Genomic DNA, 72,089 nt, shown 5'->3' with positions numbered 1-72,089 from the left:
AGTTTCAGCATCGTCCACAAGGCAAGTTCACTTTGATCATATATTTCTAGTACCCATGTTTTATTGCATTAGTAGTTTCTTTTCACCATGAATAGTAGGATTTTGAGCATTGAACTTGAGGTAGTATCATGAGGTAGGAGAAACCCAACACCCTGTTACCATTGCCCGCGAAGGGACGTTACTTCATATTTGCTAGGCTCTAGTAGACGGGGTCTGGTTGTGAGATTCAGAAGTGTTGTGAGGTTAAATAATTCAAGACCTGCATGATGATTCAAGACTTCAGACTTCAAGGACTCAATATACCTCTGGGTGGAATGGAAAGCATTTGGCAGCCTGATATCTACCATGGTTATGCCCAGGAATCCTGGTATCTACTTGTGATCATCCCGACGGAATGCCACCCAGGCTCAAAGAGATGGATGGATACTTCAAGGCCGGAAAGCTTACGTGTGCAACAGCAAGCCATTATGGGCATTCGCTTGGTTGACCTTAGTCGAGACTCTGGTTGGTCAGATTGCTAGCAGATGTAGACGGACGGTAGGATACTGACTTTCGGCCGGAGGATCGCTTTGGAAGACCATGTTTCGGTCGTCCCATTCTCAAACACCAAGCAGTGCGAGGACATAACAGGAGGGATCGAATCTTGCGGGTAAAGTGTACAAGACTCTGCAGAGTAACAGTCTAATCGATTAACAGTCTGCGGGTAAAGTGGACAACTTGAGCACCGGAGATGATACTGTCAGCCAGTCTCAACACAATTAATAATAATGAGTGGGTTTATTAATAATTTGGGATATGAGAATTGGTTGGCGGAACTCATTAACAACAAATATTTTGTAGTAATTTACAAGCAAGTCTTTGTTGTAGGAAAAATTTGCTTTTAGCAAAAACTTAAACTTAGAGCCCCACAGCCGAAACTGCATATAGTGACAGCATTTTATTATTGTTTTCCTTTCTATGACTTGCCGGCATATTCGAAATGTTGACCTACACGGCTGCAACGTCTTATGTTGCAGAGGTTTATTCCGATCAGGAGTGAGGCTACGCTCTACGCTCGGTGATTGCCCTATGGAGTCGGATGGACTCGCTGTCGTCTACGTCTTCCGCAGTAGTTTATCTCAGCCGAATTTATTCTATTGTAATAAAGACTCTATATGAGATTCGTTAAAATAAAGCATGTGTGATTGCACTTTGATATATTCATTGATGTACTGTGTGTGCCAGCATGATCTTGGGATGGTACAGATACACTGAGACTTGACCGATTTCGGGTCGGGTCGCTACAGAGATGGTATTAGAGCACACGCTGACCGTAGGACGTAACCCCTAGGATCGGAAAGCCATAGGAAAAAAACTATTTTACAATTTTCCTATATATCATTTGGTCTATACTCTTCTCTATTCATTTCTATCTCTTCTCTGATTCACTAAAATAGTTGTTGACCCCATCACCGAGTCTGCTCAATCCGACGAGACCTTGCCCTATGAAGACGACGCTGACGAAGAAAAAGTTGGAGCCGACGTTGATCTGATGAAGCCTTCCACCAATGAGAACTAGATTCAGACCACCATGTAAACATTAGAAATTCGTTAGACGGTTGGATTCTCGATTAGTTCGTTACGATCGATGTGTGAAACTTGATTGAAGTGCTTGGTGTGTTATTGATTGTTGCATACATGCGGGTAGTGTTATTTCTCTTTAGACCCTTATTCTATTCTAATTTCTCATCCACTCCAAAACACCAGATGCCTCCGAGACGCGACCCCAGTTTCACTTTCCCGCCGGAGCTCACCCAGCTGATCCAGCAGCTGCTGACTTGATGCAGATACTCATCCAGAACCAAGGCAACAATAACAATCCACCGCCACCACCCCCTGTCGACAACCTGACCCGTTTCCTAAGGCTGAATCCACCGGTGTTCTCTAGAAGCACCGAGCCGATTGTAGCTGATGATTGGCTCCGCAAGATCGGAAGGGAGCTAGCCACTGCTGGATGCACAGATGCTGAGAAGGTGCGTTTTGCCGCACATCAACTGGATGGACCCGCAACATCGTGGTGGGAAAACTACACCGCCACCTACCCCATGGCCACAGTTACATGGGATCAGTTTCAGCAGGCCTTTCGCACCGCTCATGTCTCAGCTGGAGCCACGAGTCTGAAGAAGCATGAGTTCCGCAACTTACGCTAGGGGAATCGTACTGTGGGGCAGTACGTGGATGAGTTCAGCCAGTTAGCTCGCTATGCCCCGGATGATGTGGCCACAGATGCTGCAAAACAGGAGAAGTTCCTCAAAGGACTCAATGATGAGTTGGGAATGCAGCTGATGGTGGCTACCTTAAACAACTACCAAGAGCTGGTAGACAACGCCATCATCCTTGAAGGCAAGCAACAGCAGATTGATAGCCGCAAGAGGAAGTATGGCCAGGGAAGGTATAGCTCTGGAGCTCAGCAAAAGCCCCGCTACACCCCGTACTCAGGAGGACACAACCACCATACCCATGGAGGCCATACTCACGGAGGACATAGTCATTCCAACACCAACAACCAGAAGAATGGCAATGGCGGAAATGGTACTCAGCATAATTCTGCCCCAGTGATGAGGGACCTGAGCACCGTCACTTGTTTTAGGTCCAAGCAAACCCAACATTATGCCAACAAATGTCCTGATGTTAAGCTGAACAATGGCAATGGAAATGGAAACAATAACGGAAACTCTGGAATCAAGAAGCCAAACCCTTTTCCCCGAGCTCAGGTGAACCACATTGATGTGGCGGAGGTCTATGATCAGCTGGATACCATAATCGGTAAGTTTTTATTAAATTCACATCCAGTATTGGTACTATTTGATTCTGGTGCAACGCATTCATTCATATCAAGGGTAGTTGTGGAAAAGTATGGGTTACCCACTAGGACCCTTAGAAAACCCCTCCAGGTCAGTTCCCCAGGAGCCGAGATGATGGCAGGATTAGGATGCCACCCGATGAACCTCAGTATTGGGAATCATGAATTCCCCACAAACCTTATCGTATTAGAGTCACAAGGATTGGATGTAATCCTAGGCATGGATTGGCTGACCAAGTATGAAGGAAACATTGATTGTGCCCGCAAGACGATTTTGCTCACAACCCCAGAGCAGAAGAGGATCAAGTATGTATCCAAGCACACACCAAAGAATACTCGGGTAAATTCCCTCACGGGAGTTGTTCAGGAGGAAGTACCAGTAGTGCAAGATTTCCTCGATGTATTCCCGGAGGAATTACCCGGAATGCCACCGGACAGTGGTCGGAGGAACTCTTCGGAAGACCATGTTTCGATCGTCCTGTTCTCAAACATCATGAAGTGCGAGGACGAAAAGGGAGGGATCGAATCTTGCGGGTAAACTGTACAAACCTCTGCAGAGGGTTAAAACCTAATCGATTAGCCGTGCCCCCGGTTACGGACAATTTGAGCCTCTGGACTTGGATCTATCTCGGAACTCTCAACACCGGACTGATAATTTAATTGTGGGCAACTTATGATGATTTTGGGGCTATAAGACATCGGTTGGCAGAACCATGTCATGATAGAAAACTCTGTAGTACAGACTCCGGTTGTTTCCTTTGATATAGGGAAAATAAAACCAACTTTTACACAAACAAAACTCAGATACAGAGCCACAAAGCCATACTGCATATAGTATAGTTTATCATCTGTTTTCTCTTATTGTGATCTTGCCGGTACATTCAATGTACTGACCTACACGGCTGCAACGTATCATGTTGCAGGATTATTTCTACGACGAGTGAGTTTCATTGTTGGGTTACGGTCTACACTCAACCTGCCGATGGCGTTGATGGTACATCACCCGAATGTTTGTTTCCGCTGAGACATACGAGGTATATATCAGTTTTACGTTATTTATACATGTGATTGCACTTTGATATATACATTGATGTACTGTGTGTGCCAGCATACTGATCCAGGGATGGCACGGGTACACAGAGGCTTGACCGTTTGAGGTTGGGTCGCTACCTCATAACCCACAAGTATAGGGGATCACAACAGTTTTCGAGGGTAGAGTATTCAACCCAAATTTATTGATTCGACACAAGGGGAGCCAAAGAATATTCTCAAGTATTAGCAGCTGAGTTGTCAATTCAACCACACCTGAAAGACTTAATATCTGCAGCAAAGTATTTAGCAGTAAAGTAGTATGGAAGTAACGGCAACGGTGGCAAAAGTAACAGTAGCAGTTTTATAGTAATTGTAACAGTGGCAACGGAAGAGTAACTAAGCAAAGATCAATATGTGAAAAGCTCGTAGGCAATGGATCAATGATGGATAATTATGTCGGATGCAATTCCTCATGCAATAGTTATAACATAGGGTGACACAGAACTAGCTCCAGTTCATCAATGTAATGTAGGCATGTATTCCGAATATAGTCATACGTGCTTATGGAAAAGAACTTGCATGTCATCTTTTGTCCTACCCTCCTGTGGCAGCGGGGTCCTATTGGAAACTAAGGGATATTAAGGCCTCCTTTTAATAGAGTACCGGACCAAAGCATTAACACTTAGTGAATACATGAACACCTCAAACTACGGTCATCACCGGGAGTGGTCCCGATTATTGTCAATTCGGGGTTGCCGGATCATAACACATAGTAGGTGACTATTGACTTGCAAGATAGGATCAAGAACTCACATATATTCATGAAAACATAATAGGTTCAAATCTGAATTCATGCCACTCGGGCCCTAGTGACAAGCATTAAGCATAGCAAAGTCATAGCAACATCAATCTTAGAACATAATGGATACTAGGGATCAATCCCTAACAAAACTAACTCGATTACATGATAAATCTCATCCAACCAATCACCGTCCAGCAAACCTACGATGGGATTACTCACGCACGGCGATGAGCATCATGAAATTGGTGATGGAGGATGGTTGATGATGACGACGGCGACGAATTCCCCTCTCCGGAGCCCCGAATGGACTCCAGATCAGCCCTCCCGAGAGAGATTAGGGCTTGGCGGCGGCTCCGTATCGTAAAACGCGATGAATCCTTTCTCTCTGATTTTTTTCTCCCCGAAAGTGAATATATGGAGTTGGAGTTGAGGTCGGTGGAGTCTCAGGGGGCCCACGAGGCAGGGGGCGCCCCCCAGGGGGTGGGCGCGCCCTGCACCCTCGTGGACAGGGTGTGGGCCCCCTGATGCTGATTCTTTCGCCAGTATTTTTTATTATTTCCAAAACGTGTCTCCGTGGATTTTCAGGTCATTCCGAGAACTTTTATTTCTACACAAAAATAACACCATGGCAATTCTATTGAAAACAGCGTCAGTCCGGGTTAGTTCCATTCAAATCATGCAAGTTAGAGTCCAAAACAAGGGCAAAAGTGTTTGGAAAAGTAGATACGTTGGAGACGTATCAACTCCCCCAAGCTTAAACCTTTGCTTGTCCTCAAGCAATTCAGTTGACAAACTGAAAGTGAGAAAGAAAAACTTTTACAAACTCTGTTTGATCTTGTTGTTGCAAATATGTAAAGCTAGCATTCAAGTTTTCAGCAATCATGTTTACTCATAGCAATGTCATAATCAACTAGCGAGCAATAATAATAAATCTCGGATGACAACACTTTCTCAAAACAATCATAATATGATATAACAAGATGGTATCTCGCTAGCCCTTTCTGAGACTGCAAAACATAAATGCAGAGCACATCTGAAGATCAAGGACTGACTAGACATTGTAATTCATGGTAAAAGAGATCCAGTCACAGTCATACTTAATGTAAATTAATAGTAATGCATGCAAATGACAGCGGTGCTCTCCAACTGGTGCTTTTTAATAAGAGGATGATGACTCAACATAAAAGTAAATAGATAGACCCTTCACAGAGGGAAGCAGGGATTTGTAGAGGTGCTAGAGCACGAGTTTTGAAACAGAGATAAATAATATTTTGAGTGGCATACTTTCATTGTCAACATAACAACCAAGAGATCTCGATATCTTCTATGCTACACACATTATAGGCGGTTCCCAAATAGAATGGTAAGGTTTATACTCCCCCACCACCAACAAGCATCAATCCATGGCTTGCCCGAAACAACGGGTGCATCCAACTAACAACAGTCCTGGGGGAGTTTTGTTTGCAATTAATTTGATTTGAGCATGGGACTGGGCATCCCGGTTATCGGTCATTTTCTCGTGAGTGATGAGCGGAGTCCACTTATCATGAGAATAACCCACCTAGCATGGAAGATATAGACAACCCTAGTTGATACATGAGCTATTCGAGCATACAAAACAGAATTTCATTTGAAGGTTTAGAGTTTGGCACATACAAATTTACTTGGAACGGCAGGTAAATACCGCATATAGGAAGGTATGGTGGACTCATATGGAATAACTTTGGGGTTTATGTAAGTGGATGCACAAGCAGTATTCCTGCTTAGTACAAGTGAAGGCTAGAAAAAGACTGGGAAGCAACCAACTAGAGAGCGACAACAGTCATGAACATGCATTAAAATTAATCAACACTGAGTGCAAGCATGAGTAGGATATAATTCACCATGAACATAAATATCGTGGAGGCTATGTTGATTTTGTTTCAACTACATGCGTGAACATGTGCCAAGTCAAGCCACTCGAATCGTTCAAATGAGGATACCACCCTATCATACCACATCACAACCATTTTAATAGCATGTTGGCACGCAAGGTAAACCATTATAAACTCCTAGCTAATTAAGCATGGCATGAGCAACTATAATCTCTAATTGTCATTGGAAACATGTTTCATTCATAATAGGCTGAATCAGGAACGATGAACTAATCATATTTACAAAAACAAGATAGGTCGAGTTCATACCAGCTTCTCTCATCTTAATCAGTCCATCATATATCGTCATTATTGCCTTTCACTTGCATGATCGAACAGTGTGGATAATAATAATAGTGCACGTGCATTGGACTAAGCTGGAATCTACAAGCATTTAATAAAAGGGAGAAGACAAGGTAATAGGGGCTCTTGGTTAAATCAACAATAATGCATATGAGAGCCACTCAACATTTTCATCAAGGTCTTCTCCTTTCGACCCCCAAAGAAAAGAGAAGAAATAAAACTATTTACACGGGAAAACTCCCAACAAGCAAAAGAAGAACGAAATCTTTTTGGGTTTTCTTTTAATTACTACTACTACAGGCATGAAAAGTAAACTAGCTAAAAGCTACAACTTTTTTTTGGTTTTTCTTAAGGTTTTTTAGACACACAAGAAGAAGGTTTAGAAAAGAAAATAAACTAGCATGGATAGTACAGTGAAAAAGTATGAGCACCGACAACTGAAATGAGTGTTTGAACATGAATGTAATATCGGTGAGAAATACGTACTCCCCCAAGCTTAGGCTTTTGTCCTAAGTTGGTCTATGCCCATGGATCGAAGTTACTCTCTCCGGTGTACGAATGAGTGTCCTCGGGGTGCCATTGGTTGGCGATCTCCTCCGGATCCCACTGATAAACAGAATGTCGATAAGGGTCAAGCGGTGGCTCCGGCTCAGGCTCTGGGACTTGTGTCAGCCTCCAGTATGCATAAATGGCCTCGGGAAAGATGAGGTACGTGCCTGAAAGTATGTCAAACAAAGAGGGCGCAGGCAAGGTAATAATCTCACAGTGAGTTTTTTCAAATATCAAATTGTATTTAAACATCTTCTTCTTATTTTTAACAATAAATTCATGTGCTACCATACTCTTATAATCTAGAAAAACAGGGGGCAACAACTTTTCCTATTTCTCATAATGCCTAATAGGTATCTCAAAGTGTTCAGCAAGGCGTGAAGCAAAGATGCCTCCGAAAATGGGGCCCTTTGTACGGTTTAGACTTAATAGTTTAGCAACAATAGCGCCTAAGCTGAAAGTTGTATCATGAAAGAGAGCATGGCGCAAAATGACAAGATCAGGAGCACTAAGATTTCCACTGTTCCCGCGACCAATTAAGCATCTACTAGCAAATATCGCAAAGTAACGTAGAATAAGAAAATGTATACTAGTAATTCTTGCATCGGAAACTTTTCTCGTTTCCCCTACAACAATTTTATCAATAAATTCCTCCACATCACTACGGTGTGGTTCCTCGATGCTGCCCACAAAGGGTATCTTGCAAACCCGACAAAAATCATGGAGTGACATCTCCTTAACCTCATCATATAAATGAAACTCCACTGAAGGTGGTGATTTCTTAGCATGGAAATAATTTTTTTTGCATGAATTAGTGAGTAGGAGATACTGTTCGCGTTGGTCGTGGAGGAAGTCCGTGAGGCCTGCATTCTCAGCCAAGTGATAAAAATCATCATAAATTCCGGCGGCTCTCAAGAACGCATCACAAGGCCATTCACACGGCTAAACCTCCGAAGTGCGAGGAAGATTGTATTTGGGCTTTTTATTCTCCTCATTCTTCTTATCCTTCGAGCTTCGGCTCGAAGAGCCCCTCAAAAATCTCTTTATCATTTTCTTTCTCTGAAAAATTTCTGAAAGTTTTAGCGACTCAAAATAAAAGTGAACAAAACTCAACAAGATTGATAGCAACTACTCCCACAAGTGCCTAGAGACTATATCATACATTAAAACTACTTGGGACCATATAAATTTGACATGCAAGCTCAAGAACAGGGTCACCTTAGCAGCAAAAATTTGCAATAAATAAAGCACTAGAATAAAAACTAATTGGACCATTGGAGGAGTCACATACCAAAGAACAATCCCCCAATACAGTTTTGTGAATGGAGCTTTGAGCAAAGAGATCGAAAATGGTAGCAAGATGAGTTAGAACACGGGTTTGAGCTATGGGAGGATTTTTTCTGGAGGAAGACGAAGTGAGTGGGTGCTGCAATAAGTGGAGGGGGTCCACGTGGGGCGCACGAGGCAGGGGGCACGCCCTGTACCCTCGTGGCCAAATGGTGGGTCCCCCTGGTGTGTTCTCAGTGCCAGATATTCTTAAATATTCTACAAAAAATCATATTTCATTTTCGGGATGTTTGGAGAACTTTTATTTTCGGGGTATTTTTTATTACAAGGATAATTCAAAAAATAGACAGAAAATACTATTTTTGCTTTATTTAATCTAAATAACAGAAAGTATAAGGAGGGTACAGAGAGTTGTGCTTTCTAACTTCATCCATCTCATGCTCATCACAAGGAATCCACTAACAAGGTTGATCAAGTCTTGTTAACAAACTCTTTTCGAATAACATGAAACCGGAGAATTTTCGAATAACACTAGGTTACCTCAACGGGGATATGCACGTCCCCAACAATAAGAATATCATATTTTTCTTCTTGACGGTAGGAAGAGGGAATTCAAAACCTCCAATAACAATCGTTGGAATTTTTCCAATAGAATTTATACTATGGACTTGAGGTTGTTTCGTCGGAAAGTGTACCGTATGCTCATTACCATTAACTTGAAAAGTGACATTGCCTTTGTTGCAATCAATATCAGCCCCTGCAGTATTCAAAAAGGGTCTACCAAGGACAATCGACATACTATCGTCCTCGGGAATATCAGGAATAACAAAGTCCGTTAAAATAGTAACGTTTGCAACCACAACAGGCACATCCTCACAAATACCGACATGTATAGCAGTTGATTTATTAGCCATTTGCAAAGATATTTCAGTAGGTGTCAACTTATTCAAATCAAGTCTACGATATAAAGAGAGAGGCATAACACTAACACCGGCTCCAAGATCACATAAAGGAGTTTTAACATAGTTTCTTTTAATGGAGCATGGTATAGTTGGTACTCCTGGATCTCCAAGTTTCTTTGGTATTCCACCTTTAAAAGTATAATTAGCAAGCATGGTGGAAATTTCAGCTTCCGGTATCTTTCTTTTATTTGTAATAATATCTTTCATATACTTAGCGTAAGGATTCATTTTAAGCATATTAGTCAAATGCATTCGCAAAAAGATAGGTCTAATCATTTCAGCAAAGCGCTCAAAATCCTCATCATCCTTTTTCTTGGATAGTTTAGGAGGAAAAGGCATGGGTTTCTGAACCCATGGTTCTCTTTCTTTACCGTGCTTCCTAGCAACGAAGTCTCTCTTATCATAACGTTGATTCTTTGATTGTGGGTTATCAAGATCAACAGTAGGTTCAATCTCTACATCATTGTTATTGCTAGGTTGAGCATCAACATGAACATCATCATTAACATTATCACTAGGTTCATGTTCATTAGCATATTGTGTTTCAGCATCAGAAATAGAAATATCATTGGGATTCTTAGGTGTGTCAACAACAGATTCACTAGAAGCATGCAAAGTCCTATCATTTTTCTTTTTCTTCTTCTTAGAAGGACTAGGTGCATCAACATTAGTTCTCTGAGAATCTTGCTCAACTCTCTTAGGGTGACCCTCAGGATACAAAGGTTCCTAAGTCATTTTACCCCCTCTAGTCATAACTCTAACAACATTGTCATTTTTCTTATTATTTAATTCATTGAGCAAATCATTTTGAGCTTTAAGCACTTGTTCTACTTGAGTGGTAACCATAGAAGCATGTTTACTAATAAGTTTAAGGTCACCTTTAACTCTAGACATATAATCACTCAAGTGTTCAATCATATAAGCATTTCGTTTCAATTGTCTACCAACATAAGCATTGAAGTTTTCTTGCTTAACAATAAAATTATCAAACTCATCCAAGCATTGGCTAGCAGACTTATTACAAGGAATATCACCTTCATCAAATCATAGAGAGAATTTACCTTTACAACCTGTGTCGGGTTATTAAGACCATGTATTTCTTCAATAGATGGCAAATTCTTAACATCTTCAGCTTTAATACCCTTTTCTTTCAATTTATTTCTTTGCCTCTTGCATATCTTCAGGACTGAGAAATAAAATACCCCTTTTCTTCGGAGTTGGCTTAGGAGTTGGTTCAGGAAGTGTCCAATCATTATCATTACTCAATATATTATTCAATAGCAATTCAGCTTGCTCAACAGTTCTTTCCCTGAAAACACAACCAGCACAACTATCCAGGTGGTCTCTGGAAGCATCGGTTAGTCCATTATAAAAGATATCAAGTATTTCATTTTTCTTGAGAGGGTGATCAGGCAAAGCATTAAGTAATTGGAGAAGCCTCCCCCAAGCTTGTGGGAGACTCTCTTCTTCAATTTGCACAAAATTATATATTTCCCTTAAGGCAACTTGTTTCTTATGAGCGGGGAAATATTTAGCAGAGAAGTAATAAATCATATCCTGGGGACTACGCACAAAACCAGGAGTAAGAGAATCAAACCATGTTTTAGCATCACCCTTTAATGAGAACGGAAATAACTGAAGGATATAGTAGTAACGATTTTTTTCCTCATGAGTGAATAGGGTGGCTATGTCATTCAATTTAGTAAGATGTGCCACAACAGTTTCAGATTCATAGCCATAAAAAGGATCAGATTCAACCAAAGTAATTAACTCAGGATCGACAGAGAAATCATAATCCTTATCAGAAATACAGATAGGTGAAGTAGCAAAAGCAGGGTCATATTTCATTCTAGCATTCAAAGAATTTTCTTTCAGCTTAGCTAACAGTTTCTTAAGATCATATCTATCCTTGCAAGCAAAAAGATCTCTAGATGTTTCTTCATCCATAACATAACCCTCAGCACATCAGGCAATTCATATCTAGGGGGAGAATCTTCATCATCACTTTCATCAATATTATCTGTTTCAATAATTTCATTCTCTCTAACCCTAGCAAGTTGTTCATCCAGAAATTCACCACATGGCACAGTATTATCAATCATATAAGTAGTTTCATCATAAGCATCATGCATAGCAGAAGTGGCATCATTAATAACATGCGACATATCAGAATCAATAGCAGGTGCAGGTTTAGGTGTCGCAAGTTTACTCAAAACAGAAGGAGAATCAAGTGCAGAGCTGGATGGCAGTTCCTTACCTCCCCTCGTAGTTGAGGGATAAATCTTGGTTTTTTCATCTTTCAAGTTCCTCATAGTGATCAACAGATATAAATCACAAGTGACTCAAAGAATAGAGCTATGCTCCCCGACAACGACGCCAGAAAATAGTCTTGATAACCCACAAGTATAGGGGATCGCAACAATTTTCGAGGGTAGAGTATTCAACCCAAATTTATTGATTCGACACAAGGGGAGCCAAAGAATATTCTCAAGTATTAGCAGCTGAGTTGTCAATTCAACCACACCTGAAAGACTTAATATCTGCAGCAAAGTAGTATGGAAATAACGGTAACGGTGGCAAAAGTAACAGTAGCAGTTTTATATTAATTGTAACAGTGGCAACGGAAGAGTAACTAAGCTCGTGCATCAATGTAATGTAGGCATGTATTCCGAATATAGTCGGATGCGATTCCTCATGCAACAGTTATAACATAGGGTGACACAGAACTAGCTCCAGTTCATCAATGTAATGTAGGCATGTATTCCGAATATAGTCATACGTGCTTATGGAAAAGAACTTGCATGGCATCTTTTGTCCTACCCTCCCGTGGCAGCGGGGTCCTATTGGAAACTAAGGGATATTAAGGCCTCCTTTTAATAGAGTACCGGACCAAAGCATTAACACTTAGTGAATACATGAACTCCTCAAACTACGGTCATCACCGGGAGTGGTCCCGATTATTGTCACTTCGGGGTTGCCGGATCATAACACATAGTAGGTGACTATTGACTTGCAAGATAGGATCAAGAACTCACATATATTCATGAAAACACAATAGGTTCAGATCTGAATTCATGGCACTCGGGCCCTAGTGACAAGCATTAAGCATAGCAAAGTCATAGCAACATCAATATTAAAACATAATGGATACTAGGGATCAAACCCTAACAAAACTAACTCGATTACATGATAAATCTCATCCAACCCATCACCGTCCAGCAAGCCTACGATGGGATTACTCACGCACGGCGGTGAGCATCATGGAATTGGTGATGGAGGATGGTTGATGATGACGACGTCGACGGATTCCCCTCTCCGGAGCCCTGAACGAACTCCAGATCAGCCCTCCCAGGAGAGATTAGGGCTTGGCGGCGGCTCCGTATCGTAAAACGCGATGAATCCTTCTCTCTGATTTCTTTTCTCCCCGAAAGTGAATATATGGAGTTGGAGTTGAGGTCGGTGGAGTCTCAGGGGGCCCACGAGGCAGGGGGCGCGCCCTGCACCCTCGTGGACAAGGTGTTGGCCCCCTGATGCTGATTCTTTCGCTAGTATTTTTTATTATTTCCAAAACGTGTCTCCGTGGATTTTCAGGTCATTCCGAGAACTTTTATTTCTGCACAAAACTGACACCATGGCAATTTTGCTGAAAACAGCGTCAGCCCGGGTTAGTTCCATTCAAATCATGCAAGTTAGAGTCCAAAACAAGGGCAAAAGTTTTTGGAAAAGTAGATACGTTGGAGACGTATCACTACCTGACGCCCGAACCCTCTCCCCTCGGTCGCCCGCTTGCTTCTCTCCCTCTCTCTCTCACTGACCCGCGGGGCCCGTGCCATCCCCAACCTCCCGATCCTCCCGCGCTAGGATCTCACTCGTGCCCGACGCTCTCGACGTCCGCGCTCTCCCAAAACCCTACCCCCGAGCCTTCCCCTCGCGCAAGAAACCTGTCCTATAAAACCCCCAACCCCACCTCTCCCGAAACCCCCTAAAACCCTACCCCAACTCCCACTGCAGCCCGGTCCATCGCCAAACCGATCTCGCCACTGCCGCTACAGTTCATCGCCATGCCCGACGCCGGTGAGTATCCCCTCGACCCCTCCTTCCTTCCATGCACTTCCCTCGTTGTTGCTCACCTTCTTGACACGGTCTGGTGCCATCTTATCCACAGCAGCGACGACCCCGCGCATCGCCACCCGTCGCCGGAGCACCGAGACCGCCACGGGCCTCCTGCTCGTTTCTGCCGCCGCCGACCTCCGTCTTCACCACCACCGTGAAGCCCTCGAGCCACCACAACCACCCGCCTACCTCACCACCGCCGAAGACCACAAGAGCCGCTGCCCCGCTCGACGCCGGCCGTCGCGCTGCCGCCTCTGTTCACCGCCGACCGCTGTAAGCCCGAGCTCCTCTCCGCCGTTCGATCTCCCATCAACGCGTTAGATTAGAACTAGTGAAGGGGTAAGGTTTTTTTAGTAGATCGGTTAGTGTTCGGTTTATTTTTGGTTTAGTTTGTTTAATCGAACCGGTAGGTTTTCTGTTATTAAGCGCGTGTATGTTTTAGGTTAAGAATCGCCCGAGCGCTGTTTAATTTCAGATCGCACCCTCAGGCCCAATAGCGTCGTTGTTCTTTTATATATAATTTCTTTTCTGCTTTTAAAACAGAAAAAGTTACAATTTTGTAAATTCGATTTCTCCTAGAATAATTAATATTTTTAGTTGATTGTTTTTTTACTTTGCAAATTTCTTATAGTTTCTGTAGAAAATAATTTCGGCCATGTTTTAGTTTTTTAAAAATTGTTTATATGAGTTTTACTCAGATTAGTGTTTCTGCTATAAAATGAGCTAGGATTAATTTTTTAGTGTTTCTTTTTGCCACTGCTTTGTTTGACATTGCCTATAAGTAGGATTAATTTGGGCATTTTTAGAGTTTATTAAAATTAGTTTTACACAAACAATAACCCTGTTTTAGTTTATTTCACTTTGTTGCTGTTTTCTGTTGTTTTAATTAATTTAAAATTCTATTTCTTTTGGGTGGAATGAAAAGCATTTGGCAGCCTGATATCTATCATGATGATTCAAGACCTCAGATTTCAAGGACTCAATATACCTTTGGGTGGAATGGAAAGCATTTGGCAGCCTGATATCTATCATGGTTATGCCAGGGAATCCTGGTATCTACCTGTGATCATCCCGACGGAATGCCACCCAGGCTCAAAGAGATGGATGGATACTTCAAGGCCGGAAAGCTTACGTGTGCAACCGCAAGCCATTATGGGCTCTGGCTTGGTTGACCTTAGTCGAGAGTCTGGTTGATCAGATTGCTAGCAGATGTAGACGAACAGTAGGATTGGATGAGCACTGACTTTCGACCGAAGGATCACTTTGGAAGACCATGTTTCGGTCGTCCCGTTCTCAAACACCAGGCAGTGCGAGGACATAACAGGAGGGATCGAATCTTGCGGGTAAAGTGTACAAGACTCTGCAGAGTAACAATCTAATCGATTAGCCGTGTCTCCGGTTACAGACAACTTGAGCACAGGAGATGATATTATCAGCCAGTCTCAACACAATTAATAATAATGAGTGGGTTTATTAATAATTTGGGATTATGAGAATTGGTTGGCGGAACCATCTCATTAACAACAAATAGTTTGTAGTAATTTACAAGCAAGTCCTTTTGTTGTAGGAAAAAAATTGCTTTTCGCCAAAACTTAAACTTAGAGCCCCACAGCCAAAACTGCATATAGTGATAGCATTTTATTATTGTTTTCCTTTCTGTGCCTTGCCGGGATATTCGAAATGCTGATCTACATGGCTGCAACGTCTTATGTTGCAGAGGTTTATTCCGATCAGGAGTGAGGCTACGCTCTACGCTCGGTGATTGCCCTACGGAGTCGGATGGACTCGCTGTCGTCTACGTCTTCCGCAGTAGTTTATCTCATGAGTTGGCATTCGGCCGAATTTATTGTATTGTAATAAAGACTCTATATGAGATTCGTTATAATAAAGCATGTGTGATTGCACTTTGATATATTCATTGATGTACTATGTGTGCCAGCATGATCTTGGGATGGTACAAATATACAGAGACTTGACCGATTTCGGGTCGGCTCGCTACATCCGAGCTTGGCAGGCCCATTAACTTTTTTTGCTTTCCTGCTAAGCTTCGAGAAAGGAGCACACGAAGGGGTCGAACTTGAGACCTATCAATTTTTAGAGAACCACAAAAATCACTACGCCATCCTTCACGTTTGTGCTTATTACTAACTTTTTTTTTCACATTCTGTTCTTTCTTCAGTTTGCTGTTCCTTTTCCTTTATTTTTTCTACTTATTTTTCTTTTTTCTTAAATGCTTAAAATTTTCTTCAAAATTGATGATATTTTTTAAAATTTTCCAAATTTTTGAACTTTTTTCAATTCCATGAACTTTTTGCAAATATGTAAACTTTTTTTCAAAATCGATGAACTTTTTTCAAATCCGTGCAACTTTTCTCAAAATTGCCGAAGTTTTTTCAAACTCATAACTTTTTTCCTTCAAAATAGATGAACTTTTTTCAAATTCACTAACTTTTACATCAAAATCGACGAACTTTTCCATGATTTTTTTCAGTATATATGAACTTTTTTCAAATTTGTGAACTTTTTCAAAATAGATTAAATTTTTGCAGATTTGTGAACAATTTTTAAGTTTGTGAACTTTAAAAAAAAATCTATGAGCATTTTTAAATAAAATATTATTTACAATTTTTTGTGATTTTTTATTTTCATAATAAATTTCAAAAGTCAGCAGTTGACCGGTCAACTGGTCAAACATATATTGGTCGGACGAAATCAGCGATCTTCAAATTTCTTCGACCGGACGAGCGACCCTCACTTTTATTGTTTAAAGACGCCAAGATACTGGGCCTGCCCAGAACACAGCCGCGTGGGCACCAGTTCTCCTAGCCGGCGCTTAAGGCGCCGACTAGGAGGTCTTGACATGGGGACACAACTAAATCATGAATTGTAAAAAAATAATGAAACAAAAAAAAGTGAGAAGAGAGCGTAGCGATTGAGAAGGCAAAGCGGCAGTACTTGAGAAGGCAAAAATGTCAGTACTTGAGAAGTCCAAAATGTAAATGTCAGTACGTTTCTACAACAAGCTCATAAACAATCCCACAAAAAATACATATACCAACAAGGCCCAACTAGACAGAGGAGGTAACAAGCCCCCCGACCATGGAAACAAGGTGTGTGTGTGTGTGTGTGTGTCGGGGGGGGGGGGGGGGGGGCAGAAATCACACAAGGAAATCTTGGATGAAAATGTGGAAAACCGAGGTGCCAACAAAGATCAAAATTTTCTTGTGGCAACACGGGAAGGTGTCTACAATGAAGAGTTGCGGTCTTTGTGGCTCTAATGATTCGTGACACCATTCTTTGCTTGAGTGCAACGTGACCAGGTTTGTTTAGGCTCTTGAAGATCAAGACCTGGTGGATGTGGTATATGATAACAAAGAGCCGGATGTAAAACGCTGAATTTTTTCGTTGATGGATGCTCTCTCACATGTAGATTTTACCAAAGTTCTTGTTACCCTTTGAGCAAACTGGAACCCCCGCAGAAAGGCGATACATGAGCAGATTTTTCAAACTCCACATTCCACACACCACTTTGTAAAAAGCTACATTAGTGAGCTAGAAGCATGCCGTCCTAAGAATCCTACTGTTAATCCTGTAGCGGCTACTAGAATACGCACCCGCCCATGGATCCTACAGCGTTCCTCTCGTCCCTGGTGGCTCCAACCCTAGCCGCCGCCAGGGGCGCCAATTTTCAAGCGCCGTCCTCCGGCGGCTTCCCTCCGCCGGCGACCTCGGTCGTCGGTGGTGAGGGGGGTCGCCGGATCCACGCGTGTGGATCGTTTTTACTCCCTCATAGTTTAGTTTTTTAGATTGTTCATCGTCTTGGCTTCGGCGGCGGCGATGACAGTGTTAAATAAAGATCCTTCGGATCCTTCTCTGACGAGGTCATTGGCCCTATGGTTGGAGATGGATTTGGAAACCAGTCTGTTCAAGCAAGGATGGTGTGGCGGCGGCGGCATCCTCGTGGTGGACCTGTGTCCTCGGGCTCCGCCGTTGCGACGACGTTTGCTCCAGCGTCGGCGCAGAGCTTGGGAGGTAGTCCAGGAGAGGATGTGGATTGTGGTCTGCATCGACGACATCTGGAAGAGGGAACATGTGCCGAGTTCGTGGTTCGTGGATGACAGGTATGGTTTCCTCCTTCGGCGTCTTAGTCGTGGTGGGGTGCTACATCTGGAGTTCGATGGCGTGTCCGGGGTGTTTCCCTGGTCTGATTCGTTCAACGGCAATGGCTTCACTTGTGTTGAGCCACCTTGGAGGTCCGCAAAGCTGCATATCAGCGATGGAGCCGCGTCGAGCTCGGGTGGGGAGGTGATCTGTCAGTCTTTTCTTCGGTGGCTGCTGTGGTGGTGCCGGAGGCAGGTGATGGACGTTGGTGTCAAGCTCAGAGATGTTCTGCTATCTTTTCAGTTTTGTCATGTCGGTCATTACGTGACTTGTACTTTGAACTTTATTATATGAATGAGACACATATTACCATGCAAAAAAAAACAATGGATCCCTACAGCTCAAGGGTTTGCAAAAATCAAAGTTGATGGGGCAGTTTCGCGAAATTCCAATGAGGGCTCATACAATGCAGTTTGCAGGGATGACTCAGGGAAGTTCTCGGGCTCCTTGACGATCAAATGCTCGGGGGTGACGGATCCAGCCTCACTAGAGACCTTGGCTTGTTGGGAAGCTCTTGCTCTCTAGCCCATGATCTCTAGTTATCTCATGTGGTGCTAGGTTCAGATTGTCAAGGAGTGGTGAATGACATACACAAGGGTACCGAGGGCCTATACGCGAGCATTGTCAAGGAGATTAAATCAACGTCAAGCCAGTTTACAAGATGTTCCTTTATCTTCGAAGGATGTGATACTAATATTGAGGCACATAGCCTCGCTAAACATGCTCTAAGACTTTCGTTAGGACGCTATCTTTGACTCCTTAATTCTTCAGACTTAAGTTGTATTCCCATGAATTTTGATATGATCAATAAAGCAGAGTGTGTTTAGACTACTTTTTATAGACAAAAGATTGTATGGTCTATAAATCGATGATACATTGTTAAATCTCATCTAGATGAGATTTAGCAACTCCAATTTTTTTATGTCACAACATGATCTAATATGACCCATCAAGACTCAAAATCCAATCTTCAACTATATGTATGCACTGATATAAGATTATATAAAAAAATAACCAATTATTATTCTAAAACCAAGTAGGAGAGCTGTGTTGTATCAGTAGAAGACGTAAAAGACACAAGAACAAAACCAAAAGCAAACAAAAAACCATTCTAAGCTCTGATATAAGCACGCTCTAGGACTTTCGTTAGGATGCTATCTTTGACTCCTTAATCCTCCAGACTTAAGTTGTATTCCCATGAATTTTGATATGATCAGTAAAGCGGAGTGTGTTTAGACTATTTTTTTATAGACAAAAGATTGTATGGTCTATAAATTCGATGATACATTGTTAAATATCATCTAGATGAGCTTTAGCAACTTCTATTTTTTATGTCACCACATGATCTAATATTGACCCATCAAGACTCAAAATCCAATCTTCGATCATATGTATGCACTGATATAAGATCATAAAAAAAGACAAAACCAATTTTTTTTCTAAAACCAAGTAGGAGAGCTGCGTTGTATCAGTAGAAGACGCAAGAACAAAACCAAAATTAAGCGAACAAAAAATCATTCTAAGCTGCCAAAAAGAAAACAGGAAAAAAAGAGAGGAGAAAGAAGGCCACCAACAATTGGTGCCACCTTTCAATGGCATACTCTCATGCCACCAACAATTTGCTTCATCGGGGATACAATCATGAATATATTACCTTTTGTAAATTAGCACAGCAATATATAACTGGCCAGTTCCAACAATACCAGCAATAATTGCTGTTCTTTCAATGTCAGCAATAGTTGTTGCTGATCATCTCAGCGTTTGCGTGCATGGGACTGTACAAAGATGAGTTGCATGCACATGCAGATCGATCTGGCAAGTACACAAAATGATCGACTAGCTTTGTGCGGCATTAACTCACACTCTGCAAATCCGGCGCCAGACTTTGGCCTCTCCTTCACACTTAACTGCCACCGAATGCATGCAGCTCGGCCTATATAAGCATGGCACTGCATCACCTTAATCTCCACCCACTGCTCCCTCTCCATCACCAACCATCTTTTCGAAGCAACCCATTCCGCAATGGGGGCTCTGCCTCGGGGTCTACTGCTCCTCGGCGTTTGCGCCGTCCTGGTGGCGGCCGTGCTCGCCGATGCATCACCTGCGTCGTCGATGGTCGTCGGCTTGGCCAAGTGCGCCGACTGCACCAGGAAGAACATGAAGGCTGAGGCTGCTTTCGCGGGTAAGAAAGATGATGTGCATGCTTCAACCATGTCATTTTGCTGGGCAATTTTATTGGTAGAATATCTAACTCTGCACTTCACTTGATTGATTTCTTCAGGCCTTCAGGTGGCTGTGAAGTGCAAGAACGCCGACGGCGAGTACGAGACCAAGGCCGTCGGCGCGGTGGACAAGTCCGGCGCGTTCGGCGTGCCCCTCGGCGCCGACCTCCTCCGCGAGGACGGCGAGCTGAAGCAGGACTGCTTCGCGCAGCTCCACAGCGCGCCCGACCACCCATGCCCCGGGCAGGAGCCGTCCATGATCGTCCGGCAATCCGCCGACGGCGCCGAGAAGAAGGGCTTCGTCGCCGTCCCCGGCGAGGTGCACTACTCCTCCCAGGAGTGCGCGTCGGCGTTCCTCTGCCACTTCTTCCACAAGAAGCACCTCTTCCACAAGAAGCCCGCCTTGGTCGTCCCTCACCTCAAGAAGAAGGCCATCGTGATCCCGCACATCCACAAGAAGCCCATCGTGATCCCGCACATCCACAAGAAACCGGCGCCGGTGCCGGTGCCGGAGTACAAGCCGCCGACGCCCACCCCGGTGTACACGCACCCGAAGCCCGTGCCAGAATACAAGCCGCCGACGCCGGTGTACCCGCACCCGGCACCGATCTACCACCCTCCTGCCGCAGATCAGAAGGCCGCTCTGAATCCGGAGACTGACCCTCAGCTCTTCAAGAAGCTCCTCCACAAGAAGCCCATCGTGATCCCGCACTTACCAATCGTGATCCCTCACTTCCACAAGAAACCGGCGCCGGTGCCGGTGCCGGAGTACAAGCCACCGACGCCCACCCCGGTGTACACGCACCCGACGCCGGTGCCAGAGTACAAGCCACCGACTCCGGTGTACCCGCACCCGTCGCCGATCTACCACCCTCCTGCCGCCGATCAGAAGACGGCTCAGGACCCGGAGACGGACCCCCAGCTCTTCAAGAAGCTCCTCCATAAGAAGCCCATCGTGATCCCGCACTTCCACAAGAAGCCAGCGCCGGTGCCGGAGTACAAGCCGCCAACACCCACCCCCGTGTACACGCACCCGACGCCCGTGCCGGAGCACAAGCCGCCGACGCCGGTGTACACGCACCCGACACCGATCTACCACCCTCCTGCTGACCAGAAGACGGTGCAAGACCCGGAGACGGACCCTCAGCTCTTCAAGAAGCTCCTGCCGTTCATCAAGAAGAACCCATTCTTCAAGAAGTTCCCCCCTGCCAAGGAGGATACCAAGCCATAGAGGATTGGTGCGACCTGAAGTCCTTTGCCTATTTCAGTATCCATGGCCGTGTTGATTCCTGCAGTTTCTTTTTTCTTTTAAGGGAAATGTTGATCCCCGGTAATCTCGAACTTTTTTTTGCAGGTGTGGTAGTAGTCTTGAACTTGCTACAAATAAACCTATGTTGAAATGAGTTATATATATATTGGCCGAGTTGGAACTACCTTAAATTATCATATATATTTTTTTATAAATTTTATTTTATTTGCTCCAAATCGTTATCAAAAGAGAAACAAGGTTTCTAGTGCATAGGTAGGTGCACATGACGATTTCAAACCAAAACCATAAAAAAGGGTAAACTGGCAACAGTTTGAAAAAAAAAGCCTAGGTGTTGGAGGACCGATCCGAAGACTAAACCACAATTTATCTAGGGTAAACACCTCTCGATCGATTGTTCGTATTGTTGAAGAATGGACACACCGTAAACTAAAATGCTCCACTTCGGTCGACCGAGAATCATATTTGGATGATTGCATGTGCAGTTTACGCCCAAATGTTTCATACAACATAAATGTATTAAAATGTGAGAATAATATCAAAAATCAGGCTAAATACTAGTCACAAGACCAATCCTCAACCTCGTCAATGTTATCATCACCGATCACATATTGTTCATATTTATTTTGTAGTGGCACAACATTTGGTGAATTTTCAGTGTTAACAACAGACAATCTTCACCTTCTGCAATTTAATCAAGTCTAATTACAACAGGGCAAAATCAACGCTTTATTGCAGAAATTATCCATAAATTATATAGATTAGCTCACTTAGCCATCGTTTCGCTGGAGCAGAATTCTCATCGGAGTTGCCACCCATGCTTCTATGCTTCTGCTTTCGATCGTCACCGGCATTTGTTGTAGTCAAAACTTGACTAGTCAAAACTCTGTCAGTTCGTCTCCAGGGCACACGTGGCACGCCAAGGCTATATATCGCCCATTGCAAGACATAGTTCTGTCTCGCCTTTAGCAATCCCGTGAACCGGCTGATCCATTAATGAAGACGGAGAGCATCAATCGTTATCAGAGAACATGGTTTGTGGAAGATCCTTGGTAGACCGGTTTTGGGAAGACTCGAGGCCATTATTTATGTTTTTTTTTCCTTAGTCGATTCTCCTAGTTTCTTATCGCGCTTTTCTTTGTATGCTTTTTTTAACGGGTCTCTCGGTTTTTTCTTTTTTCCTTTGGATTTTTCTGTTGGTTTTCAATGGCTTTCTTTGATTTTCATTTTTTTGTGTTTCTTTACCAGTTTTCTTTGGTTTTTAAGTTTTTTTACCTTTACCTTTTTTCTTTTTTAAAAAGTCTACTTTTTTCGTAATTATTGTACCTTTCTGATATACATCAAAAAAACTTTTCTATAAATTTTTAATATTTTTCAAATATGTGATTAACATTTTTTCCAAATATATGTTTTGATGTCTATTTTTTCATATGCACTTAAAAAGTTTCAAGTACATGATTAACACTTTTTTAAATATGTGTTTTGATGTCTAATTTTTTCCATAAACATTCTACATTTTCTATATAAATCTCAAAGATTTTTTATGCATGTTTAATATTTTTGAAATACATGTTTACATCATTTTGTTGAATGTGTGTTAAACATTTTTAAAATACAAGGTGAAACATTGTTTTGAATTATATGAAAAATTTAATCTACATGATTTTTTACATTGGATAGACAGTTTTTTAAAAATGTCGGGAACGCATTTTTTGAAAAGCATGAAGATTTTTGAAAATGTAACACACATTTTCTTGTTTGGTACAACTGTTTTTAATTATATTGAATTATCTCTACTCCTAATCTCTACTCTTAATGAAGCAGTTGGTAGCCTGGTACGCCGGTTTATTTTTCGTCCGGTTTTATTTCCTCCCACCTCCCACCACCCCCGTACCTCTGGTTTTATCTATCTATCTAAAAAACACTCAAACAAAAAAACATATCGGGGCTCCTTCTCTCCTGAACGAGATCCCAATCTTCTCCTCCTCGTCTCCCGAGGAGACGCAACCGCCGCCACCAGTCGCGGATCACCAAGATGCCGCCACCTCCACCACCACCGCCGGCGCCTCGGATACGTCGCGGATCACTAGGACGAGATCCCAAGCCGATGTTCCTCCTTTCCCGGACAGGACGCAACAGCCAACGCCGAACCGGTCAGGGCATCTTCAACAGTTTGTATGTTAGCTTGTTGGTAAAATATGCCATGTCATCAACCAACACCTTAACATACAACAACTCCAATGAGTTGTATCTAGTTTGCCCAATAAGATGTGAGATAATAAATAAGGTGTTCTCTCATTCTACATTGGAGCTTTGTGCAAGGGGTGTTGGTTCATGTACATACAACCTTCCTCTTTTTCCTCATTTATTGTATGGCACATCATCAAAAATCCCATGTGGCAAAGTCTACCAACAACTATCTTGCAACCATTGAAGATGCCCTCAGACGCTGGCGACGCCACAGCCGTCGCGGATCACCAGGACGCCGCTGGTGCCTCGGATACGTCGCGGATCACCAGGATGCGACTGTCGCGGATCAGGAACACCAAGACGTCGCCGCCTTAGCTCGCCGGGTTGTTTCTCCACGCCGCAGCCGCTGACCCCGACAATTCCTCCCCGTCAAAGTCGTGCCCGTCTCCCATTCACTCGTCCTCGAGTTCAATTCGACAAAGAAGAACAATAAATGATGTCGAGGAGCAATGGCGCATGGCTTCTGTGCGGCGGCGCTTGAAGCCTTGGGCTGCAGGTCATTGACGGCGATGCAACCACATGCTGTTCATCGGCTGGCGCGGCGGCAGGTCATGTTCGGCATCACGAACACCTTCGTTGGCCTACCAGTGGGCAGGTCGGGGCCTACAGGATGCCGCAGCAGCCGACGAGGTTGCCTGGGTGTTGATGAAGGAAATATGCCCTAGAGGCAATAATAAAGTTATTATTTATTTCCTTATATCATGATAAATGTTTATTATTCATGCTAGAATTGTATTAACCGGAAACATAATACATGTGTGAATACATAGACAAACAGAGTGTCACTAGTATGCCTCTACTTGACTAGCTCGTTAATCAAAGATGGTTATGTTTCCTAGCCATAGACATAAGTTGTCATTTGATTAACGAGATCACCTCATTAGGAGAATGACGTGATTGACTTGACCCATTCCGTTAGCTTAGCACCCGATCGTTTAGTATGTTGCTATTGCTTTCTTCATGACTTATACATGTTCCTCTGACTATGAGATTATGCAACTCCCGTTTACCGGAGGAACACTTTGTGTGCTACCAAACGTCACAACGTAAATGGGTGATTATAAAGGTGCTCTAAAGGTGTCTCCAAAGGTACTTGTTGGGTTGGCGTATTTCGAGATTAGGATTTGTCACTCCGATTGTCGGAGAGGTATCTCTGGGCCCACTCGGTAACGCACATCACTATAAGCCTTGCAAGCATTGTGACTAATAAGTTAGTTGCGGGATGATGTGTTACGGAACGAGTAAATAGACTTTCCGGTAACGAGATTGAACTAGGTATCGAGATACCGACGATCGAATCTCGGGCAAGTAACATACTGATGACAAAGGGAACAACGTATGTTGTTATGCGATCTGACCGATAAAGATCTTCGTAGAATATGTGGGAGCCAATATGGGCATCCAGGTCCCGCTATTGGTTATTGACCGGAGACGTGTCTCGGTCATGTCTACATAGTTCTCGAACCCGTAGGGTCCGCACGCTTAAAGTTACGATGACAGTTTTATTATGAGTTTATGTATGTTGATGTACCGAAGGAGTTTGGAGTCCCGGATGAGATCGGGGACATGACGAGGAGTCTCGAAATGGTCGAGATGTAAAGATCGATATATTGGACGACTATATTCGGACTTCGGAAAGGTTCCGAGTGATTCGGGTATTTTTCGGAGTACCGGAGAGTTACGCGAATATGTATTGGGCCTTATTGGGCCATACGGGAAAGAAGAAAAAGGGCCTCAAGGGTGGCCGCACCCCTCCCCTTGGTCTGGTCCGAATTGGACTAGGGAAGGGGGGCGCCCCCTTCCTTCCTTCTCTTTTTCCCTTCCTCTTTTCCTATTCCATATGGGAGGTGGAATCCTACTAGGACTAGGGAGTCCTAGTAGGACTCCACACTTGGTGCGCCCCCTCCTAGGGCCGGCCTCCTCCTCCCTTGCTCCTTTATATACGGGGGCAAGGGGGCACCCCAGAGACAACAATTGATCCTTGAGATCTTTTAGCCGTGTGCGGTGCACCCCTCCACCAAATTACACCTCGATAATATCATTGCGGAGCTTAGGCGAAGCCCTGCGTCGGTAGAACATCATCATCGTCACCACGGCGTCGTGCTGACGAAACTCTCCCTCAACACTCGGCTGGATCGGAGTTCGAGGGACGTCATCGAGCTGGACGTGTGTAGAACTCGGAGGTGCCGTGCGTTCGGTACTTGATCGGTCGGATCGTGAAGACGTACGACTACATCAACCGCGTTGTGATAACGCTTCCGCTGTCGGTCTACGAGGGTACGTGGACAACACTCTCCCCTCTCGTTGCTATGCATCACCATGATCTTGAGTGTGCGTAGGAATTTTTTTGAAATTACTAAGTTCCCCAACAGTGGTATCCGAGCCTGGTTTTATGCGCTGATGCTATGCACGAGTAGAACACAAGTGATTTGTGGGCGATATAAGTCATACTGCTTACCAGCATGTCATACTTTGGTTCAGCGGTATTGTGAGATGAAGCGGCCCGGACCGACATTACGCGTACGCTTACGCGAGACTGGTTTCACCGTTCGGAGCACTCGTTGCTTAAAGGTGACTGACGGGTGTCTGTCTCTCTCACTTTAGTTGAACCGAGTGTGGCTACGCCCGGTCCTTGCGAAGGTTAAAACAGCACCAACTTGACAAACTATCGTTGTGGTTTTGATGCGTAGGTAAGAACGGTTCTTGCTAAGCCCGTAGCAGCCACGTAAAACTTGCAACAACAAAGTAGAGGACGTCTAACTTGTTTTTGCAGGGCATGTTGTCATGTGATATGGTCAAGACATGATGTGATATAATGTGTTGTATGAGATGATCATGTTTTGTAACCGAGTTATCGGCAACTGGCAGGAGCCATATGATTGTCGCTTTATTGTATGAGATGCAATCGCCATGTAATAGTTTTACTTTATCACTAAGCGGTAGTGATAGTCGTAAAAGCAATAAGTTGGCGTGACGACAACGATGCTACGATGGAGATCAAGGTGTCGCGCCGGTGACGATGGTGATCATGACGGTGCTTCGGAGATGGAGATCACAAGCACGGTGCTTCGGAGATGGAGATCACAAGCACAAGATGATGATGGCCATATCATATCACTTATATTGATTGCATGTGATGTTAATCCTTTATGCATCTTATCTTGCTTTGATTGACGGTAGCATTATAAGATGATCTCTCACTAAAATTTCAAGATAAAAGTGTTCTCCCTGAGTATGCACCGTTGCAAAAGTTCTTCGTGCTGAGCCACCACGTGTTAATCGGGTGTGATAGGCTCTATGTTCAAATACAACGGGTGCAAAATAGTTGCACACGCGGAATACTCAGGTTAAACTTGACCAGCCTAGCATAAACAGATATGGCCTCGGAACACAGAGACCGAAAGGTCGAGCGTGAATCATATAGTAGATATGATCAACATAGTGATGTTCACCATTGAAACTACTCCATCTCACGTGTTAATCGGACATGGTTTAGTTGCTTTGGATCACGTAATCACTTAGATGATTAGAGAGATGTCTATCTAAGTGGGAGTTCTTAAGTAATATGATTAATTGAACTTAAATTTATCATGAACTTAGTCCTGATAGTATTTTGCAAATTATGTTGTAGATCAATAGCTCGCGTTGTTGCTTCCCTGTGTTTATTTTTTGTTCCTAGAGAAAAATTATGTTGAAAGATGTTAGTAGCAAAGATGCGGATTGGATCCGTGATCTGAGGATTATCCTCATTGCTGCACAGGAAAATTATGTCCTTGATGCACCGCTAGGTGACAGACCTATTGCAGGAGCAGATGCTGACGTTATGAACGTTTGGTAGCTCAATATGATGACTACTTGATAGTTTAGTGCACCATGCTTAACGGCTTAGAATCGGGACTTCAAAGACGTTTTGAACGTCATGGACCATATGAGATGTTCCAGGAGTTGAAGTTAATATTTCAAGCAAATACCCGAGTTGAGAGATATGAAATCTCCAACAAGTTCTATAGCAAAAAGATGGAGGAGAATCGCTCAACTAGTGAGCATGTGCTCAGATTGTCTGGGTACTACAATCGCTTGAATCAAGTGGGAGTTTATCTTCCAGATAAAATAGTGATTGACAGAATTCTCTAGTCACCATCACCAAGTTAGTAGAACTTCGTGATGAACTATGGTATGCAAGGGATGACGAAAGTAATTCCCGAGCTCTTCGTGATGCTGAAATCGACGAAGGTAGAAATCAAGAAAAACATCAAGTGTTGATGGTTGACGAGACCACTTCAAGTGTTGATGGTTGACGAGACCGCTAGTTTCAAGAAAAGGGCAAAGGGAAAAAGGGGAACTTCAAAAAGAACGGCAAGCAAGTTGCTGCTCAAGTGAAGAAGCCTAAGTCTGGTCCTAAGCCTGAGACTAAGTGCTTCTACTGCAAAGGGACTGGTCACTGGAAGCGGAACTACCCCAACTATTTGGTGGATAAGAAGGATGGCAAAGTGAACAAAGGTATATTTGATATACAGATTATTGATGTGTACTTTACTAGTGTTTATAGCAATCCCTCGGTAATTGATACTGGTTCAGTTGCTAAGAGTAGTAACTCGAAACGGGAGTTGCAGAATAAACAGAGACTAGTAAAAGTGAACAAAGGTATATTTGATATACAGATTATTGATGTGTACTTTACTAGTGTTTATAGCAACCCCTCGGTAATTGATACTGGTTCAGTTGCTAAAGAGTAGTAACTCAAAAACGGGAGTTGCAGAATAAACAGAGACTAGTAAAAGGCGAGGTGACGATGTGTGTTGGAAGTAGTTCCAAGATTGATATGATCATCATCGCACACTCCCTGTACTTTCGGGATTAGTGTTGAAACTAAATAAGTGTTATTTGGTGTTTGCGTTGAGCATGAATATGATCTGATCATGTTTATTGCAATACGGTTATTCATTTAAGTTAGAGAACAATTGTTGTTCTGTTTACATGAATAAAACCTTAATGGTCATACACACCAACGAAAATGGTTTGTTGGATCTCGATCGTAGTGATACACATATTCATAATATTGAAGCCAAAAGATGCAAAGTTAATAATGATAGTGCAACTTATTTGTGGTACTGCCGTTTAGGTCATATTGGTGTAAAGCGCATGAAGAAACTCCATACTGATGGGATTTTGGAATCACTTGATTATGAATCACTTGATGCTTGCGAACCGTGCCTCATGGGCAAGATGACTAAAACGCCATTCTCCGGAACTATGGAGAGAGCAACAGATTTGTTGGAAATCATACATACAGATGTATGTGGTCCGATGAATATTGAGGCTCGTAGCAGGTATCATTATTTTCTGACCTTCACAGACGATTTGAGCAGATATGGGTATATCTACTTGATGAAACACAAAGTCTGAAACATTTGAAAAGTTCAAAGAATTTCAGAGTGAAGTGGAGAATCATTGTAACAAGAAAATAAAAGTTTCTACGATATGATCGCAGAGGTAAAATATTTGAGTTACGAGTTTGGCCTTCAGTTAAAACAATGTGAAATAGTTTCAGTACTCACGCCACCTGGAACACCACAGTGTAATGGTGTGTCCGAACGTCATAACCGTACTTTATTGGATATAGTGCAATCTATGATGTCTCTTACCAATTTACCACTATCGTTTTGGGTTATGCATTAGAGACAGCTACATTCACGTTAAATAGGGCACCATCAAAATCCGTTGAGACGACGCCTTATGAACTGTGGTTTGGCAAGAAACCAAAGTTGTCGTTTCTTAAAATTTTGGGGTTGCGATGCTTATGTGAAAAAATTTCATCCTGATAAGCTCAAACCCAAATCGGAGAAATGTGTCTTCATAGGATACCCAAAGGAGACAGTTGGGTACACCTTCTATCACAGATCCGAAGGCAAGACATTCGTTGCTAAGTATGGATCCTTTCTAGAGAAGGAGTTTCTCTCGAAAGATGTGAGTGGGAGGAAAGTAGAACTTGATGAGGTAACTGTACCTGCTCCCTTATTGGATCACAGAAATCTGTTCCTGTGACTTCTACACCAATTAGTGAGGAAGTTAATGATGATGATCATGTAACTTCAGATCAAGTTACTACCAAACCTCGTAGGTAAACCAGAGTAAGATCCGCACCAGAGTGGTACGGTAATCCTGTTCTGGAGGTTATGTTACTAGACCATGACGAACCTACAAACTATGAAGAAGCGATGGTGAGCCCAGATTCCGCAAAATGGCTTGAGGCCATGAAATCTGAGATGAGATCCATGTATGAGAACAAACTGTGGACTTTGGTTGACTTGCCCGATGATCGGCAAGCAATTGAGAATAAATGGATTGTCAAGAGGAAGACGGACGCTGATAGTAGTATCACTATCTACAAAGCTAGAATTGTCGCAAAAAGGTTTTCGACAAGTTCAAGATGTTGACTACGATGAGAGTTTCTCACTCGTATCTATGCTTAAGTCTGTCCGAATCATGTTAGCAATTGCTGCATTTTATGAAATCTGGCAAAGGGATAAACAAAACTGCATTCCTTGATGGATTTATTAAAGAAGAGTTGTATATGATACAACCAGAAGGTTTTGTCAATCCTGAAGGTGCTAACAAAATATGCAAGCTCCAGCGATCCATCAATGGACTGGTGCAAGCATCTCGGAGTTGGAATATACGCTTTGATAAGTTGATCAAAGCATATAGTTGTATACAGACTTGCGGTGAAGCCTGTATTTACAAGAAAGTGAGTGGGAGCACTACAGCATTTCTGATAAGTATATGTGAATGAAATATTGTTGATCGGAAATAATGTAGAATTATTCTGCAAAGCATAAAGGAGTGTTTGAAAGGAGTTTTTCAAAGATAGACCTCGGTGAAGCTGCTTACATATTGAGCATCAATATCTATAGAGATAGATGAAGACGCTTGATAAGTTTTTCAATGAGTACATACCTTAACAAGATTTTGAAGTAGTTCAAAATAGAACAGTCAAAGAAAAGAGTTCTTGCCTGTGTTACAAGGTGTGAAATTGAGTAAAGACTCAAAGCCCGACCACGGCAAAAGATAGAAAGAGAATGAAAGTCATTCCCTATGCCTTGGCCATAGGTTCTATAAAGTATGCCATGCTGTGTACCAGATCTATTGTATACCCTACACTGATTTTGGCAAGGGAGTACAATAGTGATCTAGGAGTAGATCACTGGACAGCGGTCAAAATTATCCTTACTGGAATAAGGATATGTTTCTCGATTATGGAAGTGACAAAAGGCTCGTCGTAAAAGGTTACGTCGATGCAAGTTTTGACACTAATCTAGATGACTCTAAGTATCGGTCTAGATACATATTGGAAGTGGGAGCAATTAGCTAGAGTAGCTCCATGCAGAGCATTGTAGAATAGAAATTTGCAAAATACTTACGGATCTGAATGTGACAGACCCGTTGACTAAAATTATCTCACAAGCAAAACATGATCACACCTTAGTACTCTTTGGGTGTTAATCACATAGCGATGTGAACTAGATTACTGACTCTAGTAAACCCTTTGGGTGATGGTCACATGACGATGTGAACCATGGGTGTTAATCACATGGTGATGTGAACTATTCATGTTAAATCACATGGCGATGTGAACTAGATTATTGACTCTAGTGCAAGTGGGAGACTGAAGGAAATATGCCCTAGAGGCAATAATAAAGTTATTATTTATTTCCTTATATCATGATAAATTTTTATTATTCATGCTAGAATTGTATTAACCGGAAACATAATACATGTGTGAATACATAGACAAACAGAGTGTCACTAGTATGCCTCTACTTGACTAGCTCGTTAATCAAAGATGGTTATGTTTCCTAGCCATAGACATAAGTTGTCATTTGATTAACGAGATCACCTCATTAGGAGAATGACGTGATTGACTTGACCCATTCCGTTAGCTTAGCACCCGATCGTTTAGTATGTTGCTATTGCTTTCTTCATGACTTATACATGTTCCTCTGACTATGAGATTATGCAACTCCCGTTTACCGGAGGAACACTTTGTGTGCTACCAAACGTCACAACGTAAATGGGTGATTATAAAGGTGCTCTAAAGGTGTCTCCAAAGGTACTTGTTGGGTTGGCGTATTTCGAGATTAGGATTTGTCACTCCGATTGTCGGAGAGGTATCTCTGGGCCCACTCGGTAACGCACATCACTATAAGCCTTGCAAGCATTGTGACTAATAAGTTAGTTGCGGGATGATGTGTTACGGAACGAGTAAAGAGACTTGCCGGTAACGAGATTGAACTAGGTATCGAGATACCGACGATCGAATCTCGGGCAAGTAACATACTGATGACAAAGGGAACAACGTATGTTGTTATGCGGTCTGACCGATAAAGATCTTCGTAGAATATGTGGGAGCCAATATGGGCATCCAGGTCCCGCTATTGGTTATTGACCGGAGACGTGTCTCGGTCATGTCTACATAGTTCTCGAACCCGTAGGGTCCGCACGCTTAAAGTTACGATGACAGTTTTATTATGAGTTTATGTATGTTGATGTACCGAAGGAGTTCGGAGTCCCGGATGAGATCGGGGACATGACGAGGAGTCTCGAAATGGTCGAGACGTAAAGATCGATATATTGGACGACAAATTCGGACTTCGTAAAGGTTCCGAGTGATTCGGGTATTTTTCGGAGTACCGGAGAGTTACGGGAATACGTATTGGGCCTTATTGGGCCATACGGGAAAGAAGAAAAAGGGCCTCAAGGGTGGCCGCACCCCTCCCCTTGGTCTGGTCCGAATTGGACTAGGGAAGGGGGGCGCCCCCTTCCTTCCTTCTCTTTTTCCCTTCCTTTTTTCCTATTCCATATGGGAGGTGGAATCCTACTAGGACTAGGGAGTCCTAGTAGGACTCCACACTTGGTGCGCCCCCTCCTAGGGCCGGCCTCCTCCTCCCTTGCTCCTTTATATACGGGGGCAAGGGGGCACCCCAGAGACACAACAATTGATCCTTGAGATCTTTTAGCCGTGTGCGGTGTCCCCCCTCCACCAAATTACACCTCGATAATATCATTGCGGAGCTTAGGCGAAGCCCTGCGTCGGTAGAACATCATCATCGTCACCACACCGTCATGCTGATGAAACTCTCTCTCAACACTCGGCTGGATCGGAGTTCGAGGGACGTCATCGAGCTGAACGTGTGTAGAACTCGGAGGTGCCGTGCGTTCGGTACTTGATCGGTCGGATCGTGAAGACGTACGACTACATCAACCGCGTTGTGATAACGCTTCCGCTGTCGGTCTACGAGGGTACGTGGACAACACTCTCCCCTCTCGTTGCTATGCATCACCATGATCTTGCGTGTGCGTAGGAATTTTTTTGAAATTACTACGTTCCCCAACAGTTGATGCGGGGGTTGGTGAAGGGGGCTTCCCGTCTGGCCCAGGGGTGCGGCAACCCGCACACTCCGTTGGGAAACGGCCGCCCAAAGCGGACGAGTGTGTTGAGTTAATTGCACAGAAGTACCACAATTGGGGCATCACATGCAGATTGGTACCACGATTGCTAATTTTTGCATGTCAGTACCATGATTGCTTCAGGTATTTTCAAATAAGGCTAAAACGCGTATTTATACGCATTGACGCTCGATCCGACAGCTCGGGCCCACCCGTCAGGTGCCATGCTGGCCAATCGGCGCGTGCCCGCGCGCTGACTAGGACGAGCCGGTGCGCTGCTGCTCTCCAACCCGGTCCGGTCGCACCAGCTCGCCCCCGCCACACCTCCTCTCCTCACTCGCTCGAACCCTAGTCTATGGCGTCGGCGACTCCGGCAGGCGGCGGCGAGGGCGTCCACGGCGGCGGTGAGATGCCTTCTGGCCTCCTAGCGGAACGGCTGGCGTCGACGGCGATGGCGGCGACAACTCCAGCTCCGCGTACTCGACCGACGACGAGGAGGAGTCGATGTTACTCAGCATGGAGCAGCGGTTGCGGTTGGCGTAGCAGTGGGTGGCGAACCCTAGCAGCAGCCATCAGTTGACGCATGGACTTGGCGGCGTGCTGTAAGTACCCTTGTCCTCCTCCTGCTCTGGTTTACCCAATTGGGGATTTTTAGGGTTTGTTCATCTTCTTGTTTATCCAGTTGGGGATTAGGGTTTGTCCAATTGTAGTGACTAGTATAGGACAATTACAGTAACCTAGTAACTAAGTGTATTGCACTCTCAAATTAGTTCAATTACAGTAACAATTTGGGATTATGACCTTGTCTTTTTCCTTGATTTTGCTATTGTGCTGAAGTAGTAAAGTACATTGTTCTGTACTGTAAATATTAGACTTACAGGTTACTTTAGTAGCATTGTTCTGTGCTGAAATAGCATCTGTAATAGTAGAGTTAATAGTAAATATTAGACTTACAGGTTACTCTAAATTGTTCTGTACTGTACTGTTGCTCTCCAAATTAAGAGTAATTATAATGAATACATGAAATTTAATTTGTTCTGTAGTTTGGATGAAGACATTTGGCAAGTAAGGATCCATTTTGATGCAAGAGAACCATTGGAGATGAAGCTGTGTGGTTCAGATATTACTTATCTGAATTTGGTTGCAGTGATGGAAACCTAAGGATTTAATGCATATGATTGTTTGTATCACATTGAAAATCCATCTTTAGGAGAGAAAGGGCTGGATTTGGTAGACAGTCATGCAGAATTACAGAAGATAAAGAGGAAGATCCAGGACAAATTGGTGCTTGATTTGCTAGTCAGGGCTTGTCCACCCCCTGATACTGATTTTGAGTTGCAGCAATGTGAAATGCCAGAGTTGTCCACTGTGGTGTACCAAGAGCCTGTTGTTTTCGATCTAAGTGAGCCTCCTGTCTTAGCTGTTGATCAGCAAGGAGTAGTTTTTGAGAGTCAATGTAGCAACTCTAGCACACCTCATCCTGCTGGTGTTTGCACACAAGAAAGCAAGAATGCAACAGCCAAGTTGAAAGCAGTTTTGGAAGAAGAAGAAGAGGGATATCAAGGATTTGAGGCATATGAGGACAGTGATGCTAATGCCTCTGATGAGGATGCTCAAATTGGAAATGACCATCATTACATGGGTGATGATGAAGATGTAGAGGTGGAAGAGGGAAAGAGACAGAGAGAGCTAGAAGTACAAGAGGAAGAATCAGATGATGAGCAATCAGAAGAGGAAGAAATACTGCATTATGAGGGTGACACTGAAGTTGAGGAACCATTTGAGGTAGAGGAAGATAGGACTTTTGAAGAAGAAGAAGAAACTATAGTTGAACCTGTGAAGAAGAAGCAGAAGCTACCAGTTAGAAGAGGACCGACAACTAGGTCACATTGTAGTAAGCTACCAGAGGTTGAACCTGATTTCAGACCATCATCAGATGAAGAAGAGAAGGGGTTGTTGAGGGAGAGTGATGATGATGGTCTTGAGCCAGCCTCTTTTGTCCTACCAAAGAAAAGGAAGAGTAGGGCAAAGAAAAGGCCTGCTAGGAAGTGGTACAATGAGAGAATGGAGCAACCACATGAGCAACTGTGTATGAAGTTGTGTTTTAGGGATCAGCGTCAATTCAAAGATGCTTTGTTGAATTTGCACATCACTCAGGCCAGGAATTTTAAGTATCACAGGAATTCAGATCAGAGGATAATTGTTGAGTGTCCAGATAAACAATGCCAGTTCTTTATGGTGGCAGCAGTTATAAAAGGGGAGAAAACCTTTGTAATTAAGAAGATGAGACTGGAGCACACTTGCCCTAGTACCACTGAGACCACCAGGGTTAGTGCTAAGTGGCTAGCACAGAAATATGAGCATCTCTTCAGATCTGATATAACTACTGGTATTCAGACAATAATTGATGCATGCATGGAAAAATATGGTGTAGATGTGCCCAAGTGCATGGTATATAGGGCAAAGAACATAGCTATTGAAGCTGTCTTAGGAGATCACAAGAAGCAATATCCTAGGCTTAAAGACTATGCTCAAACTGTCATGGACACAAACCCTGGGAGTAGAGTAATAGTCACTACTGTTACTCCAGTACCAAATGCAAAAATACCCCACCCAGGCCCAAGATTCCATGCCATGTTCTTTTGCCTGAATGGAGCAAGGGAGGGGTTTCTCAATGGGTGTAGGCCATTCATTGGTTAGTTCCTGAACCTTGTGCACCATTTACATATTGTAGAGTACTCCATATTGTATATCACTTGAATGTATTTAATGTTTGGAAATGTTGATTATGCAGGTGTTGATGGATGCTTCATTAAGCTCACTACAGGAGCTCAACTCCTTGTTGCCACTGGTAGAGATGGCAACAACAACATATATCCACTGGCATTTGGCATAGTTGGACAAGAGGACACACCTAGTTGGTGTTGGTTTCTACACCAACTGAAAATTTGCCTAGGTGGAGAAGTGGGCAAGTTTGGACCTTATACTATAATGTCAGATAGACAAAAGGTATGTGTTTGCACATTTCATTTTGTTTTGCACAAGTGTTAACAGTAGCTAAGAGTTTCATTGGTGCATATTTATTTACCTTGTAGCTTAGACTTGTTAATTGTTTGTGTCAGGGGTTATTGAATGCAGTGAATGCTGTCTTTCCAAATTGCAACCAAAGATTCTGCCTTAGGCATTTATATGCAAATTTCCAGAATGCTGGGTTTAGGGGTGAAGATCTTAAGAAGTGCATGGATAATGCTAGCTATGCCTACAATGAACACAAATTTAATATTGCAATGAATGATCTTAGAGCTGAAAGTGAGGAAGCTTGGGAGTGGCTTACTGCAATACCAAAAAAAACATGGGCAAGGCATGCATTTGACACAAACTGCAAGACTGACTTGGTAGTGAACAACTTGTCTGAGGTGTTCAACAAGTACATTCTAGATGTTAGGAGAAAACCTATAAGGACAATGTGTGATGGGATAAAAGATAAGCAGATGGTGAGGTGGCATAGGAACAGAGAGAGTGTAAAGGCAGCAAGATGGGATATAACACCTCATTACAGTGAGAAGCTAGAGGTTGAGAAGGAGAGGGCCAGATATTGCAAGCCAATACAGGCAGGGGTCAACTTATCGCAAGTTACAAGTGGGCAGCAAACACATGCTGTCAACCTGGAACTTGAGACTTGTGGATGCAGGAAGTGGGACCTTAGTGGCATACCTTGCAACCATGCCATCTCTGCAATAAACAAGGCTAAAAGGAAACCAGAGGATTATGTCAGCAAATTCTTCAAGAAAGATTTTTATGCTGCAGCTTATGAACCAATGATCTTTCCTGTGCCTGGTGAGCATGATTGGACAAGGACCCCTGGTCCAGACATAGAACCACCTGCATTCAAAATCAAGAGAGGAAGAAAGAAAGAAAAGAGGATCAAGGGCAAATTTGAAGTACCAAATCCAAAAGACACTTCAAGAATGGGGACCATAACATGTGGCAATTGTGGTCTCCAAGGGCATAGGTACACAAACTGTCTTAAACAGTTGAAGCCTGAGCTAGCTTTGAGGAAGAATAAGCATGTGGTAATAATTTTTCACCTTGAAATATACAAATCTTTCCTTTATTTCTTGTACATTTCTTTCTAGCATTATTAACTATTTTCCTTTTCTTTGTAAGGCTACTCCAAGTAACTCACAGCCAACAACTGCTGGTCCTTCTACTACAACAACAGCAAGACAGCCAAGAGCTGCTGCCAGAGGAGCTGCCAGAGGAAGAGGAGCTGCTACTTCTACTACACCACCACCATCTGGAAGAGGAAGAGGAGCTGCTACTTCTACTACACCACCACCATCTGGAAGAGGAGCTGGCAGAGGAAGAGGAGCTGGAAGAGGTGCTCCAAGGCCATTCAGTGCCCCCAGGCAATATGCTGACATTCCTACTGATGGTACACACACTGGATGGATGTCCTACTTCACTGCTAGCAGAGGAAGAGGAGCCATGTAATTTGAAATGATGTGGTGTTATTTTGGTTGAACTTGATGCTCATGTTGATGTGTTGTTGCCACTTGAGGTGGTTATCTGAATGTGGAACTTGAGGTGGTTATTGTAATGTTGAACTTGAGGTGGTTATCTGAATGTGGAACTTGAGGTGGTTATTGTAATGTTGAACTTGAGGTGGAGTACCAGTATTTGCAAAGCAGTAACACATTTTCAGTTACTTGTTTCAAATCAGTACCAATACTGCTGCTAGTTGTTGCATGTCAGTACCAATATTGGGGCATCACATAACATGCAGTACCACATTTGGGGATTCTGACATGTGGGACAGGTACCTCTCCTACTATTAAAGTGACAACACAAGATCTCAGATTTGGGAACGAAACTAGGGTTCGTCCACGCAGTGTCCATTTGGAGCGCAGCAAAGGAGAAGAAGGAGAAATCTCAGCGTGGAGGCGCTGACTGGGGCCGGCGATGGAGAGAGAGATGTCATGGTCGTCCAGTGCCGGGTCCGCTCCCGGATTTCGTCGAGCTGCAGGAAGGAGGGGGGAGGAGGCGCGCTCGCCGGTGCGCTACCGCGAGCTCCCAATGGCATACGAGCCTCCAGTGATGTGCCACTGCTCACCTCCGAGGAAGGCGCCAAGATGGATCTCCTGGAGCAGGCAGAACCCTGGTAGGAGGTACTATAGCTGCGTGGATGCTATGGTGAGTGTTGTTTTTTTTTGCCTAATTTCCTTCCTTTTTCTTCTGTGCAGTAGTATGTGAAATGATATATTTTTGGAAATTTGTTTCTGCATCTTAATAGCACGGTGGCTGTGGATTTGTGCAATGGCATGATGATCCATTGCCCACATTCTGGAGTGAGCTCATTGGGGATCTACGTGATGAAGTATGGAGGCTTAAAGGTGCAACTGTTGCTAGAGAGGAAGATCAATTTCCAATGCTGACTCCAAGTGAAGATGATGGCACAAGGGAGGCCATGTTTCTGTCTCTGCAAACTCAACTCAGAGAGAAGAATGCAGAGATTGTAGGGATTAGGGCCAAATTTCACAATGTGTTGTTTCTTTTCACTATATTTGTGCTTGGGTTAGTTGCAGGCAAGATATTAAGTTAGTTAGTTGGTTTAGTTGCAGCCAATCTAAATGCAATGTACTGTCTGGTTTAGTTGCTCTAGTTTAAGCCAAGTTGTAATGGATCAAGTGTTAATGGATCAGTGAAGTTATCTTCTGATGCAATGAGATTTAGTCAGTCTTGTTCCTCTTTTATTTTGTATGACATGAGTGGTTTGTTGCAACATTGTCATAATGTATCATCATCAACATATCCTTCTACATAATCAGCATATCCATACATAATAAGAAACTGATCACATTAGTTTCTGGAGTTCAACTCATTATAGCCATACATAACCATTGTTCACAATACATAGAGGAGTTCAACTTCAAATGCATAGTTCATCCTTTTCTCACAAAAGGATGAATAGCATAACTACTACATACATACACAACCATAGTTCACCATTAGTACAAGCATACAATACACAACCTTAGTTCCTAGATGCTAGGTCATTACACAACCATCATTCCCAAAAGGTCAGCAATGCCACTAATCTCATTTTCATCTTCTTCACTTCTCCAAGATGGCCTGAATCCCCCTGAACTTCTCCTTCAACTTTTCATTCTGAAACTCTAACTGCCACTTCTCTTCAATATGCTTTTCATTTCCCTTAAGCAGATCAGCAACCTGAAGCTTCAACTCTAGCTTCTCTTGGGTGAGCTTCTCCTGACATTTTGTTAGCTCTGCATTCTTCAGCTCCAAATTCATACTAGCTTCAGTAAGCACTTGCTTCTCTTTCATTTTGTTCAACTTCAAGTTTTGAATGACTGTTGCTTGAGCTCTTGTCAGGTTGAGCAGCAGCTCATACTTCAGAGTAAGTTTCTGGGTCTCTTCATCTTTCTTTGCCATCTCACTTGCCATCTGTGCCTTCATATCATCAATCAGTTCTTTTCTTACCTCCTGCTGATATGTAATGGCAGACTGCAGATGTCTGAAATCCACCACCTTATCTTCCTGGAAGTTCATCAGCTCATGCACATCTTGGACTAGCTTGTCATAGTTGGCATCCAGCTTGTTCTTCTCTTCTGTCAGATGGTGGATAGTGAAAAAACTTTCAAGATTGTCATTCACCCTAGCAGTTTTGGCATCTTCAACCATTGCCCATAGCTTCAACAATGCATTCTGCATTGTTGGGGGCCACTGGTGATCAACCCATTCAACAAAGCCACAATTGCTACCTGCCTGCAAAAACAACAACAACACCAACACAGTTCATACAACAAGTAATTACACAAGATAACTGCAGTTGCCAAAAAGAATATCTAAATTTAGCATCAGACCACTACATTTAACAAGAGGAGCAGCCACTTGAGTAGCTGACTGACTAGGTTAGTTATCATTTTTAAGCTACTCTAGTACCACTATTAACCAAAATTACTATGCCATTGTACTCCAGCAAAATATACTCATGCTTGACCTAAATAAGCTACTCTAATGCCACTATGAACCAAAATGTTGACAGCAAGGAGAGTACTCCAGCAAACAGAGTTCAATATGGCACTGACAAAGTAAGAATTTTTTTTTACTATGCCTACAATCCATACCGGCTGTGCACATGCTAAAAACCGCCTGCCTGTGTCTGTTCCTTCAAAGGCAACAAGCCTCTCAGATGCCATACCGTGCTTCTCACATGGAGACATCACATCCAGCTCAAGCCCCTTGTAATCTGGATCTTCAAGGCTGAAAGGGACCTGCAGAAGCTCGCACAAAGACAATGGGCAAATCAAAACCTACCAAAATCAACCAAATCAAGAAATCCCAAATCTGTAACCCTAACCCTAAGCTCACTGTACTGACCTCGTTGAGACCGTCTGTGGAGGAAGAATGCATGTACGGGAGGCTAGACTGGTCGTCGCTGCTTTCGTCCTCCAAAACCATGGCGTCGGCGGGGCGGTGCGGCGGCCGGCAGTCGGGACGCAGGCGGCGGCGACGGAGGAAACGAGTGAGGAGAGGAGGAGGGGAGGGGAATGGTGCGGCGGGGGCGAGCTGGTGCGACCGGACCGGGTTGGAGAGCAGCAGCGCACCGGATCGTCCTAGTCAGCGCGCGGGCACGCGCCGATTGGCCAGCGTGGCACCTGACGGGTGGGCCCGAGCTGTCGGATCGAGCGTCAATACGTATAAATACGCGTTTTAGCCTTATTTGAAAAAACCTGGAGCAATCATGGTACTGACATGCAAAAATTAGCAATCGTGGTACCAATCTGCATGTGATGCCCCAATTGTGGTACTTCTGTGCAATTAACTCGAGTGTGTTTGAGTCATGACAACGAGGTACAGCTGCCGTGGCCCCAGCCGGATGCTCACTGCCTCCACGCCATGAGGATGTATGCATCCGGAGAAGCTGCCGCGGCTGCTTATGCCCTAGCCGGATGCGCCCCCGCTGATTTTCTAACAGGTGTTGCCCCGTCTCTTTGCAATCCTTCCCATATATTTTGATTTTGATCAGCAGTTGTGCCTGCAAAAGCCTATCAAACTAACCTCTGCAAAGACAATGGAGAGGACGTGGAAGCCCCCCAGCGATAAATTCTTTCCCAGAGCCAGGTACTCGGTACTCCAAATCCATTTTCTTAATGGGTGGTTGTTGATAGAACATCCACACTTTTTAGTATCTTACAGTATCAATTATTTTAGATGTTGTCCGTGACCAATCATATTATGTTATAATTTTTCATCGTCATGGAGCCTTTCCCTCAAATCTGGAGCAAATAACTATACATTAGCCACTAATATGGTTACCTTCGAACAAGTTATACTGATGTGTCATGTTTTTCAGAAAAGCTAAATACTTATTTGCCTGGGTGTACTTTCTCAAGTTTGTTTGCCTGTTTTCTATTCTAATTTCTCCTTTTGTGCAAGTGTTACCAATCATTTTTTTATTTACCCGTCGTTGGTAAGTAGCACTTGACACGAGTGGCAAGCCGAGCGAATTTTCTTCGTCAAAATCTGATCTAAAGCGGTGGCTTTTACTCTCCAGATGACCAGATCTAATAGTTGATTAGGTTTTGTCTCATGTTGTTTTTTTTTGTGGCTACACGGTATCAAAAGGAGGGACAAATCGCTGAAGAAATCGTGACCCACTCTTTCGTTGGTTGTGCCTATGGTGTTCAAATTATGAGTAAGGATTAATTTTTCAGAAACAAAGCCATTCAGATTATACATGCACCCGGCATTAGTGAATTCATTATGGACGAATTGGTAGAGCAGATCCTTGCAAGTGGTACCACATACAAGTTTATGCTTATAATTCAACCATTTACTGGATGGCTACATGCCTTGATGCATATGATTGAAGGACATATTCTCCAGTAAGTTACAAATTGAACACTATTTGCGTTTCAATGTGTATGACACGTTTCTTGTTCAGACTGATTTCAATATATAAAGTTTGCATCTAATTTTAACAATAATATCTTATTGCTCTCATTTATTTGTTGTCTTTTCAGATTGAATATTTTCTTCATATACTCCACTTTATGTTTTGTGTATAACTGTTACCTGAACTTTCACTTGGTTATTTGCTTGCGCATTTATTTGGACAGGAAAGGAAGCTTGGATTTTTTTTCTCTCTCTACATATGCAGAATCATGTGAATGTACGTATCTCATAAGTAAATCCAACAAAGATTGATTGAATTTTCGGATGGTTTCCATGTGCAAGTTATAGCAATTTATAAGTCTCAGGAACAGCTTGTAATGTTTAAACTAAATGTTAACTATTTTTATCCTCTTCTGTGGCAATACTAGAGATGTTCTTCCGGTAAAAGAAAGTACAAGATATGTTCCTATCTTATTCTCTCCTCTCTGTGTGAAATACTAATTTCGTATTATTATTTGCAGACTCAAAAGCATTAATGTGGCAATGTGACCCTAATAGTGATCGTTGTGAGTAGGGAATATCCTCTTAGATTTAATTATGCACTAGGGAAAATAGAAACAATCTAGAAGTCTTTGTTTAGTACCATACCATAAACCTCACTGATACTGAATTATTAAGGTGCACTAGCTACTGGTAGAACCAATACTTTGTGGTCCCTTCATTTCCCCATCTTGTGTTCACACGATTCAGTAAAAATTCCTTTTGGGTGTTTCCTGCCAAACTGACGAAATAAATTCAAGCTTAGGATTGTACTTGCACATGTAGCAACGTTTGTAAATTCAAAAAACGGAAGCAAAATCCACCTGCTGATTCGGGGAACAAAATGCATCTGCTGACATGTAATTATTTTTTGCGGTAACTTGCAGTTGAGGAGGGCCACCGCTCCCAATGAGGGCCACCGCAAGGTAAAGTCATGTCCCTGTTCCATCAAGTTCAGCCCAGTCCATATTCTTCAAACCAATTTGGCATGATTCATCATTGGTCGCATGGTGTTCTTGTAATCTGAAATTGGATGTCAATTGCTAATTACTATGGTCCAGTTAAGATTTTTTTGTTACGGTAGCCCGCTTTCGCTTCCATGACATGTTTTACGCACGGGAAATCTTAGGTTGTGTTATTTTTTTCGAAATTTGTTCTTCATCTAGGATCTCGCAGATATGTGTCCTGGTCGTCCAAGTATAAGTGCATGCATGATTACTTAGTACATGTTGAGGATTGACATTTTATCCGAGTAGGACCATATCTGGGATTGTGTCTTCACCTACTGACCCACTTCCTCCCTCCAACCTCACTTCCGAGGTTAATTTTTGACTCGCTGACCGGGGCGTTTTCTAGGAGTTTCTGTGTACTCCTAATTGCTTAGTTAAGTCATTGGTTGGTGTCCTAATTTCTTTGTATATGTATCTGAAGGAGTTCCTAGAATCCTGTTGGGCGATCCTTCATGGTTGCGTCAGATAATTACAAACTTTTCGGGAACTCAATTAAGGTAAGTGTCCACTGAAGCCTCACATTCTCGTAAAAAACAATAGGGATGTGTTGGCATATCGTACAACTGGGTTTACTTAAATTCAATTCCACCCCACCTTACGATGTATTGTTGTTTGATGTGTGATTACCTTCTCACGGTTCAAAGAAAGGGGGCATATTTTGTCGATGTTCACATGGTAGACCAGTTAAATCTAGCAACCGGAGCGACAATTTAATCATCTGGGAACTCCATAAATGGACATAAAGATGAGAAAAGTGTTGTATCGTCAAGCGTGTCTCACAATAGAGTAAGTGGTTTTGAGGTTGTTGAGAATATAAATACCTGGGGAAATTTTAAGCTCTTGCTTTCTTACGAGACAAATGATATTCCATATGGAAGTGATTCTGAGAATTGCAGGGCCACTCAGTCCTACAGTGGTGGACGGAGCCTCCGATGCGGAGGAGTGCAAGGGCGATACTGTCCGTGAAGAAGAAGCGGGGGGTGGCGGGGAAGCAGCACTATGCATCGTCCTCTGCCGAACCGGCCTCCATGATGTCGTGGCTGCAGCCCCAGCACCACAGTACACATGCTACTCGGTCTCGCTAATCCGTCTCCATCTTGATCGGGATTGCGCTGATTTGAGGGTGTGTGCCGGGAGGGATCCTTACTGTGCTTTTGTGTAGATTAATTTTTTTAGCTCCTTTCCTCTCGTTTGTGATATTGCGGCTGTACGGCCCTCGTTTTGGTGAAAGAAAAGGAGCTTGCTTTGTTGATTTTAGGCACGATGTACGTTCTGCCATGTATTAGTTGATAAGTTACTTCTCTTTGTAGGGCTACCACTTCAATGAAAATTTCTCCGAATCTTGATTTTAGCTACTTCTGCGGGTTCCTGCTGCAGACCCTTTTCGCTACCATGTCAGTTCAATATTATCTTGATATTTATGGCCTCATTGCAGGTCAATTCAAACATAAAAAGCACACACACAGGATAGGAGCGTACCTACAGATAGGTCGTAAGGCACACATCACATTCACAAATAATATGGAACCAATAGCATGCATGCCAATGAAGGCAATATAGTTCATGCTTCATCTCTACTCCTAATGAAGCAGTTGGTAGGATTGCCTCCAGGTTTATTTTCGTCTGGTTTAATTTCGTCTCACCTTTCATCATCATATCCATATGGTGATTTTTTCACCCTCCCAATAAAAATTTTCTTAACATTTGCAAACTTTCCTAACAAGACACATCACAAACGGGCAGGTAATGATATCACGTTACAAGCAATAAACCCCATTTTCATGGAAATCAATTTAAAATCCTAACTTTCCTAACACATCGATTCTTACCTTTCCTAATCTCTACTCCTAAAGCAGTTGGTAGGTCATAACGTCCCTTCGTACCCCCAAACCTTGATCAAACCCAGGCTCCCCCACGATTCCCCAAGATTCCGCGTGCAAAAAGAAAACAATACAGGCAAGAAAAACTAGCGTGACCGAAACCTACGAACCTCTGCCCCTCTCCCCTCCTCCCCAGCCGCGAAGAGAAGCCGGTCGGCCGCCGTCCATCGCGTGCGGCTAGGATTCTCGATGGAGCCCGCGACCTCCACGTCATCAGTGAATAGGTGAAGGGCGGCCTCGGAGGCCCTGGAGCTGCGACTGCGGTGGAAGACGCTTGAGACCGTTCTGGAGCAGTGTGGTGATCTGGACGACGATGAGGAGTGGGAGGTCGGGAATCCGGGATAGGGGCGGATGGCTGGGCGGCGACATCAGCGATGGGGAGGGGACAAGGATCAAAATAATAGCATATTAAATCTTAATGAATGAAAATATTCAAATGCGACAGTAGTTGTACTATAAATATTATAATCCAATTAAATTTTGAAATAAAATAGTTCCAACATAACTTCAACCTACAAGATGGAACATCCATTTCACAAATTTAAAGTCTAATTCATAATACACTTGGGAGAAAAAGTCGAATTCGACTATGATAGAACACAACATTTGTTGGGCTTTAAATTTTTGCCCATTACCACTGTCAATACTACTTTTGTTTTTGGACCTTGACATTAGTTGAGATTCAAAGGGTACTTGATTTTTGTGATATTATCGGTTCATGTTGTGCCCATTTGTAGACTTTTTCTCAGTTTTTTCTAAAACATTTGTATGTACAAGACGAATCCAGGTGCGGTACAAGCCCTGGTGCACTATATACTTACCCAGGGAAATGTCTTGTTGGTTGAAAAATGGCCGTTGTTAACAGCTTGGGCCTAATATTTGACACGAACTTAAAACAGTTGCAGTGTTAATTTTAGGTTGATTATTGCTATGGAGAATGGAACATCTGTTGATAAAGAACAATCTCACAAAATTGGATCTATCGTCTTGTGCTATTATTGCTGAAATTAAGAGGCGCACTATAAGTCTAAGGAATTTTCAAGCTTTGTGTACCTTATAATAGTAACACCCATGGATATGTCAAGTTGAGTGATACTAATACTACTTAATCGTGGACGACATATATCCAGTTAGCGAATGATTTGGTTTGTTAAGGGGACACAAAGACTACCGAGAAGGAAACAATTGGAAGAGAGTCTTTATTTGTCGTTGTATGATGGAAATCAGATGCCACCTTGCTTAACACATATTTCTGAATTAAAAGAATAATTTGATCAATGTTTCTATATTTTTATTATTACGTGGCAACGCACGGACATTCGGCTTTTGCCCGTAGCAACGCACGGGCATTCTACTAGTTTACATTGTATACATATTTTTTTAATGTCACGAAACATGTGAACATTTTTTAGAATGCCACAAACATTCTTTTTAATGTTATCAACATTTTTTTAAATTATGCTAACAATGCTTTCGTATTGTGTTAATATTTTTTAAAATTTGAAAATTTTATTTTAAAATAAATTTATGCTCCGAAATATACGTACTTTGAATATTTTCAAAAATATGAACAAAATAAAAACAAATAAATGAAAAAATTAATGAGAGAAACAACCTGTGCAAGAACCTACTTGGGTCGGCTATTAGTTGCGATGGGAGGGTTCCTGCGCAGGTTGTTTCATGTGTGGGTAACCGTGCGAGTGCGAGTCGAGTCATGCTTGAAGAGGAGGCAGGGTGGGTCAAGGCTCAATCCAGCGAGATGACTTCTGACGTACGGTGGACGAACAAGAAAAATAGTAGCATTTTTTCACTTAGGTGGCTTTTTGGGGAGGGTATTTGTCTCCAACTGCAGGGGTAATTCTAACTGCACACGAAAAAAAAAATCAGAGAAACACTTTGTCCTTTACTATTAAGTATAAATATAGGTGCATGTTGGATTTGCATATTTTGGATCGCGATACACTAAAACGGGACTAGACAGAGAATCAACAAATTAAAATAATAATTAGAGAGACTGCGGTGTGGTCTTATAAGTGCTCGGCAAAATAAAATTCTTGTTCTCATTGAAAATCTTTTATATCAGGAAGACACATTTTTTGGATATAGAGAGGTCGAGAAAATTGGTTGATGCATTGGAATAGTAATACACCTTTTCTTCGTAATGCGGCTAAGGCTAGGAAGAAGAGAAATAATATTAAGAAACTCCTTGATGATTCGTGGGTCTGACGGCAAGGTATGGAACTGAAGGATCACATCACATACTATTTTTCCAATCTTTTCACTTCAGAAGTATTATAACTGAATTAGAAGGTTTTATCACTGGTTCGTAAAAAGGTGTTGGCTGAGATGAATAATGCACTCCTTGCTCCTTACACCGACGAAGATGTTTGTAAGGCTCTTTTTCTATTGGTGATTTAAAAGCTCTGTTGTCGGAAGGACTCTAAGCTATTTTATATAAAAGATTTTTGTCCATGTTAGAGGACGATCTGATGGAGGTGGTTTTGCAAGCCGTTAATATGTGTACTATTCCTATCGGATGGAATGACACTGGTATTGTGATGATCCCCAAGGTTAATTCTGTGGAAAAGGTAACCCAATTTAGAACAATCAACTTGTGTAATGTGGTGTATACTATTATTGCAAAAATGGTGACTACCCATTTGAAGGTCTTTCTTCCTGGCATTATTGGTCTGGCTCAGAGTGCTTCCGTGCGTGGAAGAATGATTACGGACAATGTTTTAGTGACGTAGAAAATGTATCTTATTGGTTTATTTATGCAAACAAAGTTAAAAAAAAGGAAACTCGGCATGGTGTCATCATATGACTCAATATGACAGGATAAAAACTTTATAAGGATTTTTCAAAAGTTGTGACGTACACCATTTGGAAACCAAACCATCTCCAAGGAAGAATCATGTTTTCGAGAGGGAGCGCGAGTCGGTTTTGAAGGCGAAGTGTCGGCTGCTTCATCATTTGACCTTGAAACTTTTTCTATGATCATCATACACAATCACAAGTTTTATGTAAGAATGTATTCCCTTTGATCCATATTAGTTGTTGCTCAAACGGATGTATCTAGACGTATTTCAGTGCTAGATATATCTGTTTGAGCGACAATAAATATGGATCGGAGGGAGTAGCATTTTTGAGGTTCATTTGTTATATTAAGTACTCCCTCCGTTCCATAATATAAGAGCGCTTTTGATATTAGTGTAGCGTCAAAAACACTCTTATATTATGAGGCGGAGGGAGTAATTTAGTGCATTCACAAGCATTTAGTGAATATAATTTAAATTTGGACTGTGAGTACATGAACAAATTGGTAAAATTGGGTTGGAAAATCGTACTTGTGTTAGTGAGTCTATATTTAAGCATTATCCAAGATCATACGAGGATTTATGAACATCAGGGCGCCCGTACTAGTCCTGAACATGAAGCTTATTTGTTTGCTAATTTTAGCAAACGCAAACAAAGCTTAAAGAACATAAAACTTGGCATGGTATCATCATATGGTTGCTAGAGGATGCGGTAAAATCTTGAGAATATTACTCAAAAGTAGTGACATACCCTGCTTAGAGACTGGAAAATCTCCGAGGAAGAAACATGATTTCGAGACAGAACATGCCAGGTTTGAAGGTGAAGTACTCTTGGTTCATTTTTTGACCTTGAAACATTTTCTACACTCACACCATCACATGTTTCACGTCAAAAATTGGTATTTTTTTGGGTTTGTTTCCTATATTTAAGTGCTAATAAAAACATAATACCAAGTTTCAAACTCACAACTTATAACCAAACTAGTAGAATGCCCGTGCGTTGCTACAGGCTACACTACATATAAATGAATCAAACAAATGATTAAGGTCATCTCCAAGGTTGAAGCTTATTTCTTCCTCATACGTTCGGGCATGTACGGGTGCCCAGTGGGCTTCCCAAAATTCAACTGTATAGACAGTCCGAGCTCCACCAAATCCAGACCATATGTGTGGGGAGAAATGTGGCTGTGTGGACTATCCTACATGTTATCTCCAACACACGGGCCCAACACAAAGCCCCACCGCACGACACACCCTTTCCTCTTCCTGTCGCCTCCTCCCCTTCCCGCTCGGCTTCCCGTCGTCGAGGGACATTTCTTGCTGAAGCCCACTCCTTTAAAACCAGATGACTCACACCTCATCATCGCCATTGTGCCCTCTCTACTTCACACCGTACTTCCCGACAGACCGCCAAGGACGAGTCCGGTGCCAACCGCCCTGCTCTGATCCCCACCCCCCATATTCGTGCTGATCCGCCACCGCCATAAGGGGGAGGAGGCGTGCGCCTTTTCTACCACCACAAGTGCAAAGGCTCATGCAATTTAAGACTCCATCCCAAACAATGCCGACTTCTTTTTACCACCTCCTGCCCTCTACAACCCGTTCTTCAAAGTTGCAGCCACTATACGAAATGAATCTCTCCCTCTCCTAGTTTCGACAGCTTGTTCTTCAAAGTAACACACACTCTCCCTCTCCCCCCTTAGTAATAGAAAGTTATTCTCTCTTCCTTTCTCTCTCCTCCTCTCCCTCCCTCCCTCCTCTCTCACTCTCTCTCTCTCTCTCTCTCTCTCTCTCTCTCTCCTATTTTCAACAACTTTTTCTTCGAAGTTGCATCTACTATTCTACAAAATGAATCAAAAGGCCCATCCACTCTGCATGCATGGCAGGAAAAAAGATATTTGGGTTTGCCGAAATTACCGCGTGAATATTTTAGAAAGAAAAAATCATCATCTCACCATATGAGATTAAGGGACTTCTTGTTGGCGGCTATAATTAGAGTCACACTGCAATTAGCAAAATAAATAAGAAGCTAATGTTATATACATTCTCATTATGGCCTTTCTAGTATGGGCGCAACAACTTTTGGAAGCAAATAGTGAAAACTCACCAACACGAAGTTACTCTCATTAGAAAGGTAGTCACATATTAACCGGCAATCTAATTATTTTCTCCTTCTTGAACATGCATTAAAATGCATGTTATTGTGTATAGAAGAACAAATATATACTTATAAACAATAGTCTTCTACTTTGATCAACCACATGCAACAATCGGTATAACTATATTGCTACGATATTTTGCTAAGATAACAAAACAGAGAAAAAACATGGAAAGGGAGATCAACAACAAAATTAATTGATGCAGACCTACACAGAGAGGAGGGTAAGTACAAGTTCAAAAGTGCTACTGCATCCAAGGAAGATCATATCCCAGAGCAAGAAGCACTCTTCTACTAATTCATGTAGAAAAGAACACAAGCTATCGTGCTAGCTATCACCCAAGACGTAAGCATTACTCATTTCCTTAAAATACGTTATGAACATCAGGATTTAATCTCAGGATACATGATACTTTTGTGTAGACATTAGAGCGTGTGTTTCGATTGCTTTTCAGCATAGAAAATTAATAATAGCACAATTAATCCATGGTGACAAGGCGGCAAAAAGTGTTTGCTCTATTACCTGACATGCAACTGTGAGAAGTAAACATGAGGAAATGATTGAATATGTTTGCCTCTATGTATTAACATCAGCCCCATAGCACTGTTCATACTCATTGCATAAAGCATGCTCGGTGTGTGTCTAGCAGCACCGGGAAGACCAAAGATGTTAGTGACGGGGGTGCCAATATTTACACATACACCGTATAAATAATATAATTTCCGTACAATGGTTCAAAATTTGAAAAATACATTGCATATTATACAATGGTCCTAAAATAACATTAAACCGTTAGACAGTTAGTGTTTAGAATATACTACACCTTATTTTGCATTTCCAGCTCTGCCCAAGTCTAGCAGGTCGACTGAAGATGATTTTCTCCACTGGTAAGGTGACTTTTCTTGCCGAAGTAAAGATTTGATTTTGTTATCATCCATATCACACCTTACAAATAAAGGAGATGATGAATCGTTTATGGCTCATCTCATGGCTTTAATACCGTTGCAACATGCCCATTTGCCAGAAAAAATGTGCCTGAAAAATATATACTAAGAATGTGAAGTGAAATGTTATTCAGTTATGCAGTCAACTAAAATAAGTTCCAGAATATTAACACCGTGTAGAATGTTAAAAACTTTTGTTGACCACTGGCCACCAACATGTTTTCAAAAAATTGTGCCTCAAGCAGTATATGCAGATACAATGTTAGTTTTCCGACCTGCCATGTGTATTGCACACAAGTTCATACCATTTTACTAAGCTGACAATGCTCACATAGTTCAGGCATCAAGACCGAGTGGTAAAGCAACCGAAACAAAGACAAACTAAATGTCTTCATGTCAGGGTTGAGCAGGAAATAATAGACAATGAAACTTGGAGCCTTTTGAGCTGACTAAAATTACTTAATAATATAATTTACCATAAGAGCATCTCCAACAGGCGCGCAACCGCGTGGCGAGCTAAAACAAGTTTACAGCGCCGAAATAGCGACTTTTAGCGCGCCTTAGAGCGCTCACTCCAGCGGTCGCTGCAAAAAATGCGCGCGTGCCGCTCCAGCAGACGCGCTAAACTACAGCGCGCTTGAGCAGCCGGCGCTTGCAACATGTTCATTTTGAGACAATATGGTGATATTTCAAACATAAAAAAAAGACATAGCATAGTTCAATTGCACGGCACATCAACAATCATGCCACATCATCATCCAACCAAGTTCTCAAAATCACCCAAACAAGTTCATGACATAAAAGTTCACACAAACAAATGGCACATCAACTATCATGCCGCATCCTCATCATCGTCCTCCTCTTCTTCCGATTCTTCATCCTCATCCGAAGACAATTCTTCCTCCTCCTCTTTATTGTTGTGTGCCGCATCATCATGGGGAGCTCGGAAGGTGTTGGCAAGATCTTCAACGGCATCATGCGAAAGTATGTGAGGAGGCACACCGGAAGACATGCATCCACCCATGTCACCCGGAGGTGCTCCCATGTCTCCCATAAGACACGCAAAACTCATGACTCCCATGGTAGCTTCGAAGCCACCCATGCCTCCCATGCCCCCATGGTAGCTCCGAAGCCACCCATGTCTCCCATGCCGCCCATGGTAGCTCCGAAGCCACCCATGCCTCCCATGCCACCCATGCCACCCATGCCTCCCATAGGTGCTCCCATGCCTCCCATGGCCATGGCTCTTTTTTGGAGCAAAACTTCTTCATGGGCAAGATTGATGTACTCCTTTTGCTTCTCATCGAGAGTAGATGTATCCATGTAGAACAAGTACTTCTCCATTCCAACATTCTAGTTTGCTCCTCCATGGCCAATTTCTTCTCCTCCAATGCCACCTTCCTCTCCTCGGCCGCCACTCTCCTCTCCTCGGCCGCCGCATCTTGGTTCCTTGCCATCTTCCTTGATACTCTCCGTTGTATCTACTTTTCCTAACGTTTTCCTCTTGTTTTGGACTCTAATTTGCATGATTTGAATGAAACTAACCCGGACTGACGCTGTTTTCAGCAGAACTACCATGGTGTTGTTTTTGTGCAGAAGGGGCCCAGGTGGGTTGTCCCCACCTGGTGGCCCCGCAGACTTCAACCCTGATACTATAAATTCACATATTCCGAGAAAAAAAATCAAGGAGAAAGAATTATCGCATTTCACGAGACGAAGCCGCCGCCACCTCTTGTTCTTCATCGGGAGGCCAGATCTGGAGTCCGTTTGGGGCTCCGGAGAGGGGGATCTTCGATCTTCGTCATCACCAACCCTTCTCCATCGTTAATTCCATGATGCTCCCCGCCGGGAGTGAGTAATTCCTTCGTAGGCTCGCTGGTCAGTGAGGAGTTGGATGAGATTCATCATGTAATCGAGTTAGTTTTGTTAGGGCTTGCTCCCTAGTATCCATTATGTCCTGAGAATGATGTTGCTATGGTTTTGCCATGCTTAATGCTTGTCACTTTGGGCCCGGGTGCCATGATTTCAGATCTGAACCGTTTATGTTATCACCATTATATCTATGTTCTAGATCCGATCTTGCAAGTTATTGTCACCTACTACGTGTTATGATCCGGCAAACCCGGAGTGACAGAAGTCGGGACACTTCCCGGTGATGACCGTAGTTTGAGGAGTTCATGTATTCACTATGTGTTAATGCTTTGTTACGGTTCTCTTTTAAAAGGAGGCCTTAATATTCCTTAGTTTCCTATAGGACCCCGCTGCCACGGGAGGGTAGGACAAAAGATGTCATGCAAGTTCTTTCCATAAGCATGTATGACTATTTACGGAATACATGCCTACATTATATTTATGAACTGGAGCCGTACCGCCCTAGGTTATGACTGTTATATGATGAATATCATCCAATGAATTCACCGATCCAGTGGCTACACATTTATCTCATATTGTTCCTGCTAAGTTACTACTACTATTGTTATTGTTACACTTGCTACAAAATCACCGCTACTACTGTTACCGTTATTATTGTTGTTGCTACTACTATCGAAACTATCATACTACTTTGCTACTGATCACTCTACTGCAGATAATTAATCTCCAGGTGTGGTTGAATTGACAGCTCAACTGCTAATACTTGCAAATATTTTTTGGCTCCCCTTGTGTCGAATCAATAAATTTGGGTTGAATACTCTACCCTCGAAAACTGTTGTGATCCCCTATACTTGTGGGTTATCAAGACCTTTTTCTGGCGCCGCTGCCGGGGAGCATAGCTATATTTGCTGAGTCACTTGGGATTATTATCAAATTATCTCTATGAAGAATCTGAAGGGTGCCAAGACTAAGATTTTTCCCTCTAAGACAAGGGGAGGTAAGGAACTGCCATCTAGCTCTGCAGTTGATTCACCACGACATGTTATTAATCCTGACATGTTGCAAGTCATTGATGATGCTACTTCTGCTATGAATGATACTCATGATGATGCTAGTACCTTGCTTGATGATAATGTGCCACTACGTGAATTTCTTGATGAACAAATTGCTAGAACTAAAGCTTTTGTGAATGTTGAAACTGATGAAATTATTGAAACTGATGAAGAGCTTGAAACTGAAAATCTTGAAACACCTATTAGATCTAGTTCTCCTAGATATGAATTGCCTAAGATACCATGTTATGAATGAGGAGACAACTATAGACTTTCTTGCTTGCAATGATTGGGATGATCTTAAGAAATTATTATGCAAACTGAAAGAAAAATCTTTGAATGCTAGAATGAAATGTGATCCTAAGTTTGCTAGTTCACCTATCTTTGCTTATGATAAGGATATGAATTCTCTGTCAACCCAGAGTTAATTACTTTGGTTGAATCTGATCCTTTCCATGGTTATGAAACTGAAACTGTTGTGCCACATCTTACTAAGTTGAATGACATAGCCACCCTTTTTGCTCATGATGAGAAGATTCGCTATTATTACATTCTCAAATTATTTCCGTTATCATTAAAGGGGGATGCTAAGACTTGGTATAATACACTTGCTCCTGGTTGTGCGTAGTCCCCAGGATATGCTTTATTACTTCTCTGGAAAATATTTTCCCGCTCATAAGAAACAAGCTGCCTTACATGAAATATTTAACTTCGTGCAAATTGAAGAAGAGAGTCTCCCACAAGCTTGGGGGAGGCTTATCCAATTGCTTAATGCTTTGCCTGATCATCCTCTTAAGAAAACTGAAATACTGGATATCTTCTATAATGGACTAACCGATGCTTCTAAGGATTTCCTAGATAGTTGTGCCGGTTGTGTTTTCAGGGAACGAACTATTGGACAATCTGAAGAACTATTGAATAACATATTGAAAAATTACGATGATTGGACTCTTCCTGAACCACCTCTTAAACCTACTCCGAAGAAGAGGGGTATCTTATATCTCAGTCCTGAAGATATGCAAGAGGCAAAGAAATCTATGAATGAAAAAGGTATTAAAGCCGAGGATGTCAAAAATTTACCTCCTATTGAAGAAATACATGGGCTTGAAACACCACCACTGCCTAAGGTGGTAGAGGTAAATTCTTTAATGAAATTCAATGACAATGATAATCCTTATAATATGCATCCTAGTCAATGCCTTTATGAGTTTGATAACTACATTAGAAAACAAGATCACTTCAATGCAAATGTTATGAAACAACTGAAACACAATTCTGATATGATTTCTCGTTTGAGTGACTTGTTATTTAGAATTACCAATGATGTTAGAGGTGTAGGAAAGCATGCCTCTATGGTTCAAACTCAACTAGAACAAGTTGCTAAATCCCAAAGAGAATTGCTCAATGAAATGAACAATAATATAATTGACTTTGCTGTTAGAGTAGCAACTAGAGGAGGTAAAATGACTCAGGAACCACTTTATCCTGAGGGACACCCTAAATGAATTGAACAAGACCCTCAAAGTATTAACACCGATGCACCTAGTCCTTCCGAAAAGAAAAAGAAGAAGAAAAATAGTAGGACTTTGCATGCCTCTAGTGAACCTGAAGTAGAAAAACCTCCTGATAATGATAATGATGTTTCTATTTCTGGTGCTGAAACTCAATATGATAATGAACACTCACCCTCTGATAATGAAAAGGATAATGATGAGGTTCATGAAGATACTCAAACAAATAATAAAGAACCAGATAATGATGTTGAAATAGAACCGGTTGTTGATCTTGATAACCCACAACCCAAGAATAAAAGATATGATAACATGGGCTTTGTTGCTAGAAAACATGGTAAGGAAAGAGAACCAGGGGTTCAAAAACCTATGCCCTTTCCGCCTAAGTCAACTAAAAAGAAAGACGATGAAGAATTTGAATGCTTTGCTGAAATGCTTAGGCCAGTCTTTTTGCGTACCCGCTTGAGTCATATCTTAAAGATGTCTCCTTACGCAAAGTACCTTGCTAATTATACTTTTAAGGATGGAGTACTTAAAAAACTTGGAGATCCGTGAATACCAACTATACCTTGCTCCATCAAAAGAAATTATGTGAAAACTGCTTTATGTGATTTAGTAGCTGGTGTTAGTGTTATGCCTTTCTCTTTATATAAAAGACTTGATTTGAATAAACTCACACCTACTGAAATATCTTTGCAAATGGCTGACAAATCAACCGTCATACCTATCGGTATTTGTGAGGATGTGCCCGTTGTTGTTGCTAATGTTACTATCTTATATGACTTTGTTATACTTGAGATGCCCGAGGATGACAACATGCCGATTATCCTTGGTAGACCCTTCTTGAATACTGTAGGGGCTGTTATTGATCGCAATAAAAGCAAGGTCACTTTTCATATCAATGGTAATGAGCATACGGTGCACTTTCTGAAGAAGCAATTCCAAGTGAATGGTATTAATGTTATTGAAAAATCTCCGACAATCACTATTGGAAGTTTTCAACTACCTCTACCTACTGTTAAAAAGAAATATGAAATGCTTATTGTTGGGGACATTCATATCCCCGTTGAGGTAACTTAGTGTTTTACGAAAGTTCTTCGGTTTCATGCTAATCGGAAGTGGTTGTTAATAAGACTTGATCAACCTTATTAATGAATCATTTTTGAAAGGTATGAAGTTGATGAATTTAGTAAGCACTACCTTCTGTCCCTACCTTTTGTTTTCTGTTTTACTTAGTCAAAGAAAATAAAATGCCATGTTTTGTCTGTTTTCTGAATTTCCCGTGCAATAAAAAATGACCAAAAAATAAACGTTCTCAGAATGCTCTGAAAATTTAATATGTTTTTTTCTGAATTTTTCATTCAAATAACATCAGAGGAGGTGCACCAGGTGGGCACACCCCACCTTGGCGTACCAGCACCCCCAGGCGCGCCCTGGTGGTTTGTGTTCCCCACATGGCCCCCCTCACTTATCTCCTCATCCCATATCACCACCTACCTCCAGAAAAATCACCATTGCTCTCTCTCTCTCTCTCTCTCTCTCTCTCGTGTTCTTGCTCTCAAACCTACGGATTTTGATCTCTTTGCTCGAAGCTCCGTTTCTGAAACTGTTTCGGGGGATTGTTGCTTGCTATGTGACTCCTCCATTGGTCAAATTAGTTTTTACTTTAGTAGTTTATATTTTGAATAATTAGTTACTCTTGGTGCTGCTGTAGATGAGCTTGCATGTTGAATTCTTAGAGTTCTAAGTAGTTTGAATGCTTGATATGGCCTCTATGCATCTCTATGAGTAGTTGCTATCATTATTGTGAATTTTTGTTGATAAATTTTGTGACCCAAACTTTTTCAGAAAATTGTACGCAAATATGATGAACCTCTTTGGGAGGAGTTCTTTGAGGAGGAGGTCCTCAGAGGGATCTTCTAGTAGCAGCTTCGTTCGTCGGTCTTATGTTGAACCAAGTGAAAATTCCATACGAGATGCCGCCACCAAATCATGTTTATGGCCATGCAACGATTATATGGTGCGTGTGGGCATTAAGGAAGAATTCAAGCGATATGTTCACAATGCCGAGCTCGGTCCCTACATTGCAGATAAGTGCAACCAACACCTCATCCTCACTGCATCATTTACTTAAGAATTTAAATTCCACCCTCGTGAGTCTAAAGTGTCGTTTAAACTGTATGACTATCCTTTCACTCTACCCTTAGAGACATTTTCTAACTACTACAAAATTCCATTTTGGGGTTCGTTAGACAAACCACCAAGGTCTGAGTTTGAGATATCCTTGACTAGTCTTTACTATGGGGAGACTAGAGGAGTGACACAAGGTAGAATAAAGAGCATTCATTTTCCCTCAATTCAATACTTTGCACTATTTAATGGAAAATGCATTGTAGGCAAACAAGATTGTAGTACACTATGTGCTCCAGACTTGAGCCTCATACGCACCGCTTTCACCGGTGACAAAAGTTACAACCTTGGAGCGATTGTTGCACCCTGGTTACAACACAAAGCTGGTAGCGGATGTTTTTGAAGGAAATATGCCCTAGAGGCAATAATAAAGTTATTATTTATTTCCTTATTTCATGATAAATGCTTATTATTCATGCTAGAATTGTATTAATCGGAAACTTAGTACATGTGTGAATACATAGACAAAACATAAGTGTCCCTAGAATGCCTCTACTTGACTAGCTCGTTTATCAAAGATGGTTATGTTTCCTAACCATAGACATGTGTTGTCATTTGATGAACGGGGTCAAATCATTAGGAGAATGATGTGATGGACAAGACCCATTTGTTAGCTTAGCATTATGATCGTTAAGTTTTATTGCTATTGCTTTCTTCATGACTTATACATGTTCCTCTCACTATGAGATTATGCAACTCCCGAATACCGGAGGAACACCTTGTGTGCTACCAAACGTCACAACGTAACTAGGTGATTATAAAGATGCTCTACAGGTGTCTCCGAAGGTGTTTGTTGGGTTGGCATAGATCGAGATTAGGATTTGTCACTCCGTTTATCGGAGAGGTATCTCTGGGCCCTCTCGGTAATGCACATCACTATAAGCCTTGCATGCAATGTGACTAATGAGTTAGTTGCGGGATGATGCATTACGGAACGAGTAAAGAGACTTGCCGGTAACGAGATTGAACTAGGTATGAGGATACCGACGATCGAATCTCGGGCAAGTAGCATACCGATGACAAAGGGAACAATGTATGTTGTTATGCGGTTTGACCGACAAAGATCTTCGTAGAATATGTAGGAGCCAATATGAGTATCCAGGTTCTGCTATTGGTTATTGACCGGAGATGTGTCTCGGTCATGTCTACATAGTTCTCGAACCCGTAGGGTCCGCACGCTTAACGTTCGATGACGATTTGTATTATGAGTTATGTGATTTGATGACCGAAGTTTGTTCGGAGTCCCGGACGAGATCACGGACATGACGAGGAGTCTCAAAATGGTCGAGAGGTAAAGATTCATATATTGGAAGGCTATATTCGACACCGGAAGTGTTCCGGGTGATACCGGGTCACCGGAAGGGGTTCCGGGCAACCCCCGACAAAGAATGGGCTTTATGGGCCAAGTAAGGGAACACACCAGCCCACAAGGGGCTGGTGCGCCCCCTATAGGGCCAGCCACGTGGGGAGAAAGGGAAAGGAGAGGAGGAAAAGGAAAGTATGAAGTAGGACTCCTACTTCCTTCCCCTCCCCCTCCTTCCTTCCCCCCTTGTCCAAATATGGTAAGGGGGGGCCGAATTGGACTAGGGGCCCAAGTAGGATTCCTCCTACTTGGGCGCGCCCTAGGATGCCTCCCTCCCTCTCCCTCCTTTATATACGTGGGGAGGGCACCCCTAGAACACACATCAATTGTTCCTAGCCGTGTGCGGCGCCCCCCTCCACAGTTTTCTACCTCGGTCATATCGTCGTAGTGCTTAGGCGAAGCCCTGCGCCGGTAACTTCATCATCACCGTCACCACGCCGTCGTGCTGACGGAACTCTCCCTCGGCCTCAGCTGGATATAGAGTTCGAGGGACGTCACCGAGCTAAACGTGTGCAGACTGCGGAGGTGCCGTGCGTTCGGTACTTGATCGGTTGGATCGCGAAGACGTTCGACTACATCAACCGCGTTACTTAACGCTTCCGCTTTCAGTCTACGAGGGTACATGGACACACTCTCCCCTCTCGTTGCTATGCATCACATAGATAGATCTTGCGTGATCGTAGGAATTTTTTTGAAATACTGCGTTCCCTAACAGTGGCATCCGAGCCCGGTCTATGCGTAGATGTTATATGCATGAGTAGAACACAAAGAGTTGTGGGCGATAATAGTCATACTGCTTACCAGCATGTCATACTTTGATTCGGCGGTATTGTTGGATGAAGCGGCCCAGACCGACATTACATGACCGCGTTCATGAGACTGGTTCTACCGATGTGCTTCGCACACAGGTGGCTAGCGGGTGTCTGTTTCTCCAGCTTTAGTTGAATCGAGTGTGACTACGCCCGGTCCTTGTTGAAGGTTAAAACAACACACTTGACGAAAAATCATTGTGGTTTTGATGCATAGGTAAGAACGGTTCTTGCTAAGCCCGTAGCAGCCACGTAAAACTTGCAACAACAAAGTAGAGGATGTCTATAACTTGTTTTTGCAGGGCGTGTTGTGATGTGATATGGTCAAGACGTGATGATATATAAATTGTTGTTTGAGATGATCATGTTTTGTAAAAGTTATCAGCAACTGGCAGGAGCCTTATGGTTGTAGCTTTATTGTATGAAATGCAATCGCCACGTAATTGCTTTACTTTATCACTAAGCGGTAGCGATAGTCGTAGAAGCAATAGTTGGCGAGACGACAAAGATGCTTTGATGGAGATCAAGGTGTCAAGCCGGTGACGATGGTGATCATGACAGTGCTTTGGAGATGGAGATCAAAGGCACAAGATGATGATGGCCATATCATATCACTTATATTGATTGCATGTGATGTTTATCCTTTATGCATCTTATTTTGCTTAGTACGGCGGTAGCATTATAAGATGACCCCTTACTAAATTTCAAGGTACAAGTGTTCTCCCTGAGTATGCACCGTTGCGACAGTTCGTCGTGCCGAGACACCACGTGATGATCGGGTGTGATAAGCTCTACGTTCACATACAAAGGGTGCAAGCCTGTTTTGCACAAGCAGAATACTCGGGTTAAACTTGTCGAGCCTAGCATATGCAGATATGGCCTCAGAACACTGAGACCGAAAGGTCGAGCGTGAATCATATAGTAGATATGATCAACATAGTGATGTTCACCATTGAAAACTACTCCATCTCACGTGATGATCGGACATGGTTTAGTTGATTTGGATCACGTGATCATTTAGATGACTAAAGGGATGTCAATCTAAGTGGGAGTTCTTAAGTAATATGATATATTAAACATTAATTTATCATGAACTTAGTCCTGATAGTATTTGCATATCTATGTTGTAGATCAATAGCTCGCGTATAGCTCCCCTGTTTTTTGATATGTTCCTAGAGAAAACTAAGTTGAAAGATGATAGTAGCAATGATGCAGACTAGGTCCGTGATCTGAGGATTATCCTCATTGCTGCACAGAAGAATTATGTCCTTGATGCACCGCTAGGTGACAGACCTACTGTAGGAGTATTGTTGGAAATATGCCCTAGAGGCAATAATAAAATGGTTATTATTGTATTTCCTTGTTCATGATAATTGTCTGTTGTTCATGCTATAATTGTATTAACTGGAAACCGTAATACATGTGTGAATACATAGACCACAACATGTCCCTAGTAAGCCTCTAGTTGACTAGCTCGTTGATCAATAGATGGTTATGGTTTCCTGACCATGGACATTGGATGTCATTGATAACGGGATCACATCATTAGGAGAATGATGTGATGGACAAGACCCAATCCTAAGCATAGCACAAGATCGTGTAGTTCGTTTGCTAGAGCTTTTCTAATGTCAAGTATCATTTCCTTAGACCATGAGATTGTGCAACTCCCGGATACCATAGGAATGCTTTGGGTGTACCAAACGTCACAACGTAATTGTGTGGCTATAAAGGTGCACTACAGGTATCTCCGAAAGTGTCTGTTGGGTTGGCACGAATCGAGACTGGGATTTGTCACTCCGTATGACGAAGAGGTATCTCTGGGCCCACTCGGTAATGCATCATCATAATGAGCTCAATGTGACTAAGGAGTTAGCCACGGGATCATGCGTTACGGTACGAGTAAAGTGACTTGCCGGTAACGAGATTGAACAAGGTATTGGGATACCGACGATCGAATCTCGGGCAAGTAACGTACCGATTGACGAAGGGAATTGTATACGGGATTGATTGAATCCTCGACATCGTGGTTCATCCGATGAGATCATCGTGGAACATGTGGGAGCCAACATGGGTATCCAGATCCCGCTGTTGGTTATTGACCGGAGAGTCGTCTCGGTCATGTCTGCATGTCTCCCGAACCCGTAGGGTCTACACACTTAAGGTTCGGTGACGCTAGAGTTGTAGAGATATTAGTATGCGGTTAACCGAAAGTTGTTCGGAGTCCCGTATGAGATCCCAGACGTCACGAGGAGTTCCGGAATGGTCCGGAGGTAAAGATTTATATATGGGAAGTCCTATTTTGGCCACCGGAAAATGGTCGGGATTTTTCGATATTGTACCAGGAAGGTTCTAGAAGGTTCTGAAGTGGGGCCCACCTGCATGGGGGGACCCACATGAACGTGGGTAGTGGGGGCAAGGCCCCACACCCCTGGTCAAGGCGCACCAAGGTCCCACCTTAGAAGGAATAAGATCATATCCCGAAGGGATAAGATCAAGATCCCTAAAAAAGGGGGATAACAATCGGTGGGGAAGGGAAATGATGGGATTTCTTTGCCCCACCTTTGCCAACGCCCCAATGGACTTGGAGGGCAAGAAACCAGCCCCCTCCACCCCTATATATAGTGGGGAGGCGCATGGGAGCAGCACCCCAAGCCCTGGCGCCTCCCTCCCTCCCGTGACACCTCTTTCTCCCCGCTTGCGCTTGGCGAAGCCCTGCCGGGATCCCGCTACTTCCACCACCACGCCGTCGTGCTGCTGGATCTCCATCAACTTCTCCTCCCCCCTTGCTGGATCAAGAAGGAGGAGACGTCCCTGCTCCGTACGTGTGTTGAACGCGGAGGTGCCGTCCGTTCGGCGCTAGGATCATCGGTGATTTGGATCATGACGAGTACGACTCCATCAACCCCGTTCTCTTGAACGCTTCCGCTCGCGATCTACAAGGGTATGTAGATGCACTCCTCCCCTCTTGTTTCTAGCATCTCCTAGATTGTCTTGGTGACATGTAGGAAAATTTTGAATTTCTGCTACGTTCCCCAACAAGTATATGCAGATGTTATGAACGTTTGGCAAGCTCGATATGATGACTACTTGATAGTTTAGTGCACCATGCTTTATGGCTTGAAACCGGGACTTCAAAAACGTTTTGAACGCCATGGAGCATATGAGATATTCCAAGAGTTGAAATTAGTATTTCAGACTCATGCCCGTGTCGAGAGGTATGAGACCTCTGACAGTACTTTGCCTACAAGATGGAGGAGAATAGCTCAACCAGTGAGCTTGTGCTCAGATTGTCTGGGTACTACAATCGCTTGAATCAAGTGGGAGTTAATCTTCCAGATAATATAGTGATTGATAGTGTTCTGTAGTCACTATCACCAAGCTACTAGAACTTCGTGATGAACTATAATATGCAAGGGATGACGAAAACGATTCCCGAGCTCTTCGCGATGCTGAAATCGGCGAAGGTAGAAATCAAGAAAAAGCATCAAGTGTTGATGGTTGACAAGACCACTAGTTTCAAGTAAAAGGGCAAAGGAAAAGAAAGGGAACTTCAAGAAGAATGGCAAGCAAGTTGCCACTCCCATGAAGAAACCCAAAGCTAGACCCATGCCTGAAACTGAGTGCTTCTGCTGCAAAGGAAATGGTCACTGGAAGCGGAACTACCCTAGATACTTGGCGGATAAGAAGGATGGCAAAGTGAACAAAGGTATATTTGATATACATGTTATTGATGTGTACTTTACTAGTGTTTATAGCAACCCCTCGGTATTTGTTACTGGTTCAGTTGCTAAGAGTAGTAACTAGAAACGGGAGTTGCAAGATAAACAGAGATTAGTTAAGGACGAGGTGACGATGTGTATTGGAAATGATTCCAAGGTTGATAAGATCACCATCGCACACTCCTTTTACCTTCGGGATTAATGTTGAAGCTAAAATAAATGTTATTTGGTGTTTGCGTTGAGTATGAATATGATTAGATCATGTTTATTGCAATACGGTTATTCGTTTAAGTCAAAGAATAATTGTTGTTCTGTTTATATGAATAAAACCTTCTATGGTCATACACTTAATATAAATGGTTTATTGAATCTCGATCGTAGTGATACACATATTCATAATATTGAAGCCAAAAGATGCAAGGTTAATAATGATAGTGCAACTTATTTGTGGCACTGCCATTTAGGTCATATTGGTGTAAAGTGCATGAAGAAACTCCATGATGATGGGCTTTTGGAATCACTTGATTATGAATCACTTCATGCTTGCGAACCATGTCTCATCGGCAAGATGACTAAGACTCCGTTCTCCGGAACAATGGAGCGAGCAATAGACTTGTTGGAAATAATACATACTGATGTATGCGGTCCGATGAGTGTTGAGGCTCACGGCAGGTATCGTTATTTTCTGACCTTCACAGATGATTTGAGCAGATATGGATATATGTACTTGATGAAACATAAGTCTGAAACATTTGAAAAGTTCAAAGAATTTCAGAGTGAAGTGGAAAATCATTGTAACAAGAAAATAAAGTTTCTACGATCTGATCGTGGAGGTGAATATTTGAGTTATGAGTTTGGTCTTCATTTGAAACAATGTGGAATTGTTTCAGAACTCACGCCACCTGGAACACCACAGCGTAATGGTGTGTCCGAACGTCGTAACCGTACTTTATTGGATATGGTGCGATCTATGATGTCTCTTATCGATTTACCACTATCGTTTTGGGATTATGCATTAGAGACACCAGCATTCACGTTAAATAGGGCACCATCTAAATCCGTTGAGACAACACCGTATGAACTGTGGTTTAACAAGAAACCTAAGCTGTCGTTTCTTAAAGTTTGGGGCTGTGATGCTTATGTGAAAAAGCTTCAACCTGATAAGCTCGAACCCAAATCGGAGAAATGCGTCTTCATAGTATACCCAAAGGAGACTGTTGGGTACACCTTCTATCACAGATCTGAAGGCAAGATATTCGTTGCTAAGAATGGATCCTTTCTAGAGAAGGATTTTCTCTCAAAAGAAGTGAGTGGGAGGAAAGTAGAACTTGATGAGGTAACTGTACCTTCTCCCCAATTGGAAAGTAGTCCATCACAGAAATCAGTTCCAGTGATGCCTACACCAATTAGTGAGGAAGTTAATGATGATGATCATGAAACTTCAGATCAAGTTGCTGCCGAACCTCGTAGGTCAACCAGAGTACGGTCCGCACCAGAGTGGTACGGTAATCCTGTTCTGGAAGTCATGTTACTAGACCATGACGAACCTACGAACTATGAGGAAGCGATGATGAGCCCAGATTCCGCGAAATGGCTTGAGGCCATGTAATCTGAGATGGGATCCATGTATGAAAACAAAGTATGGACTTTGATTGACTTGCCTGATGATCGGTGAGTGATAACCCACAAGTATAGGGGATCGCAACAGTTTTCGAGGGTAGAGTATTCAACCCAAATTTATTGATTCGACACAAGGGGATCCAAAGAATATTCTCAAGTATTAGCAGTTGAGTTGTCAATTCAACCACACCTAGATAACTTAGTATCTGCAGCAAAGTATTTAGTAGCAAAGTAATATGATAGTAGTGGTAACGGTAACAAAAGTAATATTTTTGTTGTTTTGTAGTGATTGTAACAGTAGCAACGGAAAAGTAAATAAGCGAAGAACAATATATGAAAAGCTCGTAGGCATTGGATCGGTGATGGAGAATTATGCCGGATGCGGTTCATCATGTAACAATCATAACATATGGTGACACAGAACTAGCTCCAATTCATCAATGTAATGTAGGCATGTATTCCGAATATAGTCATACGTGCTTATGGAAAAGAACTTGCATGACATCTTTTGTCCAACCCTCCCGTGGCAGCGGGGTCCTAATGGAAACTAAGGGATATTAAGGCCTCCTTTTAATAGAGAACCGGAACAAAGCATTATCACATAGTGAATACATGAACTCCTCAAACTATGGTCATCACCGGGAGTGGTCCCGATTATTGTCACTTCGGGGTTACCCGATCATAACACATAGTAGGTGACTATAGACTTGCAAGATAGGATCAAGAACTCACATATATTCATGAAAACATAATAGGTTCATATCTGAAATCAAGGCACTCGGGCCCTAGTGATAAGCATTAAGCATAGCAAAGTCATAGCAACATCAATCTCAGAACATAGTGGATACTAGGGATCAAACCCTAACAAAACTAACTCGATTACATGATAGATCTCATCCAACCCATCACCGTCCAGCAAGCCTACGATGGAATTACTCACACACGGCGGTGAGCATCATGAAATTGGTGATGGAGGATGGTTGATGATGACGACGGCGACGAATCCCCCTCTTCGGAGCCCCGAACGGACTCCAGATCAGCCCTCCCGAGAGGTTTTAGGGCTTGGCGGTGGCTCCGTATCGTAAAACGTGATGAATCCTTCTCTCTGATTTTTTTCTCCCCGAAAGTGAATATATGGAGTTGGAGTTGAGGTCAGTGGAGCGTCAGGGGGCCCATGAGGTAGGGGCGCGCCCTAGGGGGTAGGCACGCCCCCACCCTCGTGGACATGGTGTGGGCCCCCTGACGTGGATTTTTCTTCCAGTATTTTTCTTATTTTCCAAATAGATGTTCCGTGGAGTTTCAGGTCATTCCGAGAACTTTTGTTTCTGCACATAAATAACACCATGGAAAGTCTGCTGAAAACAGCGTCAGTCTGGGTTAGTTCCATTCAAATCATGCAAGTTATAATCCAAAACAAGGTCAAAAGTGTTTGGAAAAGTAGATACGACGGAGACGTATCAACTCCCCAAGCTTAAACCTTTGCTTGTCCTCAAGCAATTCAGTTGATAAACTGAAAGTGATAAAGAAAAACTTTTACAAACTCTGTTTTCTCTTGTTGTTGTAAATATGTAAAGCCAGCATTCAAGTTTTCAGCAAAGATTATGACTAACCACATTTGCAATAACTCTTAGGTCTCATGTTTACTCATATCAATAGCATAATCAACTAGCGAGCCATAATAATAAATCTCGGATGACAACACTTTCTTAAAACAATCATGATATGATATAATAGGATGGTATCTCGCTAGCCCTTTCTGAGACCGCAAAACATAAATGCAGAGCACCTTTAAAGATCAAGGACTGACTAGACATTGTAATTCATGGTAAAAGAGATCCATTCATAGTCATACCCAATATAAATTAATAGTAATGGATGCAAATGACAGCTGTGCTCTCCAGCTAGTGCTTTTTAATAAGAGGGTGATGACTCAACATAAAATTAAATAGATAGGCCCTTCGCAGAGGGAAGCAGGAATTTGTAGAGGTGCCAGAGCTCGGTTTTGAAATAGAGGTAAATAATATTTTGAGCGGCATAATTTCATTGTCAACATAACAACCAAGAGATGGCGATATCTTCCATGCTACACACATTATAAGCGGTTCCCAAACGGAATGGTAAAGTTTATACTCCCCCTCCACCAACAAGCATCAATCCATGGCTTGCTCAAAACAACGAGTGTCTCCAACTAGCAACAGTCCCAGGGGGAGTTTTGTTTGCAATTATTTTGATTTAGTTTGCATAAAGCATGGGACTGGGCATCCCGGTGACCAGCCATTTTCTCGTGAGTGAGGAGCGGAGTCCACTCCTCTTGAGAATAACCCGCATAGCATGGAAGATAAGGGCAGCCCTAGTTGATACATGAGCTATTCGAGCATACAAAACAGAATTTCATTTGAAGGTTTAGAGTTTGGCACATACAAATTTACTTGGAACGGCAGGTAGATACCGCATATAGGAAGGTATGGTGGACTCATATGGAATAACTTTGGGGTTTAAGGGATTGGATGCACAAGCAGTATTCCCGCTTAGTACAAGTGAAGGCTAGCAAAAGACTGGGAAGCGACCAACTAGAGAGCGACAACAGTCATGAACATGCATTAAAATTAATAAACATTGAGTACAAGCATGAGTAGGATATAATCCACCATGAACATAAATATCGTGAAGGCTATGTTGATTTGTTTCAACTACATGTGTGAACATGTGCCAAGTCGAGTCACTTAATTCATTCAAAGGAGGATACCACCCCACTATACCACATCACAACCATTTTAATAGCATGTTGGCACGCAAGGTAAACCATTATAACTCATAGCTAATCAAGCATGGCACAAGCAACTATGATCTCTAATTGTCATTGAAAACATGTTTATTCATAATAGGCTGAATCAGGAATGATGAACTAATCATATTTACAAAAACAAGAGAGGTCGAGTTCATACCAGCTTTTCTCATCTCAGTCAGTCCATCATATATCGTCATAATTGCATTTCACTTGCACGACCGAACGATGTGAAAATAATAAGAGTGCACGTGCATTGGACTAAGCTGGAATCTGCGAGCATTCAATAAACAGGAGAAGACAAGGCAATATGGGCTCTTGGTTAAATCAACAATAATGCATATAAGAGCCACTTCAACAATTTAATTGTGGTCTTCTCCTATCGACCCCCAAAGAAAAGGAAGGAAAAAAAACTATTTACACGGGAAAGCTCCCAACAAGCAAAAGAAGAACATGAAATCTTTTTGGGTTTTTTTCTTTCTTATTACTACTACAGCAAGAAAAGTAAACTAGAAAAAGCTACAACTAATTTTTTTGGTTTTTTCTTAAGGTTTATTAAACACACAAGAAGAAAGCAAGAAAAAGGAAAATAAACTAGCATGGATATTACAGTGAAAGAGTATGAGCACCGACATCTAACAATGAGTGTGTGAACATGAATGTAATGTCGGTGGGAAATACGTACTCCCCCAAGCTTATGCTTTTGGCATAAGTTGGTTTATTGCCACGGATGGCCTGGCGGATATCCATAGTTGTAGCCGGGGTCGTACTGAGATGAAGAGGACTCTGATTGCCACTGGCTGGCAGTCATCTCCGGATCCCAAAAGTAATCAGACTGTCGTGGAGGCTCAAATTGTGGTTCCGGCTCTGTGGCTGGTGTAGGGTCCCGGTAAGCGTAAATGGCCGCCACGGAACGAGATACGGGCCTGCAGATAAATTAAACAAGGAAGGAGCAGGCAAGATAATAGTCTCAGGGTGATGCTTATCAAAGAACAATTTGTATTTAAGCTCCCCTTCCTTGTTCTTAACAATGAAATCATGCGCTACCATACTCTTATAATCTAAATAAGCAGTGGGCAGCAATTTTTCTTCTTTTTCATAATGCCTAATAGGTATATTATAATATGTAGCAAGGCGTGAAGCATAAATACCTCCAAAGATGGGACCCTTTGTACGGTTCAAACTTAACCGTTTAGCAATAATACCACCCATACTAACAGTGTTATCGGAAAATAAACCATGGAACAAAATGATAATATCAGGAACACTAAGGTTTCCATAGTTTTCGCGACCAATCAAGCAACGACTAGCAAATATGGCAAAGTTGCGTAAAACATGAAAATGTATGCTAGTGATTCTTGCATCGGAAACCTTCCTGGTTTCCCCCACAGTAATGGTGTCAATAAACCCATCCACGTCTTTACGATGTGGTTCATCTAAGGTACCCTCGAAGGGTATTTTGCAAACCTTGCAAAATTCATCTAGTGGCATCTTCTTAACAACATCATATAAATGAAACTCTACTGAAGGAGGTGTTTCCTTAGGATAATAGTAGAAGTTTTGCACAAAAGTATTGGTGAATAAGAGATACTGATGACGTTGGTCACGGAGGAAGTCGGTGAGGCCTGCATTCTCAGCCAATGAATATAAATCATCATAAATCCCGGGTTCTCTCAAGAAATCATCGGAAGGCCATTCACACGGCCGAACCTCCGCAGTGCGAGGCAAATTATATTTGGGCCTCTGTGCTTCTTCATTCTGCTTTTCCTTCGAGCTTCGGCTCGATGAGCCCCTCAAAAATCTCTTCATCATTTTCTGAAAATTTCTGAAATTTTTAGTAACTTCAAACAAAAGTGAACCAAGCTCAACAAAATTGATAGCAACTACTCCTACAAGTGCCTAGAGACTATATCAAGCATTAGAACTACTTGGAACCATATAAATTTGACATGCAAGCTCAAGAACATGGTCACCTAGGCAGCACAAATTTGCAATGAATAGAGCACTAGAACAAAAACTAATTGGACTAATGGAGGAGTCACATACCAAGGAACAATCTCCCCAAGCAGTTTTGTGAGAGGTGCTTTGAGCAAGGAGATCGAAAATCACAGCAAATTGAGCTAGAACTCGTGCTTGAGCTGGATATTGGTGTTTGTGGGAGAAAGAAGAAGTGTGTGGGTGCAGGAATAAGTGGAGGGGGACCACCGTGGGCCCACGAGGCAGGGCGCGCGCCCAGGGGTGGTAGGGCGCGCCCTCCACCCTCGTGGCCAGGTGCTTGCCCCTCCTGCTGTGTTCTCAGTGCCAGATATTCTCAAATATTCCAGAAAAAATCATATTCCATTTTCAGGGCATTTGGAGAACTTTTATTTTTGGGTTATTTTTATATTGCACGGATAAATCAGAAAATAGACAGGCAAATACTATTTTTACTTTATTTCAACTAAATAACAGAAAGTAGAAAGAGGGTACAGAAGGTTGTGCCTTCTAGTTTCATCCATCTCATGCTCATCAAAAGGAATCCATTAACAAGGTTGATCAAGTCTTGTTAACAAACTCATTCGAAGTAACATGAAACCGGAGAAATTTTGAATAACACTATGTTACCTCAACGGGGATATGCACATCCCCTATAATAAGAATATCATATTTCTTCTTGACAGTAGGTAGAGGAAATTCAAAACCTCCAAAAATAATCGATGGAATTTTTCCAATAGAATTGATACCGTGGACCTGAGGTTGTTTCCTCCGAAAGTGTACCATATGCTCATTACCATTAACATGAAAAGTGACATTGCCTTTATTGCAATCAATAACAGCCCCTGCAGTATTCAAAAAAGGTCTTCCAAGAATAATAGACATACTATCGTCCTCGGGAATATCAAGAATAACAAAGTCCGTTAAAATAGTAACGTTTGCAACTACAACAGGCACATCCTCACAAATACCGACAGGTATAGGAGTGGATTTATCAGCCATTTGCAAAGATATTTCAGTAGGTGTCAACTTATTCAAATCAAGTCTACGATATAAAGAGAGAGGCATAACACTAACGCCGGCTCCAAGATCACATAAAGTAGTTTTAACATAGTTTCTTTTAATGGAGCATGGTATAGTGGGTACTCCTGGATCTCCAAGTTTCTTCGGTATTTCACCCTTAAAAGTATAATTAGCAAGCATGGTGGAAATTTCAGCTTCCGGTATCTTTCTTTTATTAGTAACAATATCTTTCATATACTTAGCATAAGGATTCATTTTGAGCATATCAGTTAATCGCATACGCAAAAAGATAGGTCTAATCATTTCAGCAAAGCGCTCAAAATCCTCATCATCCTTTTTCTTGGATGCTTTGGGAGGAAAAGGCATGGGTTTCTGAACCCATGGTTCCCTTTCTTTACCATGTTTCCTAGCAACAAAGTCTCTCTTATCATAATGTTGATTCTTTGATTGTGGGTTATCAAGATCAATAGCAGGTTCAGTTTCTACATCATTATCATTACTAGGTTGAGCATCGTCATGAACATCACCATTAACATTTTCACTAGGTTCATGTTCATTACCAGATTGTGTTTCAGCATCAGAAATAGAGATATCATTTGGATTCTCAGGTGGTTCAGCAATAGGTTCACTAGAAGCATGCAAAGTCCTATCATTTTTCTTTTTCTTCTTTTTAGAAGGACTAGGTACATCAATATTAATTCTCTGAGAATCCTGCTCAATTCTCTTAGGGTGGCCTTCAGGATACAAAGGTTCCTGAGTCATCTTACCAGTTCTAGTAGCCACTCTAACAGCATAATCATTTTTCTTACTATTCATTTCATTGAGAAAATCATTTTGAGCTTTAAGTACTTGTTCTACTTGAGTGGTAACCATAGAAGCATGTTTACTAATAAGTTTAAGTTCACCTTTAATTCTAGACATATAATCACCCAAGTGTTCAAGCGTATCGGAATTGTATTTCAATTGTCTACCAAAATAAGCATTGAAGTTTTCTTGTTTGACAATAAAATTATCAAACTCTTCTAAGCATTGTCTAGCAGACTTATAGTGAGGAATATCACCTTCATCAAATCTATAGAGAGAATTTACCTTTACTACCTGTGTCAGGTTATCAAGACCATGAGTTTCTTCAATAGGTGGAGGATTAAGATCATATGTTTCTTCAACAGGCGGTAAATTAAGACCATGTATTTCTTCAATAGGAGGTAAATTCTCAACATCTTCAGCTTTAATACCTTTCTCTTTCATAGATTT

General features: G+C 42.4%; 2 protein-coding genes across 2 annotated transcripts; one reads left to right on the top strand and one right to left on the bottom strand.

Annotated features, from left to right (window-relative positions):
• Positions 1–19,911: 19,911 nt before the first annotated feature.
• On the top strand, positions 19,912–21,626 carry LOC109733026 (uncharacterized). Its single transcript, XM_020292229.3, has 2 exons — positions 19,912–20,146; positions 20,246–21,626. Exons 1-2 carry the CDS (start codon positions 19,987–19,989, stop codon positions 21,415–21,417), a joined length of 1,332 nt encoding a protein of 443 aa, XP_020147818.1. The 5' UTR covers positions 19,912–19,986; the 3' UTR covers positions 21,418–21,626.
• Positions 21,627–39,157: 17,531 nt separating this feature from the next.
• On the bottom strand, positions 39,158–40,993 carry LOC109732984 (uncharacterized). The gene is made up of 3 exons (XM_020292191.4): positions 40,552–40,993; positions 40,299–40,445; positions 39,158–39,936 (listed from the first exon to the last, which is right to left on the bottom strand). Exons 1-3 carry the CDS (start codon positions 40,630–40,632, stop codon positions 39,265–39,267), a joined length of 900 nt encoding a protein of 299 aa, XP_020147780.1. The 5' UTR covers positions 40,633–40,993; the 3' UTR covers positions 39,158–39,264.
• Between the last annotated feature and the right edge of the window lie 31,096 nt (positions 40,994–72,089).

Source organism: Aegilops tauschii, chromosome 6 (assembly GCF_002575655.3).
Source record: "Aegilops tauschii subsp. strangulata cultivar AL8/78 chromosome 6, Aet v6.0, whole genome shotgun sequence".
Lineage (NCBI taxonomy): Eukaryota > Viridiplantae > Streptophyta > Magnoliopsida > Poales > Poaceae > Aegilops > Aegilops tauschii.
Note: the sequence above shows the minus strand (reverse complement) of the source record. Positions and strands in the feature narration are given on the sequence as shown.

What these genes read in the sequence shown, in the direction of transcription:
- LOC109732984 (XM_020292191.4), bottom strand. Translation starts at nt 40,632, where the DNA reads ATGGTTTTGGAGGACGAAAGCAGCGACGACCAGTCTAGCCTCCCGTAC. An exon ending in CCACAGACGGTCTCAACGAG is followed by an intron (nt 40,446 to 40,551) that starts GTCAGTACAGTG and finishes GAGCTTCTGCAG; the next exon opens with GTCCCTTTCAGCCTTGAAGA. An exon ending in TTTTAGCATGTGCACAGCCG is followed by an intron (nt 39,937 to 40,298) that starts GTATGGATTGTA and finishes TTGTTTTTGCAG; the next exon opens with GCAGGTAGCAATTGTGGCTT.
- LOC109733026 (XM_020292229.3), top strand. Translation starts at nt 19,987, where the DNA reads ATGGGGGCTCTGCCTCGGGGTCTACTGCTCCTCGGCGTTTGCGCCGTC. An exon ending in GGCTGAGGCTGCTTTCGCGG is followed by an intron (nt 20,147 to 20,245) that starts GTAAGAAAGATG and finishes TGATTTCTTCAG; the next exon opens with GCCTTCAGGTGGCTGTGAAG.